The following is a 71,746-nucleotide window of genomic DNA, read 5'->3' as shown; positions in this document are numbered from 1 at the left end:
TTTAAACCCATGTCTTTTGACCTGGAGGGAATCTCTATGCTGTATTGTTAAAGGAGAAGATCAAGTTACACAATAATTAATGCATAGAGAAGGATCGCATTTTTATAAAACAACAAAATCCCATCTAAGTGAATAAATATTAGTATGAGCTTGTGTGTGGTATAGAGAAGGTACAGAAGGATACACACCTGGAGGGGGGGCAGCTTGTTAGCTTATACCCTCTTTTTTCACTTTATTTTTTATTTACTAAATGATTCATGTATGTTCTCATCTGCATCCCTCACTTTCTCCCCCTCTCTCTCTTGCTTGGGATCTTTACACACACACACACACCCCGAATTTTTTTCCTAATCCATTAGAGAGTCAGTTACATATATCATGGAAATTTACCCCTAAATTCTTTGATGTGTTTTTGTGGTCCTAAGAATAGGACCACAGGGTGGCCATGATCTTCAGAAATTTAGCATTGATGCTAATTATGTTCTCTGATCACAAGAGAATTAAACTAGAAATCACTAACAGAAAGATATATGGAAATTTTCCACAAGATACGGAAATTAAATGATTCAGTTCTAAGCAACTCATGGGTCAAAGAGGCAGTCATGGAGACATGAGAATATATTTTGAATCTAACAATGTTAAAGAAGAATACTCCCATCTAAGCTACAGATTCACGTTTACATTTTTTTGGTAATGTTTATTTATTTTTGAGAGAGAGAATGGGGGAGGGGCAGAGTGAGTGGGGGTACAAAGGATCTGAAGTTGACAGCATGGAGCCAGATACAGGGCTCAAACCCATGAACTGTGAGATCATGACCTGAGCCGAAATCAGACACTTAACTGACTGAACCATCCACCCAGGTGCCCCTATGTTTCCTTTACAGATTGTTTATAATTCCTGTCCTTTGCCATGTGACTTTATATACCCACTCACTGGAATGGGTGGTTACTTCCCCTCCCTGCTGATATTGGGCTGGGACATGTGACTTGGTTTGGCCACATGAAAGGGGCCAGAGTGAGAATGTGCTGGTTCCTGACCAAGGCCTTCTGTGTTTCCAGTATCTTGGACCTCTGCCATTGTCTTGAGAAGAGCTTGCCTCTGGCACCTGATTCAGTGTTGCTCTGGGACCTAGAAGGAACAGGTGTGGGGCAGACCTGAGCCTAACCCAGCTGCACACACAAATAGATCTGGAGTGTCTCAGCCAACCCCTACCAACCTGTAGACACAGGAGACATAAATACTTGTTGCAGAAGACCACTGAGAGTTTTGCATTTGTCTGTTATACAGCAATGACTGGCCAATACAGTAGCTAATATTTAAACAACAATTTAGGGATCTTTGTAAGATCTTTACTTATGTTAAGTCATTATACCAACAACAATCCTTTTTCACAGATAAGGAAACTAGTTTACGTAACTTGCTCAAGGTCACCTAGTTAGTAAGATAGTAGGTTATGTGACCATGGGACATATTGCTTCTGGACTTCCACTTGAGTGACAATAATTGGTGGTGGTGGTGGTTGTTTGAGCCACTTTTGAATTGAGGCTTATCTTACTTGCAGCCTAACACGTCTTGCCTCAGCCACCAGCACAACCCTTCTCCCTGCCTCACCTCCTGGCCTCATCTTCTCCAGCCCTAGGGAATCCCTGATGACCTTGGGGAGGAGGCATTGCTTTCCCCGAACATTAACTTACACTTGGTATCCTCCAAGGTGCTCCAAGGGTTTAGACCTTTGGAGCACAGAAGCCAGCGAGTCTAGCTTCCCGTCTACAGATGGGCAGGGAGGGCAAGAACAAACACCACTTTGAGGCTAAAGACAAGGGGTTGTGAGCACAAGATGAAATTGAACACAGTCAGCTTCTACCTAAAGAAGAGAAGCGGGTCCTTCTCTGGCTTCTTTCAGAGCAGGTTAGTTATGAACACTCAGATCATCAGGCCTGGAGAAGGAACGCATTTCAAAAAGAGAGATGAGGAATCTCGTGCCTGGGAACCCTTTGAGGGCCAGGCTCAGAGCAAGGGCATGGAACTGTGAGTGTGCAGAGGGTGTGAGATCAGGTGCACAGATTTCCATCCTTGGTTAGTTCCCCCAGCCTGTGGCTCTCAACCTTGGCCATACATTAGAATCACTACCAGAGCTGGGAAGCTTTTCTTTTTTTTTTTAAGTTTATTTATTGGGGTGCCTGGGTGGCTCAATGGTTGAGCGACCAACTTCGGCTCAGGTCATGATCTCACGGTTCGTGAGTTCAAGCCCTGCGTTGGGCTCTGTGCTGACAGCTCAGAGCCTGGAGCCTGCTTCTGATTCTGTGTCTCCCTCTCTCTCTGCCCCTCCCTGACTCATGTTTTGTCTCTCTCTGTCTCAGAAATAAATAAACATTAAAAAAATTTTTTTTTTAACTTTATTTATTTATTTTGAGAGAGAGAGTGTGTGCCCAAGCATGCCTCGTACACACAAGGCGAGGAGGGGAAGAGAGAGAGGGAGAGAGAGAATCCCAAGCAGGCTCTGCGCTCATGAACTGTGAGATCATGACCTGGGCCAAAATCAAGAGTCAGACATTGAGCCATCCAGCTGCCCCACGCTGAGAAGCTTTTAACAATCCCTGTGCCCTGGCCATGCCCCAAACCCATTACATCAAGTTCTCCGGGGATAGGCCCCAGGCCCTGGGGTTTTTGTGGGCAAGGTTGGGGTATACGCACAATCCCGTTTTAACTAGGGATTTCTCCGCTCCCCTGAGGGTAATAACCATTATTATGTGCCCACCAGCTACCAGGCTGCATGCCAGATGCCGCACATGGTACCCACAGGTGATCCCCACCACAAATAACATGTTTTTAACAAATAGGGAAACCGAGGCAGAGCTAGCAAGCAGCAGGTGCTGGAGTCAAGCCCAAACAGTCCAGAGGCGAAGCTTTTTACAGTCGCACACATACCTCTGTGATCCAAACGACCTGAGAATTAGGACATAAGACAGAAATTTCCATGAGGTTCAAAACAGGGCCCGGCCTGGGTGGGCAGAATGAACAGTCCACTGTGGCTGGCTGGACGGAGCCTGGAGAAGGAAGCCAGGTTCCTGGGGGTGGCCAGGCCCTCAAAGCCCAATGGGAGCAGATGGAGAAGGGAATCAGGCTAAGCAGCCCGGTTTTTCCTCACAGCCTTTGCTCCCAGGACTCCGAAATGGAGTGTGCTTGGTTGAGGACCAGCTGAGGGCCTGGAAAAAATGCCCCAACACCTGCCTTAGGGTTGTTTTGTTTTTGCTTTGGTCTCTCCCTGCTCTTGCCCTCCCTCCCTCCCCCACCCCCTACTGCTTCCCTCTTTCCCTCGAAAAAAACTTTCAAGAGACCCTCTCTGCAAATTCCCAAGATGGGGCCAGCCAGGTTAGACTCAGAAAAATCACTACTTTGATTGTAGAAAGAATGGTTATAAATAAATAAGGAGAAGCACCAAGACTCCCCTATTCCCTTGAGATTAACAGAAAGTTTACAAAAGAAGTGCTAGGAAACAATGGACGATGTTCAAACACACTAATAATTTAAGTGACAAATTACTGCTTATGTAAAAATTAGCCAAATGTCTTTAAGTGATAGAACCCAATCTTGGTAGTTTTGGGGCGAGACTGCTACCTTGGTACATTAACGACCATATTGATGAGGAGAAAGTGGCCATGAAAATGGTCACATCCTTTGACTTGAGAAAACCACTGCTGTATCCAGAAGTTAAACAAATCCAATCCGTGGCAAAAAGCCTTAAGCACAAATATGTCCCTGGAGTGTTATTTACAAAATCGGACCTCTTAATGAGGAAAAATAAAGAGTAACTAGGAAAATAGAGCCACTGGAAATTGGGCATGAAAACAATTTAGCAAGTGGGAAAAATCATGAGGATATAAAACAGTAAGTGATATGCTCAGGACACGGAATTCATGTGTACCAGCATTATACTGTGCTTAAAAAATAAATGGACCCCCTGAATGAAGGCAATTTTAGAGCGCAAAATTGTTTTTACTTTCTTTAAAAAATGTTCTCTATTATGCTTATAATAATTTATATACAAAGCATCCAATTTTTAAATTAAATTAAATTTTTATTATTTTTTAAAATTATTTATTTTTGAGAGAGAGAGAGAGCGACAGAGAGACAAAGTGCAAGTGGGGTAGGGGCAGAGAGAGAGGGAGGCACAGAATCCGAAGCAGGCTCCAGGCTCTGAGCTGTCAGCACAGAGCCCGATGCGGGGCTCGAACCCACAAACCGCGAGATCATGACCTGAGCTGAAGTCCGGCACTTAACCGGCACTTAACCAGGCACGCCCCAACTTTTTTAAAAAGAAGCATCACCACCTGATAGCAGGATGAAAGGTGGACGGGGAGTATGAAGCATCGAGAAGGCTCACACAGCACCTCGGGAAGGGATGCCAAGAGAAGGTGACAGAAAGCGGAGAGAAGAGGGTGGGCCAGAGTAGAGAGATATTTAGAAAGCTGACTGGCAGAATTTGGTCCTGACTGGCCAAAAAGGAAGCGGGGTGGGGTAAACTGAGGCTCAAGGTTTTAGTTTGGGCAATGCACTGAGCAGTGGTGCTGCTCTTGGATGGAAAACACAGCAAGGGGAGCAGATTGTCAGCAAAGGAACCTGGGGTCTCTTCCTTCTGCTCCTCCTTTTCTCTCTCTTCTCCTTAAAACAAAAACAAGAACAAAACCCCAGCATTATTGTGGTGTGATTTACATAGCTTACCATTGACCCATTTTTGTATAGGAGTCAATGATTTTGTAGCCTATTTACAAAGTTGTGCAACCACACCAGGATCCCATTCTAAAACGTTTCCAGAAAGAAACGTTGTGCCCATTTACAGCTACTTCCCATTCCTATGGCCCTTCTGAGTAACCCCTAATGTTTCTGTCTCCATAGATTTGCCTTCTCTAGATATTTCCTATAAAAGGAATCATGCAGTATGTATTCTTTTGTGTGTGGCTTCTTTCAGTGAACATAATGTTTTGAAACGTTTTCATGCAGGCGGTTTCATCCATGTTGGAACATTTATCAGTGCTTCGCTCCTTTTTATTGCTGGGTCGTATTCCATCGTATGCATATACTGTATTTTTTCGTCCATCTATCAGTTGATGGACACTGGGTTGTTTCCATTTGGGGGCTATTCTGAATAATGCTGGAATTAACATTCGTGTACAAGTCTTTGTGTGGACATATGTTTGCATTTCTCTGGAGAAGATTGTTGAGTCATATGGCAATTCCATGTTTAACGTTTTGAAAAACTGCCAGTTTTCCAACGTGACTGCACCATTTTACGTTCTCACCAGCATTGTACGAGGGCTCAAATTTCTGCACAGCCTTGCCAACACTGATTATGTCTCTTTGATTAAAGCCATGCTGGTGAGTATCATTTGAATTTCCCTAATGGCTAATGATGCTGAGCATTTTTCATGAGCTTATTGGCCATTCGTATATCTTCTTCAGAGAACTGTCTCTTCAAATCCTTTGCCCATTTTTAAATTGGGTTGTTTGTCTTTTTAAGAATAATTCAAGGGGCGCATGGGTGGCTCAGTCAGTTGGGTGTCCAACTCCTGATCTTGGCTCAGGTCATGATCTTACGGTTCATGAGATCAAGCCCAGCTTTGGGCTCTATGCTGACAGCATGGAGCCTACTTGGGATTATCTCTCTCTCCCTCTCTCTCTGTCCCTCCCCCACTTGCACACATGCTCTCTCTCAAAAATTAAACAAATAAACATTTTTTAAAAATAAAAATAGGTTTGGGGTGCCCGGATGGCTCAGTCGGTTAAGCAGCCAGCTTTGACTTGGGTCATGATCTCGCGGTTCGTGGGTTCGAGCCCTGCGACCGGCTCTGTGCTGACAGCTCAGAGCCTGGAGCCTGCTTCAGATTCTGTGTCTCCCTCTCTCTCTGCCCCTCCCTCATTCTCTCTCTCTCTCTCTCTCTCTTTCAAATAAACATTTAAAAAATAACAAAAATAGGTTTGATTTTTTAGAGCAGTTCTAGGCTCATGCAGAATTAAGCAGGATACAGAGTTTCCCATAGACCCCTGCCCCCATATCACAGCCCTCTCTCCATGATCAACATCCCACATCAGAGTGGTACATCTGTTACAGGAAACTTATATTGACACATTATCCTCCAAAGTCCATAGTTTACATGAGGGCTCACTCTTGAAGTGCATTCTATCGATTTGGACAAATGTATAATGACTTATATCCATCATTGTACTATCATACAGACTCTTTTCACTACCCTAAAGATCCTCTATGCTCTGCTTAATAATTCCTCCCTCTCTCACTAACCCCCAGAAAGCACCGATCCTTGTGCTGTTTCCACAGTTTTGCTATTTTCCAGAATGTCACATAGCTGGAATCACACAGTATCTAGCTTTTTCCAATTGGCTTATTTCACTTACTAAGTATGTATTTATGTTTCCTCCATGTCTTTTCATGCTTGATAATCATGTCTCTTTAGAATTTTTTTTTTTAACGTTTATTTATTTTTGAGACAGAGAGAGACAGAGCATGAACAGGGGAGGGTCAGAGAGAGGGAGACACAGAATCTGAAACAGGCTCCAGGCTCTGAGCTGTCAGCACAGAGCCTGACGCGGGACTTGAACTCATGGACCGTGAGATCATGACCTGAGCTGAAGTCGGCCGCTTAACCGACTGAGCCACCCAGGTGCCCCAATAATCATGTCTTTTTAGTGCTGAAAAATATTTCATTATCTGGATGTACCACAGTTTTTTTTTTTTTTCCCATTTACCTACTGAAGGACAGACACCTTGGTTGCTTTCAAGTTTTGGCAAATATGGATAAAGTTTTACGTGGATATAAATTGTCACCTCAATTTGGGTAATATGAAGGAGTATGATTGCTGGATTATATGGTAAGACTATGTCTGGCTTGGTAAGAAACTGCCAAACTGTCTTCCAAAGTGGCTGTACAATTTTGCATTCCCACCAGCAGCGAGAGAGAGTTCCTGTGGTTCCACATCCACGCCAGCACTGGGTGTTGTCAGTGTTCTGGATTTGAGCCTTTTTAATAGATGTGTATTGGTACTTCATTGTTGTTTCATTTGCATTTCCTTGACGTCATGATGTGGAACATCTTTTCATATGTTTATTTGCTCTTTGTGTATCTTCCTTAGTGAGGGGTCCATATCTCCCACCATTTTTTAATCCGATTGTTCATTTTCTTATCGTAGAATTTTAACTGTTCTCCGTATATCTTGGCTAACAGTCCTTTTATCAGATGCGTATTTTGCTAAGATTTCCTCTCATTCTGCCATTTGTCTTTTCAATTTCTTGGCAGTATCTTTCATAGAGCAGAAGTTTTTAGTTTTAACAAAGTCCAGCTTATCAAATCTTTCGTTCATGGATGGTGACGTTGGTGTGGTATTTAAAAAGTTATCATGGGGCCTCTGGGTGGCTCTGTCAGTTAAACGTCCGACTTCGGCTCAGGTCATGATCTCACGGTTCGTGGGTTCGAGCCCCGTGTTGTCTTCTGTGCTGACAGATTGGAGCCTGGAGCCTATGTTGGATTTTGTGTCTCCCTCTCTCTCTGCCCCTCCCCTGCTCGCACTCCGTCTCTCTCTCTCTCAAAAATAAATAAATGTTAAAAATAATATGGAATACTACATGGCAATGCAAAGAATGAAATATGGCCTTTTGTAGCAACATGGATGGAACTGGAGAGTGTTATATTAAGCGAAATAAGTCACACAGAGAAAGACAGATACCATATGTTTTCACTCTTATGTGGATCCTGAGAAACTTAACAAAAGACCATGGGGGAGGGGAAGGAAAAAAAAGTTAAGAGAAAGAGAGTGAGCCAAACCATAAGAGACTCTTAAAAACTGAGAATAAACTGAGGGTAGGTGGGGGGTGGGAGATGGGCATTGAGGAGGGCACCTGTTGGGATGAACACTGGGTGTTGTATGGAAACCAATTTGACAGTAAAGTTCATATTAAAAACAAAGAAATTAAAATTGAATTTTAAATGTTACATAAATACTCCCATTTGAATAATAAATAAACAAATAAATAAATAAGTTATATACCCAATCGCATCTAGATTTTCTCCTAGGGCTTTTATAGTTCCTTTTATAGTTCCGTGTTTTACATTTAGGTCTATGATCCATTTTGAGTTAATTTTTGTGAAAGGCCTAAGTTCTACATTCTTTTTTTTTTTTTTTTTTGGCATGTGGACATCTATCTAGCTGTTTCATCACTGTTGTAAAGGCTATGTTTTCTCCACTGTATTGCCTTTGCTTCTTTGTGAAAGATCAGTGGTCTATTTCTGAGTTCGCTATTCTGTTCCATTTATCTCTTTGTCTGTCTTTCACCAATACCACGTTGTCCTGATTACTGTAGCTTTATAGTAGGTCTTGAAGTTGACTAGTGTCAGTCCTTCAACTTTGTTCTTTTCTTTCAATATCGTATTGGCTATTTTAAGTCTTTTGGCTATAAACGTTAGAATCAGTTTGTCAATATCCACAGAATAATTGCTGGGATTTTGGTTGAAATTGCCTTGAATCTATACATCAATTTTGAAAGAAATGACCTCTTGACAATATTAAGTTTTTGTATTCACAAACATGAAATATCTCTCCATTTACTGGCTCTTTGATTTCCTTCATCAGAGTTTTGTAGTTTTCCTCGTATAGATCTTGTACATATTTTGTTAGGTTTATACCTATGTATTTCAAGTTTTTTGGATGCTAATGTAAATGGCATTGTGTTTTTAATTTCAAATTCCACTAGTTCATTGTTGGCATATAGGAAAGTGACTGACTTTTGTGACTGACTTTGTATCCTGTAATCTTGCTATTTGCTTATTAGTTCTAATTTTTTGGGTCAATTCTTTCAGATTTTCTGTAGAGACAATCATGTCATCTGCAGAGTTTTACATCTTCCTTCCCAATCTGTGTATCTGTTATTTCATTTTCTTGTCTCATTGCATTAGCTAGGATTCCAGTACAATGTTCAAAGGAGTGGTAGGAGAGGATATCCTTGCCTTATTCCTGATCTTAGCTAGCCAGCTTCTAGTTTCTCACCATTAAGTATGGTGCATAGGTGTAGGCTTTTTATAGAAGTAATTTATCAAGTTGAGGAAGTTCCTTTCTTTTACTACTTTTCTGAGAGTTGGTTTTTGTTTTTGTTTTCTGAGGGCTTTTGTTATGACTGCATGTTGGCTTTTGTCAAGTGTTTTTTCTGTATCTTGTGACATGGTCATGTGATTTTTATTCTTTAGCCTGCTGATCTGATGGATTATATTAGTTGATGATCTAATGTTGAACAAATCTAGCACACCTGGAATAAATCCCGTTTGGTCACAGTGTATAATTCTGTTTACAAATTGTTGAATTTAATTTGTAAGTATTTTGTTGAGGGTTTTTGCATCAATGTTCATGAGAGATCAAACTGGTCAGTAGTTTTCTTGCAAATGTCTTTGGTGTTAGTTTTAGGGTAATGCTGGCTTCATGGAAGCATTAAGAAGTATTCCTTCTGCTTCTATCTTCTGGAAGAGACTGTAGAAAATTGGTATCATTTCTTCCCTAAACACTTTGTGGGATTTACCAGTGAACCTATGTAGGCAGCTGTTTGTTCTTTTATTGTTGAGTATTAAGAGATCTGTATACATTCTATATAGAAGTATCTTATCAGATACATGATTCCCAAGTATTTTCCCCTAGTCTGTGGGTTGTATTTTTACTTTCTAGATGGTGTCTTTTGAAGTGTAAATGTTTTTCATTTTTATTAAGTCAAATTTTATCCATTTTTTTCTTCTATCAATTGTACTTTTGGTTTTGTATCTCAGAAAAACCATTGCCAAACTCAAGATTGTGAAGATTTACTTCTATATTTCTTTCTAGGAACTTACTAGTTTTAGTTCTCACATTTAGGTCTCTGATATATTTTGAGTTAATTCTTGTATGGTGTGAGGTAGGGTTTTCTGCATGTGAATATCCAGTTGTCCCAGCACCATTTACTAAAAAGATCATTCCTTTCCCATTGGTCAGTTGATCATAAATATAAGGTTTATTTCTGGGCTCTCATTTCTATTCAATTGTTCAATATTGTTTGCCCTTTTGCTATCACCCCACTGCCTTGATCACTGTGACTTTGTAGCAAGCTTTGAAAATGAGAGTTACAAGTTTTCCAACTTTGCTCTGGAATTTCTTCTTGAATCTTACAAGTTGTCTATTCAACAGTAACAAGAGAAAGGATTGTAGTTATAATACAGTGGATTGAATTATAAATTAAAAAAAATTATTAAAATTATAATTATTTAATTATAAAATTAAAAAAATTTGTGTGGTTAAAAGTAAAGGTTCTGAAGTCAGACTGCCAGGCTCTGCCAGGCTGTGAGATTTGGTGCAAGTTAATAACTTCTCTGTGCCTCAGTATTTTTTTCCCTTGAGAAAAACGAGAATCATGATAGTGTGTACCTCAGCGAACTATGGTGATTTAAATAAGTTTCCAAGTTGTTCAAGGCTCTTAGAATGGTGCTTGCACATCAGAAACACTCAGTAAATGATAGGCATGATTATGATTTCTACTGATTGTATTTCAAGACACTGTGTCTCCTTTTATCCAGCAATTCCACTTCTAGGAATGTATTCTTTTTTTTTTTTTTTTAATGTGCATTTGTTTTTGAGACAATGCAAGAGACAGAGTGCAAGCGGCCGAGGGGCAGACAGAGGGAGACAGAATCTGAAGCAGGCTCCAGGCTGTGAGCTGTCAGCACAGAGCCTGACGCGGGGCTCGAACTCACAAACCATGAGATCATGACCCGAGCCGAAGTTGGACGCTTAACCGACTGAGCCACTCAGGTGCCCCTCTAGGAATGTATTCTAAGGAAACATCCATGCATGTGCCTCCAGATCTAGCTTCAGGAGTGTTTAATGCAGTATCGTTTACAATAGAGAAATTTGAAACAAGGAGCATTTGTTAACTTATGTTACGCTCCTATAATGAAATACAATTCTATCATACATGATGTGTTTTTGTTTGTTTGGTTGGTTTGGTTTCTTTGAGAGTGAGCCAACATGGACAGGGGAGGGGCAGAGGGAGAGACAGAATCCCAAGCAGGCTCCACGCTCAGAGCCCTACGTGGGCTCGATTCCACGATCCTGAGATCATGACCTGAGCTGAAATGAAGAGTCTGACACTCATCCAACTGAGCCACCCAGGCGTCCCCATACATGACAGTTTTAAAACAATGTTTGATAACTTGGAATGCTATTTCTGATCACCTACAGAAAAAAAATAGAAAAAATTTAAATGCCTTATAGAACAAGGTATACAATATGACCACAGTTTGTTTTAAAAAGTAGTATATGAAAAAACCAAATGGTATTACAAGGGCATGTCTATGTAAGCGAAAGAAAAGGCTTTGGAAGATTTATACTAAAATTTCTAAGGTGATTGGCACTACTGGGTCAGAAAAGCCAACTCTTAGGAAATGCAAAAAAGGGTCCTTTGACAAGTAATGTCTAGAAAAGGTAAGTCTCTAGAGACAAAACCAATTAGTGGTTGCCTGGCACTGGGGGTAGGAGTGGGGGTTGGCCACAGAGGAGCTCCAGAGAGCAATTTGGGCCTATGTTCTAAAACTGGGCTGGTGATGGTTGCACAACTCTATAATTTTACTAAAAATCACTAAACTGTGTCCTGAAAATTGGCAAATTTTACAGTATGTACATTATACCTTAATAAAACTTAAGGGGGGGGTCGGGGGTAATTTAAATGGGGGTTGGGATGGGCCTCACACAGCCAGGCCTCAGGGAGAAGCCCCTTACCTCAAGTCTGTCTGGGACTGTCTTACCCTTATTATTTATTTATTTATTTATTTTTTTACAGACGTGGCCACCCAGGGCTCCTGCACTCTGGCCACTAGTCGTGCTGCCCTATCATTCCTAGTGTGCACGAGGTGCCCACCAGCTCTGGCCCACCCAGTTGCCCCAAAGCGGAACTACTCCAAGTGGGGCGGCCACATCAAGGTGTTAGAACTTCTATAAAAGCCTGTTGTGTTGACTATATTTTGGTGGCCCCCCTCACGGACCACATATCCTGGTATTTGTCCCTTGTGAAGCCTTCCCATGTGGTGTTGGCGCTTGGCCATGTTGCTGGCTCTGGGCAATGGGGCAGCAGGAAGCATGTTGCAGGTAGAGGCTTGGGAAGCATTTCCAGCTGGGGTTTGTCCCCCGGGAGTGCTGGAAGAATGTTGCTTCTTGGAACGCAGCCACCGTGGCATGACGCAGTCCAAGCAAATATGTGCAGAGGCCCACGTGGACTGGAGAACTGAGACCACTGGCCAGCGGCCCCGGCTGAGCTCCCAGATGCCAGTAGCTGCCCCGGTGCCCTGGTCAGCACCATGGGAAGAGCACCACCCAGAAAACTCACTGCTATGGTTTCAAGCCACTAGATTCTGTGGTGGCTTCTTATACAGCAGTAAGACATCCTTTATCTTCTCTGTCATCAGAAAAGTTCTGGTAAATGTTGAGACGCACGACCCCAGGCTGAGGCGTCTCCACCTTCCCACGACACTCTGCTGTTCCTGCAGTGGTGGCAGGCATTTTACCGAAGGGGAGTCAGGGGTCCAAGAGCTACTTCCTGCACTCAGGCTCTCATTTAGGCTGGGTGCTCACTGTGCTGCGATGTGAAAGTGCGGGCAGTGCTGAGTTCTCAATGCTGCTTCCTCAAGGGGATGCACATCTAGAAGGCCAAAAGGACATCGTTTGCATGCTAAGACGGGTGGTGCAGAACTTGAGGAGAGGCAGGATATTTGCATCTTCTCAGTCAATCTCCCCTGGAAGCCTTATTTGCAAACAGAGTGAAGGACAGAGTTCGCTTTGCCAGAAATGGGACTTAAGGGGCAGCAGGGACTTGCTAAGTGGTGCACATGCAGGGTGTTCCTGCCAAAGGGCCCCACAGGACTCTGAACAGGAGGACACAGCAGACAGCCCGGCCTCAGGGACATTCTGCAAATCAACTGGCCGCTACCCTTCAAAAGGGTCCACTTAACAAAGACTCGGGGGCGGTTCCTGTGAGACCAAAGAAACTTGACAACTGAATGCACTCTTGGTCTGGATTTTCTTCTGCTTTTAAGGGCAGTTTCACAATTAGTGAAACCTGAGTTAGGTCTGTAGATCAGGTAACAGCATGGTGTCAGTGTTAACTTCCCTGATTTTGGTCATCGTACTGTGGTTAGGTAAGAACATTCCTTGCTTTTAGAAATGCACATTGTAATGTTAAAAGGAGCATGGTATCTGCAACTTACTTTTATTTTTTTAAGACTTTATTTTTGGGGGGGGGCACTTGGGTGGCTTAGTCGGTTAAGTGTCTGACTTCAGCTCAGGTCATGATCTCACGGTTTGTGGGTTCAAACACTGCATCGGGCTCTGTGCTGACAGCTCGGAGCCTGGAGCCTGCTTCAGATTCTGTGTCTCAGTCTCTCTCTGCCCCTCCCCCACTTGTGCTCTCTGTCTCTCAAAAATAAATAAATGTAAAAAAAATTTTTTTAAAGCCTTTTTTTTTTTTTTAAACATTTATTTATTTTTGAGAGACAGAGAGAGAGAGCATGCATGAATGAGGAGGGGCAAAGAGAGAAGGAGAGAGAGAATCCCAAGCAGGCTCTGTGCTCAGCACTGAGCCCAACACGGGCCTTGATCTCACAAACCTGAGCCAAAATCAAGAGTCAGTCACTCAGCTGACTGAGCCACCACCCAGGTGCCCTTAAGATCTGATTTTTAGTTAATCTCTACACTCTATGTGAGCCTCAAACTCACAACCCCAGGACCAAGAGTTGCATGCTCTACCGACTGAGCCAGCCAGACGTCCCTACAACTTACTTTTTTAATTATTTCTTTTCTCCAAAATTTTATTTAAATTCTAGTTAGTTAACACACAGTGCAATATTGGGTTTCAGGAGCAGACTTCAGTGATTCATCAGTTACATACCATATTCCCAGTGCTCATCATAACAAGTGCCCTGGTTAATACCCTGTAACTTAATTTTTTTTTTAATTTTTTTTTAACGTTTATTTATTTTTGAGACAGAGAGAGACAAAGCATGAACGAGGGAGGGTCAGAGAGAGGGAGACACAGAATCTGAAACAGGCTCCAGGCTCTGAGCTGTCAGCACAGAGCCTGACGCGGGGCTCGAACTCACGGACCACGAGATCATGACCTGAGCTGAAGTCGGCCACTTAACCGACTGAGCCACCCAGGCACCCCACCCTGTAACTTAATTTTAAATGGTTCAGAAAAAAGTGTGCACACAGGTACGTGTATGTGTATGTGTCGGGGGCAGCAAGTGTGTAAAATATTAACATTTGTTCTCTTTCGCAACTGTACGTCAAGCCTGGAATTATGTCAAAAGTAAAAATAAAACACGTTGAAGGAATTGTTTGGTGTGTCATTTCTTTTGAAATTTTGTCCCAACCTCCCAGCCGGCTCCAGAAAGTTCCTTCCTCTAGTCTGAAGAGGGCTTGTTACTTCTTTTTGGCTCACACATCCCTGTGAACATCTGATGAAGCCTCAGGCTCCTCTCCAGAAAAACACTCATACTCGGCACACTCACATACACCTGCCTTTGCACACCACCACGTCCGGTTCTACTCCGTGGCCTGGGAGACCAGCAAAGAAATATCCACACGCACAAAAGTCTAAGGAGGCACAAGCAGCAGAGTGAGTGTGGGAGGTGAATGGTGAGGCTCTCAACCACAGGACGCCGTTTAAGGTCCAAGAGTGGCCTGAGCGAGAGCCCCTCCTCCATTTCTCACCCCTCTGCAGACACAGAGGGGCAGGCGCAGTGGCAGTTCCAACAGGGACCCGGGTTGCTGTCCTCTGCTTTCTATGGGCATGCCCTTGGCACTGAGTTACTCAAGCCCTCAAGACTCAGTTTTCTCTTCCACAGAACAGAGGCAATTCCAGCACGGCCATTACGGAGCCGTTGGAATGTGTGCGTAATCAATGCCTTGCGGACCTTGCCATTTCTACCTCGTGTCGCCCTGGAAACGGTGAGCTCTGCTTCACTGCTCAGCGACAAACCACTCAGACACGAGCCCACCGCCCGAGCCCCAAGCCCCAGAGGCCCGAGTTGCCCACAATTCTTGTTTTCCCAAGGGCCTCTGAGCTCAGACCCTTGCTGTTCATCCCACTCGGAGCCTAATGCCTTCTGTTGGACATACTTTTTCATTTAGTTTAGCCTTCAGCCATATTCAGCTTAACTAGAGAGCTAGACACTTTGGCCAAAGGTAAGCATACCAGCAGCATGTTTGCTTTTCAACAGCTGCCCATCTTCGCCTCGAAACTCTCTCTCAAAATGACGTGAATTATACGGTGTCATTCAAAGGGCAGACAGGTCTGTCTTGAGCCCCTGGAGCGTTCACTGTGGAGGAAAAGAACAGGATTGCAGAGCTGTGCTGCACAGAGGCACACACCCTCAAACTGCCCATCTGCCTAGACCGTCGACTCACCCTGAAGCTTTGGGTGAAAAAACCCCATCATTTTAACATTAAAACAGACACACTTAAAGAGTAGAACATAAAATCCCTGTAATTTGAGGGCTGCCTGGGTCAGCTAAGCGTCTGACTTCGGCTCAGGTCATGATCTCACGGTTCGGAAGTTCGAGCCCCGCGTCAGGCTCTGTGCTGACACCTTGGAGCCTGGAGCCTGCTTCGGATTCTGTCTCCCTCTCTCTCTGCCCCTCCCCCGCTCATGCTCTGTCTCTCTCTCAAAAATAAATAAAGATTAAAAACAAAATTTAAAATTCCTGTAATTTGAGGGGCACCTGGGTGGCTCAGTCAGTTGAGCATCTGACTTCAGCTCAGGTCATGATCTTGCGGTTCATGAGTTCTAGCCCTGCATTGGGCTCTCTGCTGTCAGCACGGAGCCCACTTCAGATCCTGTCTCCCTCTCTCTCTGCCCCTCCCCCACCTGCTGTCTCTCAAAACTAAATAAAACATTAACAATAAAGGAGCTGTAACTTTAGACACATAAATTTTAAAGGACATGAGTGCATGTCAGGTTATGGCTTGGCTTCCCCCCCACCCTGCCCCCCACCGCTCTGTTGGGGTCCATGCAGGGCTAGGCTAGGAAGTACTGGTGTAGTTCCCTGGGAAGGGGAGGAAGGTGATTAAGAGCCAGAGGACTCGTGTTCTGGAGGTAAGCTTCGGGGAACCTGGCAGCTGAGCAACTGTATGAGTCCAGCCCTGCACCAGGTACTGGGGAGGACAAACATGTTACATGGCCTCTGCTCCCAGGGAGTGCAAACCTGGTTGATAGAGACCACAGCGCCCACATGGGCACTGACGTGAGCTAACATTTTACCAAGCAAAGGCCTGTTCGTTTCCCAAGTGAAATATAACGTGGGGAGACACCCGCAAACGGCCTCTCCCATAGTTCCTTATGTTCACTTTTCCCCCAACATTCAATTTCAATGGTTTCAAAATTCTGTAATTTAATTTGATCAAGTTGTTTCCATTTTCATTTAATTTTTTTATGTTTATTTTATTTTGAGAGAGAGGAGGAGAGAAAGGGGGGGGGAGGGGCAGAGAGAGAGAGGGAGGGAGAGAATCCCAAGCAGGTTCCGTGCTGTCAGTAGAGCTGGACATGGCGCTCGAACTCACAAACTCTGAGATCACGACCCATGCTGAGATCAAGAGTTGGACGCTTAACTGACTGAGCCACCCAGGCGCCCCTGTTTCTATTTTTATTTTATTTTTTGATTTTATTTTTTAATTTTTTTTTAACGTTTATTTATTTTTGAGACAGAGAGAGACAGAGCATGAACAGGGGAGGGGCAGAGAGAGAGGGAGACACAGAATCTGAAACAGGCTCCAGGCTCTGAGCGGTCAGCACAGAGCCCGACGAGGGGCTCAAACTCACGGACCGTGAGATCATGACCTGAGCCGAAGTCGGATGCTTAACTGACCAAGCCACCCAGGCGCCCCTGCTGTTTCTATTTTTAAAGAGAGTTATGCTAAAAACAAATAGCTCGTAATGGCCATAAATTGCACAGAACACAGACTGTTCCCTCTGTGGCTGTTGCCAAGCCCTGGTTACTCTAACCACTAGCCCTGTGTGGCTGGCTGGCTGACACCACAGGTTCTGAGAATGTTCTGTTGTGTGGGGAAGACGGGGGGCCCCGCACAACTCGCCTCATGTCATGTCACACAACCCAAAGAACACACGTACAGCATGCTGGGTGCAATGCAGGGATGGGCCACCTCTACCCAGGGCTTAGTGAAGGAGATAATGTTTATATCAATAGGAGAAAGGTAAAGTAATTATGACACTAAATACTGAATTTGTATGCCGTTTACCCCCAAAACCTCTTCAGATGTTTTCATGAGAAACTTCGTCTGGCTTCCAGGAACATTTTTTTAAAATATTAGATATTAGGTTTTAAATTATTACACACAGGGCATCTGGGTGACTCGGTTGAGCGTCCAACTTTGGCTCAGGTCACAATCTTGTAGTTCATGGGTTTGAGCCCCGCGTAGGGCTCTGTGCTGATAGCATGGAGCCTGGAGCCTGCTTTGGATTCTGTGACTCCTACTCTCTCTGCCCCTCTCCCGCTCGTGTTCTCTCAAAAATAAACATTAAAAAAAATAATAAGTGAAATTATTACACACAATTCTCGATCATGAATGTTCACTAATTCTCTTCTAGCTTTTGACTGTCACCCATGAGAAAAGTAGTTAACAGGAGGTGATATTCAACCTTTTTTAATTGAAAAATTTCGAAGAGCTGAAATGATAGTCTAGCAGCCCATTTTGTTTCTCTCGTGGACACAAGTAATGTTGATAATTGTGAAAGTGAATGGAATTTGAACCCAAAGGCCTTATCTTCACGTGATCTTTTCAAGTGTTGGGGAAGCTCCCTCAAGGTCTCCCTGTGGCCAGCTCAGAGGCCACAACAGCCGCCGGTGGACATAGGGCTGGGACCCAGGCCTCCCCGGCCCAGCCGCACAGGTTCACCTTCACCTGGGCTCATGTTGCCGTGTGCCCGCTGCATGCGGGAGCTGATGGTGACATTTCCGGGAATTTTGTGAGCCATTATTAAATGCTGAATTATATGAACTTATAATTACATGAATCATGTTAAAAATAAAGGTAATAAATTCTCAAAACTCACCACAGGCTGATAATTAGACCACACGACCGTTACCTATGCTCTCGAGGTGATACCCATCCATCGTATGTATATGATGGCAGTGCTGTGTCACGGTGTGCTACTGTGCGTGTCTTTCCAACTCTGGGTTCAGTGACAGCACATTGGTGGCTTGGGATCTGCCGTGGCGCGAATATTTATGCCATGGAAATCAGCAAATGCTGCACCTGGGGCCTTGACTTACTGCTCCTCTCTCCCTGAACCTCACCCCCCACCAGTGGTCAAATATTGATCAGCACACCCCTGGCTGCGTGCCCCTGGGGACAAACACCTAGGGGCTCCAGCTGCCCTGAGGGCTGAGGGTTTAGAGCAGTGGCCTTCTTGACACTGACACATGCTATAATGTCACCCACAGTAGGAAACCATCTAGTGAAGCTGGAGGGGGAGGCTGAGCTGCCCTCTGCACACGTGGACTTGCCTGAAGCCATACCACCCACGGCAGTACAGCCATGGGCCCCCTCCAGCTCTTACCTGAGTAACCTTCAGTCTTCTCCATTAGCTCATCGAATCCAAATGATTACAGTCTCTGTTTACTTGGGTAGGATTCTCCCGGCCTAATGGAACCTGTGTAGAGTGTTGTAAGGTTCTAAAAGGTAAGAGCCGCCTTTTCCCATCCAGAGAGAAGGGGCCAGTACTCATGCAGACTCCAAGAAGTGAGAAAACTTTGTGATAAACAGAAAGATGCTGTGCATATGAGATTTGGAAAGTGGGGGGGCGGGGAAGCCACTTACTGAGGTCTGTCCCCCCATCGAGCCCAGATGCACACAGTAAGATGCTTCATTTTCCCCTCACTCACCCAAGGCTTAGAGGGTACTGGTTCCGCACCAGGCAGTTCTAGGCACTGGGAATAGTCGGGAGCCAAGCACGCACTGATCCCTCCCAGAACTCCTACCTACGCGCCCCTGGCCACTCCCGATCCTGGGCAGGGCCTGGGTGGGGAAGGTTGTGGGCTGACACCAGACTACCTGCCTTTGAGTTCAGGGTCCTCCATTAGTGATTTTTCTTAGCCTTGTTGTGCCTATTGCTGCAAACCCGCCACGTAGGTGTCATCAACCCCATCGTACAAGGGAGCAAGCTGAGGTAGGACATTGTCTAAGTTTGTTAACTTAGAATGTTTCTCAGAGTCAAGCCCATGCTTGACCATGCAAGTATGTGAGTTAAGTGTGTACCGATGAATAGTCTTAAAACCACTCCATGGCCATACCCCAGTACTAAGATACAGTTTTTTATCCCAACCTCCTGCTAGTAGATATCAGAAGCACATCCTTAACCAAAGTGTGCCACGCACCCCAGCCCTTGTGGAGTGGACTTGGGAGGCCTCCCCCCAGGGCTTAGTGGGAACACTGAGCCCACTTGCAGAAGACTGTTCCAGGGAAGGCTTTTAGGTGATGAGCATTTTGCATTAAGCATGTTAACTAAATCTGGAAAATTCAAAAGTATGGTTTTGGTTCTCAAACATCCTGCTGCAAAGAGCTCAATCTCCCTAGAAAGACTCTGGGTAAATAAAGACACAGTTAATTCTGGTCTCACTCCAACCTGGACCCTGAAGGCCCACTTGGCTACCACGAGCCACCTCCCCAGGGCCAGGAAGGCCTGGATAGAGGTCAAGGACAATCTAGACTCCCAGGAACACACAGCTGGAGATGGGGTTCCTCAGCTTTTTAAAGCTCACACCCACTTCTGTGGAAGAAAGAAACAAGCCCTCCTCTTACTTGGAATTTTGAAATCTCAAAATAAATTATACCTGAAAGTCCACCAGAACGTGGTAATTTGAGAACACTCTTGGCACCTTGGGCCCCATCTGTATGCATTGTTAAGTATCACTTTTGGAGGGTGGACAGAGGTTTCTTACAGTGTCAGCTGTAAGGCCAAAGGCAGATCAAAACCAGCAGCTGTCTGCTGTACTGGGGCCACCAGACCCATCTTGGGAGGTCGCCCAGCCCGACACTGGAGCAAGACTGTGGTGTGGCAGGGCACGTCTCCATGGACAGACTATGGAGACAGGACCGTCAGCCACCCGTGTGAACCCCACTCAGATGCTGATCCAGACAAACCAAGTGTAAAGGCACTTCTGAGACCATCCACAGGATGTGATACACTGACTACTAGCTAATTCCAGAAATGGGCTCACCTTGTTGTGAGTGGTATTAGGTATTGAGGTTATGTGAGAAAATATCCCTATTTTTTAAGAAATACCTACTGAAGTAGGTGTGAAAGTATAGGATATCTGGGATTTGCCTTAAAATATTCAGCAAAAGACAGATGAAGCAAATGGGGCAAAAATCTTGATAATTACTGAATATGGGGAGGGGGTTGTTGTATCGTAATTTAAAAATGTGGGGCACCTGACTGGCTCAGTTGGTGGAGCGTGCAACTCTTGATCTCATGGTTGTAAGTTGGAGCCCCATGTTGGGTGTGGCAATTACTTGAAAATAAAATCAATCAATCGATCGAAATGTAAAACAAAGAACTGATTAATGTAATCACAGAATTCTCCAGTTCCTTGAAGCGATGGGAGACACTTGCTTTGGCCACCTTTTGCAGCAAACGCTTGACATTCACGTACAACAATCACAAGCTGGACTGCAGGTTCGGAAAATGTCACTTCTTCAATTTTACTTCTTGGGGTCCTAGTCCTCAAATCCTTAAAAGGTAGAAAACTCTCAGAAAGAAGGGAAGGAAGGAGGGAGGGATGAAAAGAAAAGGAAAGGAAGAAAGGAGGTAATGCCACTCTTGGGCCTCAGGCAGTGGAGTGGAGCCTGGGCTGCTCTCCAAGGACAGAACTTCCAGGCTTCGCGCGAGGTGCAGTACGTTCCTCTGAGCAAAGGGATTCGAGCTGGCTGCAAGCGTAGCCCCTAAAACAGAGGCTTTTGACTGTGGTCCACAGATCTCCGATCAAGATTTTAAATGTGCATGCACAGTTTTCTAGAGAATATTCGGCCTTCTTTGGATTCTCGCAGGGAGGGATCCATGTCCCCAGAAGTTAAGAGCCACCACTCTTAAATAGAGTTTGAAAGCAAACTGACTGGATTGGAGCTCTGGCCATTGATGGTCATAAGGAAAGATCTTTATTTGGGAACATCTGATATTTTTGGAAAAGCTCCTACTGGATCCAAAACACCCTGACGGACAGTCCCTCTCCAACACCCCCTACGACAAGAGTGGTCCTGGAGACACACGGGCCCGTCCTCAGCTGGCTCTGCTTCCACCACCCGCACCTCCCCGCCAGCACAGTCTAACTGACAGGCTGCTCAGACAACGTGACCCCAAAGCAACTTCACAGGCACAGGGAGAGGTGTCCACTCCTAGGCCAAAGCCCCCAGCAGGAGGTACTAACAGCAGACCAGGTGACGGGACGTGTGGACACAAACACCATGTTTATTTTGACTGTGGCCAAAGTCAGGGAGATAGCAGAACCTCAGTGCCCTGAAGGTCCTCCGGGTTCAATGATGGCTCATCGACGGCTGGGGAAGTGCCGGCCCTTTGTGTGATCACCTCGTAATCTCCCGTTGTCCCGATGACACAGCACCCCTCGTTAATGGCTGCCACCCTTCCTCATCCTTTAAATTAGAACAGATTCTCTCTCCCCGAGAATCCTTTATTGCTGAAGCTGTTTGGCGGAAGGACAGCAGCACCTCTCGATTCCAGTTAACTGTGGAGTCCCAAGATGTGGGCCCAGGCCTGTGCAGGACAGGACAGGACAGGACAGTGGTTCTGCTGACAGGCTGCGCACTATTCAATTCCTCTGCCCACCGCCTGTGTAGCCTCCAGCGAGAGGTCTGAAGGGACGTCTGATCGCAGAGATGAGGGCCCACAGGGACGTGAACACCTGCCTTCGGGCCTACGTGAGGACCCACCTCTGACAGCACATGCGTCTCTCTGTGAAGCGCTGTGCTCACTTCAGCGCCGGAGCCTCAGGAAGAACGCGTGTTTACACTCCGTACTTTCCAACGGGTAATATTTATCATAGAAATCTAAGACGTACTCTTCAGTCTTGAATCCAAACTTCTGGTAGAGCAGCATAGCAGGGTTGCTTGCCGAGACGTGAAGGGTCACATCCTTGCCCATGCAGGTCTGCCAAAAGAGTGGAAAAGTACGGGATGAGAATGAAAGCGCCTGAGGGAAAATGAGTAGGTGAGGAAAGGCTGTGAAGTGTAGGTAGGTAGTCATGGCAACTGGGGACAGCAGGGACCTCAGCTGAGGCACTGCAACACGCCACAACAGCTGGTAGCCCGACTGAAACTACGAGACCAAGGGAACGGGGTGGCACGCTGGCTGTTTCTGCTCTCTGAAGCCAAGGGCCCGGGGAAAAGTTCATTGTCAACTGGATTATTTTATTTAGAATTCAATTACACTTAAACATATCACACTTATCAATAGCAGGCACTCTGACAATCTCGAGGAAATAGAGAATAAGACACGAAGTTCTGCTTTTTATTATTTTTTTAAATTTTAGAGAGAGGAACAGTGAGCGGGGGAGAGAGAAAGACAATTTTAAACAGGCTCCACGCTCAGCACGGAGCCCAGCGTGGGCTCCCACAACCCTGGGATCATGACCTGAGCAGAAACCAAGAGTCGGACGCTCAAAAGTCTGAGCCATCCAGGTGCTCCGAGAAGTTCTGCTTTTAAAAACTGGATGTTATCCTGTACTCAAACTTGTAAAAATTCCTTCCGTTCCTAGACTTACTAGAAAGGATGCTACATTATGAGGCTAGATATGAGGTATTAAGACTTTCATTTAGTTATGAGACCTGAAAACCCTGTACAGATGTTCAGAATCCCACAGTCCCCCTCCATCCCTCACAAACCGATGGAATTAGCTTCTCAGAACTGTGATTTCTGTATTCAGCATTGGCCTAATCCTAGGGGGAAAGAGTAATCATCATTCTACTAATACGAGGTAAGTTCTTAAGATTCTTTAATTAGTTACACAGAAGAAAGTACCAAAAGTCATATGAACTAAGAATGTGCTTTCTAATGAGGAAAGCACCGAAATACTGAGGCTGACAGGGTCCTTGAGGTTTTGTAAGCCATGGTTCCCGAGGCCTAGATATAAGAGGCCTCTCAGGTAGACAGCTGCCGTCTTCTCTCTGCTTGATTCACGTTCTGTGCCCTGTGGTGTTACTGTGAGTGTGTAAGATGAATTTCGTGGAGTGACTTTCGTGCACACATGCACAGTGTCACCACAGCATCGAGTACTACTGCCCAACTGAGCAGTGCTGCCTGGGCCCGGGACTCACGGTCTGGCTGAGGGCCAGGACCCGCATGAAAGGACGAATACTCCTCACCTGCCCAGTGAGCGCTCAGTCAGGACTGACTCTGCGCCAGGCCCCCCGCCAGGCACACACGCGGGAAGGCCGCTCCTGCTGGTGATGGGAAAGGCAGTGGTGCAGCGGCCGAGGATGGAAGGGTGAACAGGGTGGAGGTCGTGGCTGTGAGTGGGGTAGGCGGTGGGGTGTGGTATGAAAAACTGAGAGTCTCAGCTGAACACAACACAAGGGAGCACGTGTTAACTGCCAAGTGAAGAGAGAAGAAAGCAACTTCTACAAAATGGTTCTAGGTTTCTGCCGACATTTGGGAAGTATTGAGCAAGTTTCATTAAGAGTTGGAAAAATTGGGGGCACCTGGGTGGCTCAGTCGTTTAAGTGTCTGACTTAATTTCAGCCCAGGTCATGATCTCATGGTTTGTGAGTCTGAACCCTGCATCAGGCTCTGTGCTCACAGCGTGAAGCCTGCTTGGGATTCTCTGTCTCCCACGCCCCTCTCTCTGCCTCCACCGCGCGCTCTCTCTCTCTCTCTCTCTCTCTGCCTTTACCCTACTCATGCTGTCTCTCCTTCTCTCTCCCCATAAATAAATAAAAAGATTGGAAAAACAACATTTTATCTTCTCCTTCCTCTATTTAAAGGGAATCTTGCCCACATAACACACAATCCTTCATGCCAAATGGTTTCTAAATAAGATTCTGGGGGTGAAAAATCCCTTACATGTTTTTCTGATGTTAGTATATAAATATATGGTATATTTTCTTCAACAGTGTTACAGATATATCAAAGGATGAATTATAATTTGATATTACAATCAAATCTTAAAAGGTTGATACCAGCTTCTACAGTGATAGTAAAATTAAGAATAATCAGCAATAATAGACTATGTACTACTCATTGATAGAGTTTTGCTAAAATGTTTAAAAATACTTGATAATTTTTGCAACAACTTAGGTGGCATTATGCTCAATGAAACAAGTCAGACAGGGAAAGACAAACACTGTATGATCTCACTTATATATGGAATCTAAAAAACAAACAATAAAAAGCTGAACTCACAGATGCAGACAACAGACTGGTGACTGTCAGAGGTAGAGCTACAGGGTGGGTGAACTAGATGAAGGGGGTCAAAAGATACCCAGTTTACAACACAAGTAAGTCCTGGGGATGTCATGGAGACCATAGTTTACAATACTGTACTGCATATTTGCAAGTTGCTAAGAGAGCAGATCTTAAAAGTTCTCATCCAAGAGGAAAAACGTCTGTAACTGCGTGTATTGACGGGTGGTAACTAGACTTACTGTGGGGAATGTTTCACAATATAGACAAGTATCTATCAGATCATTACGCTGTATGGCTGAAGTGAGTGTGTTCTGTACGTTTATGCTCCCATAAGGAGAAAACCCCTAAAAATCACAGCTCCACTTCCATTCTCAGAGTCGTGGCGATGGTGCTTCTAAGAGCAGCAGCAGTTACCAATATGGGTCATTGTACAAGGGCTTTGGATTCTCACTTTTGGTATTTTCTCATTTTATCTACTATAATGTGTTTACAAACTGGTTTCTTTGAAGATTATTTTACTGAAAGAGAGAAAGGGAGTGCACATGTGCACTGAGTCAGGGGCAGACGGAGAGGGAGAGAAAGAATCTCAAGCAGGCTCCACACTCAGCCTAACGAGCCTGGCATCACGACATGAGCCGAAATCAAGAGTCAGATGCTTAATCAACTGAACCACCCAGGGGCCCCTCAAACTGGTTTCTTTGAAACCTGGGCCTGAATAGTGATCTTATTTTAGAGGGCCAAGGGTTTTCTTTTCTTTTCTTTCTTTTTTTTTTTTTTTTTTGAGAGAGAGAGAGAGAAAGAGAGAGAGGCAAAGAGAGAGACAGAAGATCCGAAGCAGGCTCTGCACTGACAGCAGTGAGCCCGATGCAGGGCTCGAACTCATGAACTGTGAGATCATGACCTGAGCTGAAGTTGGCTGCTCAACCAACTGAGCCACCCAGGTGCCCAAATAGCGATCTTGTTTTAGAGGGCCAAAGATTCTTATCTGTGTGATGGTCACTGTCGTTCTTTTACTGGGTTTGCGAGACCACCCATTCTGCTGGGCCGTGCTAGGAAGGCCCAGCTCAGCCCCGTCCCTCCTCAAGTCTTCCAGGGGAGCCCAGACGCCTTACCTGAATCAGATGATAAATCATGAAAGTTGCGATCCCTGCTCTTCTCCACTCAGGATGGACAAACAGAAATGAAATGTAAGCTTCATTGTACTTCACGTCAGGAACCATGAAGCCAAAGGCAATGATAACTTTTTTATAAAGGACAACCACACTGAAGTCTGGATACTGCAGGCACTCAGACAGGTCAATGCCTACAGAGAAGAGTTAATTCGATATTAAAACCATGTGCCTTTTGGAATTAACACATGCCAAGCTGTTTGGTCTACACCTGCATGCTAAAAAAAACCAAAAAACAAAAAACTGAAGACAAAGATATTAGCATAGACATCATACATTCAGATCATAAAAACAAAAGTGTATTTTAGAAAATATCAAAATTAACAGCATCTTTTCCAAGTACACATGTTAAAAGAAGTAGGCAGGATAGGGTGGGTAGCAGAGAGCACCCAGGTTTAGAATGGGATACATCTCTCTGGCTTTGAACTTAGCCACTTCTACAACGTGTGTCAGCTGACGCCTTTCCAAATGTGTGGGCCTCAGCGTCTGCACACTTAGACCTCATAGGGTGGGAGCAGAGATCCAGAGAACTCACATTATTGTGTTCCTCACCTCATACAAGTATAATTTATAAGCTCTTTTGTACAAATGCTACATTTGACAATAAAGGGGTTTAAACAAAAAATGATTCCATGCATCATGTATGGAAGGCAACCCAGCATAAGGTCAAGAAATAGTAGATGCTCCCAGGATGCTTTCGGCCTCCATACCGCTCCTAAAAGAACGAGCACAAGTCTGCCACCACGTGCACTGTTACACGATTACCACACAACAAAGAAGACACAGCTCTAATCCCGAGGAAATCTTATCTAACCTCTGGAGGACATGTAATTTTCCTTTACTTTCAAAGCAGTGCAGTAAGGCAGATCCACAAAGAACAGGCTTATATTTAACAATGAAAATGTGCTTCTTTAATTGATGGCTTCGGTTTTCAGAAAGACAATATATTAAGACTGATAAAATGACAAATCGTATTGGGTTTACTCTTATTTTCAATGTCTGCAATTGGGGTATTTGGCTTTTTAAAAATACCTTTTCGGGAAGCCTAGGTGGCTTGGTTGGCTAAGCGTCTGACTTCGGCTCAGGTCATGATCTCAGTTTGTGGGTTCGAGCCCCACATCAGGCTCTGTGCTGACAGCGTGAGCCTGCTTGGGATTCTAGCTCTCCCAGTCCCGCTCATGTTTTCCTCTCTCAAAATAAATAAACTCAAGGAAAAACAAAAAAAACAAAAACAAAAAAACCCCTTTTGGCTGTACTAACACTCTCCAAGTAACAGCTAAGTAAACAAAATTACAGAATTATTAAGCAAAAAATAAAAAGTGTCCAAACATGTCCAAACTACCAGCCTGTATACCACGGGTAGACATTACCTGGTATCTAAACATATGTAGAAGCAAAATAGGATGAATCTTTTACTCTGGCACTGAGAAACATACAAAAACACTGTTTATTACTTTAATTGCTGGCTCCTTCTTGAACTTAGGAAGAAAGAGGTGTTCATATTTTACTCTTTCCATGAGAGTAGAGACAAACTAAATGAAATCGTGAGTAAAGGTTTTAGAGTCACACAGCATGCACTAATTTAAAAAAAATTACTAACGTGAACTAGACAGAAAACTGATCTGCCTAGTTTGGGAGGGGGAACATACCAGGCCAGAAAAACTCCTGACACATAGAGTTTATTGTTGGGATGTGATTTGGCCGGACGTAGCAGTAATCAAGAGGTGCGTCAGCTTCCGGGGTCCAATGAGGGTCACTCCTATGCAGGTGGGAGCGAATCTGTGACAGGAGCTGCAGTTTGGGTGGCTTTGTTTCATAATCACGCCTCCAAGAAGAGAAGAACAAGATTCAAGAAAAGAACAAATTCAAGTCAAGAAAAATACCCAGTATTATTCCTAGCCAACTGATTCACATAAACTCTTCAATCTGCTACTTTATATGGCAGAGAGCTTGATAAGAGCTACGATACTTTTCTGGCATGAAATTTAAAATTTGCTCTGTTAACATACATCAGACCAAACCCCTCTATACCGACCAGGAAGCCTGCTTGTGCTGGAGCCTGAACAAACAGAGTGAGGAAACAAACAGCAGCCTGACTCAACCCTGAGAGCTCCAGCCCAGGACACAGCCCAGGGAGGGATGGTCCAGCTCTGCCAGGGCCGCTGGGGCAGGCTCTCACACTGCTTCTCACGGGGCCGGTCTGGGATGGCAGTGCTGGGCAAGGAGGATCCTGGGACTCTGGGGCCATTGTGGCGATCAAGACAACACGCTTTCTCAGGACAGCACTGGGGGGCCCTAGCCAGCTCGGCTTCCACAGCACTGCCTAGACAAGAAGACTCATCATCACCCCAGATACAAGCCCAAGTGAGGCATCTCTCCCATGTTCTCATTTTACAGACTACTAAATATACGCAACTTTAAAATTTAAAAAAAACACAATGAAATACAATCTCACAGTGTTAACTTGTTCTTGCTTTTTACACTTCTGTCAAACGACCATCCTTTCTGCAAAAAAACGTACAGTTCAAATAAGCCAAGGATCAGACTGCACGCGGAGTCCGTGCCGACGCCTGCTTACAGGGTTGGTCTTGACTCACTCTAACAGGGGACCAGGGCGGAGAAGCCACAAATGTCATTCCTCACAACACACTCGACATCACAGCTCTTCCCCACGTACCTGATGTAAGGTTTCAAGATCCGAGAGGTGTAAGGGCTGACGATACTCTGGTCCACAGCCATATTTTCTGATCCCACCAAACGATACAGAAACTTAGTGGTCTGGTGCCGAAACCCTTTCCTGGATGGCAAGGCAGTCTAGGAGAAAGGAACCCCAGTGATGTAAAAATAGCCACTCAAAAGACTGTTTTAACTTATCAGATAATTAGTACTTAGGACATTGCTTTGTGTTAGAAAGTAGGTCTTTTTGTATTATTTCTTTGGAGAGCTCAAGTTTCAGCACAAACCTCATAGGTACCTTTGCATAAAACTAGATATGAAAAACTAGGGCCGTTTGTAACAGTTTAAAATCTAAATAATTAAAAAAAAATTTAAGTCACTTAAAAAAAATTTTAAGTCATTTAAGTGAGTGAAATGCAGGACTGAGCACTGGATTTACAGCTTCCGCAAGTTTCATTTCACCTGATAACACAACCAACTCAGTCATCAGATACTAACCTGCACTAGCATCAACTGGGTGACAGACACGTGGGTCACACTGTAGGAGCAGTCTGTTATCCACAGAGCGGTAGGGGCCAATTACTGCTGCCCCTGTGTATGGATTCATTAAAAGATGACTCGGGACGCTGGGTGGCTCAGTCAGTTGAGCGTCTGACTTCGGCTCAGGTCATGGTCTCATGGTTTATGAGTTAGAGCCCCACGTTGGGCTCTGTGCTGACAGCTCAAAGCCTGGAGCCTGCTTCCAATTCTGCATCTCCCCCCCTTTCTGTCGCTCCCCTCCTCACACTCTCTCAAAAATAAACATTAAAAAAAAAATTAAGAAGTAAATAAATAAAATATGCCTCTATTCCAATGAGTAAATTTGATAAGAGTAGGACTGATGTAGATTAGCATTCCTAAGATAAATCAAGACAGCAGAGAAGCCCCGCCAGGGGTTGAATGAGAAGGTGGTCTGCGTTTCTTAGGTGAGTGTCCTAACAGAACAGGTGGGTTTCACACTGGGAGCCCGACTGGAGATGTCTGTTTCCGGGAGTGCTGCCCCAGGGCCCTCAGTCGTGTAGTAACAGAACATGCGCAATTAGGGTTTTACAGCAAAGAGCCCAGATGGAAGATTAAAAGGCACACTTATAAAGTGGTTTGCCAAGGGCTGGACGAAGTTTAGAAACCTGAGTTGTTTTTGGAGAGTCAGTTTGCTCTTTAGCTTAGAAAATAACTTTCTTGGAAGGAGAGCAAGAATTTCTTCTTTGTAATTTCTCTTATTACTATCCCAAACTGGACACCAAAACTTTGAAAGGATGACTTTGAAATTCTTCCAGCACTTTCAAATAAGTCTGGGAGGGCAATTCAGAGCTATGGCATGTAGTGTCCAAACACGGCCTCAACACTTCCTCCTGTACCTGTGGGGTGCTGTGGCTCCTCATGTCAAACAGCAGAGTCTGTTCCCTCCCCTTGAATGAGGGTGGGCCTGTGACAGGCCTTGACCAATTACCAAGTGCAGAAGTAACAATCTGCGACCCTGAGCCCAGGCCCTAAGAGGACAGGAAGCTTCTACTTTCTCTCTCTTTGCGTCCAGCAGCCATGGTGTCCAGGCTGGACCACTGAATGCGTAGAGGCCACATGGAGACCAGCCCGGAGGAAGGCCATCCTGGTCATTCCAAACCTGATCCAGCTTCCTGTTGAAGGCAGCCACGTGAGTGACCTCAGCCTTCAGCACACAGGGTAGAACCACCACCCAGTTGAGCCCAGTCAACCCAGAGAATCAGAAGAAATATTAAATATTGTTTTAAGCCTCTAAGTCTTAGAATGACTTGCTGTGCAGCAACAGATGACTGAAATACCAGTCACCGAACCACTGGCCCATGAGAGACGATCTGGTTAATGTTTCGGGGTCAGTTTTGTGGAACTCCACAGATGTTACCCAGTACCCCAACTTCTTGCCATCTCTGCTTTCACCCTAGTCTAGACCACCTTCAACTTCTGCCTGGATCACTACCACTGCTTCCTATTGGTTTCTCTGCTGCAACTCTCAGCCTTTATCACCCACGTTCCACACAGAGCCAGGAGCTTCTTTTAAAAACAAGTAAATTCACTTCCCTTGGTCAAAATTCCTATTTGGCCTTCCCTTGCAATTCAAAGTTCTTACCTGGGACTTACAGGATCTGTCCTGTTACCTCGGCAACCCCACCTCCCACCCACTTCCTCTGCCATCACTATGTTCTAGCCCATCACACCAAACTACCTGCTGCCTGAGGGCCTGCCCCTGGGCCTTCTGCCCTGAACCCCCTTCAGCCTGCCTCCTCCTTAGTGGACCAGGACTGGGCCAAGTGCTACTTCCACCACAAGACTGTCCTTAAGCACCCATCCAACGTGCTACCACTGCCTTCTGCTCTTCCCCTCCACCGCAACACCCGCCTTGCAGGAAATGATCCCGTTTAGTGAGTTAGTCCTGTCATCTCCCCGCTCCATAGGGTGGGCACCTTCTGCCCTAATTTGCTGCGGTGTCCCCAGCTAGAAGAGTGCTTGGCACACATGAAGTATTCAACTTAGGTTTGCTGAATGACAAAATGGTGGGGAAAGAAGCATGCCAAAGTCAAATAAGTTTGGAAAATGTTAAATGAGTTTCTTCAAACTTCTAGTTCTAAATAAAAGGAGCACTAGATGGGCTGCTGTGTTCCTTCCCATCTGTCTTGAAAGATGCCACAAAAGTGAGAGGGAGGACGGAACACAAAGGCTGTGAGAAACCCCAGGGAGGGACCAAAGGTGGCCGGGTCCACGTGAGGCGGCAAAGGCCAGCCCAGAGCACAGAAAGGCTCCGCACCACAGGTGGGGAGGGGGAGCTTCCGAGTTAGGCCACTTCCTCTTGCAAGGTCTGCTCTGGGTGGACCTCGGCCAATCAACTTTGCCAGCAAGTGTCAGCTGGAGGGGTCACATCAGGACACTGCTGGAGCCTCAAACTTGCTAACAGGGTGTCAAGCCAGGAACCAGGCTTTTGCTCTTCCCTTCAGGTGTTTATACCAGCAAAGGCATCTGGTGACACCAAGAGAATATTCTTTCACAGGGGGAAAAAAAAACAAGATATGTCAACAAAGAGTGTAAATGAAAAGAAAGCAAAGTAAACCAACTGCACTGGAAACAGCAGAATTAATTTACCAGACAGCCAAGAATTTTCAAAAAGCAAATAAACAGTCATCAGGGAAATGCAAACCCAAACTACAACGGGATACCACTTGACTTCCACAAAGATGGCTACAATCAAAAAGAGTAACAGTGCCTCAGTGGCTTAGCTGACTGAGTGTCCAATTCTTGATTTCAGCTCGGGTCATGATCTCGCGGCTGGTGAGTTCAGATCCACGTTGGGTCCTGTGCTGACAGTGCGGAGCCAGCTTGGGATTCTCTCCCTCTCCCTCTGCCCCTCCCCAGCTCTCTCTCTCTCAAAATGAATAAAATAAACTCAAAACAAAAAATCCAAAAAACAAAAGGTGGAAACAACCCAAGTGTCCATCAATTGATGAGTGGATAAACAAAATGTGGTACACCTATACAATGGGGTATTAAGTAGCCATAAAAGGGAATGACATGCTAATCTATACTACAACATGGACAAATCTTAAAAACATGCTGTGAAAGAATGCAGTCAGAAAAGACTATGTATTATGGGGTTCCATTTATGCGAAATGTCCAAAATAAGTAAATCTACAGAAGCTGGGAGCGGGGGGGGGGGGGGGGGGGGCAGTAATACTGATGAAAATGCTCTAAAATTAATTATGATGATGGTTATCCAACTCTGTGAATATAGCAGAAACCACCAAATTGTACACTTTAAATGGGATTGTATGGTATATGAATTGTATCTCAATAAGGTCGTTTAAAAAAAAACAACATAATAAATGGACTCCAGGGTAATAAACCTAGAAACAGGAATGAGTGTAGTTATGATGGATCTCTTACTCCTTACTGGACATTAAATGCATGACCACTGAAACAAAGCACTCAGTGAATGAGTAAGGGACAGATTGAGGATCTCTTCACAAAGGCAAAGGAAGAGAGAAAGGAAAGAATTAATGTGTCGACATCCATATTAGGAGTCCAGAAAAGGAGGAATATATTTAAAGAAGCAATGATAGAGGCACCTGAGTGGCTCAGTCAGTTAACCATCCAACTCTTGATTGCGGCTCAGGTCATGATCTCACAGTTTGTGAGATCAAGCCCCACAAAGGGCTCCACAATGGGTGTGCAGCCTGCTTAAGATTCTCTCTCTCTCTCTCTTTCTCTCCCCCTCTACCCCTCTCCCACTCGTGCATGTGTTCTCTCTCTCTCTCTCTCTCTCTCTCTCAAAATAAATAAATAGACATTAAAAAAAACCCCACAAGACACAATGATAAGGACTTTCCCAGATGGGGGGCACCTTGCTGGCTCAGTTGGCAGAGCATATGACTCTTGATCTCAGGGTCATGAGTTCAAGCCCCACACTGGGCATGGAGCCTACTTTTAAAAAAATCAGAATTTCCCAGATTAAAGAATCATGTAAGAAGACTTCTGGTTTCCTGTCCAGCATAAAAGGAGAATGGAAGCTGTCAATACATTCTAACAAGAGGTTAAACAAACTGAAAATCGACAACTCTTCTTGGATCCATCAGAGAATTGAGATCACAGGGCACACTACTCCCCCCAAAACTGGAAAGACAAACACGTGCATACAGAGAATCATAACTTAGCAGAGTAGAAACCTCCAGGAACCAGTGCCCAGTAGGAAAACTTAATGAGCAACAAGCAAAGTGCTGGAGACACAAAGTGGAAACCTCTGAGAGACAAAACTCTGGGTGGGGGATGCACATTTTTGTGACTTTTACCTCCAGGAGCTCTACCAGGTTCTCGTGGTAGGGATCAAAGAAAAATCCCCTCAAGCTTCCGGCAGGGAAAAAGCAGCCGTTCTGAAAATACTTCAGAGTACTTCGTCTTCTTAACAAGGCCTGCACTCAAGAGAAAGTATTTTACCAGAGCCTAACCTACTGGGTTTCATCAGAGCCTAACCAACTTGTGGAAAGGGAATTGCCCATCTCCAGCTCCCGCCAGTTATTCCATGCAGCCTGTGTCGGTCACAGCCCAGAGGCACGTGTTCACTAACAGACTGAGAACTAATCTTAGGACCACAGAAGGCTTACCACCATACCACCAAAGGCCTACTTTCCACAGTTCCTTTTCCCCAGTAGGTTATATGTGGCTTTCAACTAAAAATTACAAGGCATATTAAAAGGCAAAAAAAAACCCCGCACTCTAGGGGCACCTGGTTGGCTCAATTGGTTGAGTGTCCGACTCCTGATTTTGGTTCAGGCCACGATCTCACAGTTTGTGGGACTGAGCTGTGAAGGGCTCTGTGCTGACAGTGCAGAGCCTGCTTGGGATTCTCTCTCCCTCTCTCTCTGCCCCTACCCAATTTGCACATTTGCGCGCACACACTCTCTCTCAATAAATAAACATTAAAAAAAAAAAAAAAAACATCCAAAAACACAGTCTAAAAGAGAGAAAGCATCAGAACCACTCAGACAAGGCAGACATGTTGGAATTATTAGACTGGGAATTTAAAACAACTATGATTAGTATGTTAAGGGCTCTAATAGACAAAGCAGACAACACATAAGAACAGACAGACAATTTAAGCAGAGAGAAGGAAATTCTAAAAAGAATCAAGAAGAAATGCTAGGGATCAAAAATGTTGTAAGAGAAATGAAGAATCACCTTTGTGGGCTCTTTAGTAGACTGGACATGGCTGAAGAAAGAACTTCTGAGCTCAAGAATATGTCAAGAGGAACTTCCAAAATTGAAAAATAAAGATAAAAGAAGACTAAAAAACCCAGAACAGAACATCCAAAACTGTGTTACAGGGACAAAAGGTATAAAATACACATAATAGGAATACCAGAAAGAAAAGAGAGAAAGGAACAGAAGAAATATTTGAAGCAATAATGACTGAGAATTTCCCAAATTAATCAAGACACCACACCAAAAAGCACAAATCCAGGAAGCTAGAGAACAAGAGGAGGATAAATGTCAAGATCAAACTGCTTAAAAGCATAAAGTTGAACAAAAATCTAAATGCTCACACTAATGCTTCAGTGAAGCTCAATTTTCTTTTTTTAATTTTAGAGAGAGGGCACGTGCAAGCGAGAGAGAGAGAGAGAGGGGCAGAGGGAGGAAGAACCTTAAACAGGCTCCACTCTCAGCACAGAGTGAGACACAGGGCTCAATCCCACCACCCTGGGATCATGACCTGAGCCAAAATCAAGATTTGGAGGCTCAACCAACTGAGCGATCCAGGCACCCCAGTGAAGCTCCACTTTAAAGTAATCTGTTTGGGGTGCCTGGGTGGCTCAGTCAGTTAAGCATCTGACTTCAGCTCAGGTCATGATTTTGCAGTTCATGAGTTCGAGCCTGGCATCGGGCCCTGTGCTGACAACTCAAGAGCCTGGAGCCTGCTTCAGATTCTGTGTCTCCCTCTCTCTGCTCCTCCCTCACTTGTGCTCTGTTTCTCTTGAAAATAAATAAAACATTAAAAAAAATTTTTTTTTAAGTAACCTTTTCACTCTCTTCGGAAACCTCCTCTCCTCCCTTCTTAGCCTTTTGTTTTGGGAACCCAGTACCACGCTGAAGACAAGACAAACAAGGCTGGCAGCACAGACACAATTCCTGACAAAACAGGCTAGATCCTGTATTTCCCTATAGAACCCCCAGACCCTTCCTCCTGGCAGGCTTGCAGTTTTGAAGGCCTTAGCCTGCTGTAACCTCCTTTGCCTGGCAAAGCAATAAATCTACTGTTTCTTTTTATCCCAAACTCTTGTGTTGTCTTGTGTTGTACTGGGCTCTGAAGCAGAGGTTACTGGTTTTTGACAGCATATTAGCATATAAGACACCTGTGACTGAAGGAGAAGTACACGATAAATGAGATTAAAAAAAAAATACTTTAAATGTGCAAATAAAATTAAAGATCAGAAACAAAGACAAAATTCTGAAAGCTTCCAAGATATGAGAGAATAAAACAGGAGACCACCTACAAAGAAAGAAGAATGAGACAAACAGTGAGGCTCTCAGGAGTAATAATTTCAAAATGTTGAAAGAAAAAACAAAATTACAATTTTATATCCAGCTACGCTATCATTTAAATTCAAGAGTGAAATGAAGCTATTCTTAGGCATACAGGTATTCAAAATTAAACTCAAAAAGACCAGATTTTTAAAAACTGTTAGAGGAAGTAGTCTAGCAAAAAATTAACCTAGGAAGAAATGATAGGAAGTAAGGGTGAATAAATAATTTAGTGAGGTTTACTGTTGTCTAAACAACACAAAAGAAAAAAGACAGATAAGAGCACACAAAAATATTCTGTTTGAAGGGAAGACCAGATGATAATATTAAAAAATTAAGAGAAAAAACAGATGTCCTAAGTTAGAACCTACAAAAAGAATAAAAATTGAGCATATAACTTTCTTTATAGCAAAGAATCAACATAATATACTTTCTCTGACAACACATATTTGATTAGAAATTAAATCAATTACTAAAAGATACCTTAAAAATTTCTATATATGTAAAAAGTAAACAAACCAAGAAACAAACTGTTGTGTTACAGAGGAAATAATGAGAAAAATTACAAAATGCTTAGTACTGATTGATAATAAACTCCCATCACTTCATGAGTCACAGCTAAAGCAGTATTGTAGGGATATTTATAGCTATGACTACATTTATCAGAAAACAAGAAAGAGTATGGGTTGAACAAATGCATTTAGAGCTGCTCCTTGTGTAGCTGCATTAAAACGGTACTAAAGTTCCAGGTTAAGATGGGGGATTAAATGCACAATTTTACTCCCTCCCCAAACCCACTAAACCTACAGAATCAGCCTTCTAAAAAAGGGAGAGAAGCATACAAAAATAGGAAGATCAGGGGAAAAAAACATCTGGGAAGCAGATGGATAAATACTAACTGCTTTAAAGCCCAAACTCCCAAGCTGGCTTTGGGTTAGGTGTGAACCAGCCCAATCTGTACCACAGTACCCTTGTAAAACCCAGTGGCAGCACCAGACTCCTCTGGAGCTGGGAATAAATGGGGTACTTAGTAGAAGGAGCAGGTAAAAGTTGTGTGCACAGCAGTTCGATTCCCAAATCTTCAATCCCCTGCTGCCAGGTGGCTGCCTCCCCACAGAAGTCTGGAGGTCCCATCTCTAGAGAAGGTGTAACCAGCGCTCTGGAGGGACAGCTCATCTAGCACGAAGGTGGGAGTACAAGTTGAAGGCTAAGGTCCCTCTTCCTCTAAGTGGTAACCAGGATTTTGAGACTGGGAGACTGACTAGCCAGGGGGAAAGACCTCAAGGAAGAGATGTTGGGGGGTCCTTGTCAAAGGATGCTCCTAGATAATGGGTCTGTACACAGAATCTCAGGTTCGGCCTCATTTTCCCTCACAAAGGGAAAGCACTGCTTCTGGTATTGAAGTTGTCTCTCAGCCTGCCCCAACACTAGCTTGGAATTTTGGCTTTAAGTTCAAGGCCTTTCAGACATGTAAGGTCTCCGATTTTACTTCCCAGGCAGCTTTCCTCAGGAAGTCACTAAGAATATGCTCCACTAAAACAAGGGACTAAAATTACAGCATGGCAAAGATGAGGCACAGGAAACGGTAAGATTCAAAACAGAAGAAGGGCAAAGGAGTCTCCAGTGAAGGGACAGCCCAGGACCACTACTGGGTGACAGGTGTCACTCAAGGGGCAGCTACAGAGGCTATCATAAGTCCCTGCTGCACTGCACCATCTTTTATTTACTCATTTTTATCAGTTTATTTTATTCTTTTCACCATAAATGTACTCTTCAGGGGCACTTGGGTGGTGGCTCAGTGGATTAAGTGGCCAACTCTCGATTTCAGCTCAGGTCATGATCTCATGGTTCATGAGTTCGAGCCCTGAGTTGGGCTCCTGAGTTGGAGCCCTGTCAGTTGGCGCTGACAGTGTGGAGCCTACTTGGGATTCTCTCTCTCCCTCTCTGTCCCTCCCCCACTCATACTCATTCTCTCTCTCAAAATAAACAAATAAACTTTAAAAAAATAAGTACTCTTTAATCCCCATCCCCTATTTCACCCATTGCCCCACCCACCTCCCATCTGGTAACCATCAGTTTGTTCTCTATAGTTAAGAGTCTGTTGGTTGGTTTTATCTTTTTCCCCCCTCACTTGTTTGTTTTGTTTCTTAAATCCCACATGAGTGAAATCATATAGTATTTGTCTTTCTCTGACTTATTTTGCTTAGCATAATACACTCTAGTTCCATCCATATTGTTGCAAATGGCAAGATTTCATTTTTTTATGGCTGATATTCCATTGTGTGTATATACATATATGTATATATATATATACATACACACACACCCCATCTTCTTTATCCATTCATCTATCGATGGACATGGGCCGCTTCCATAGTTTGGCTGTTGTAAATAATGCTGCAATAAACATAGGGGTGCATGTATCCCTTTGAATTCATGTATTTGTATTTTCTGGGTAAACACCAAACAATGTGATTACTGGATTGTAGGGTACACTGGACCATCTATAAAACCTAAGGAATTGTAGCCCAGAATATCACTGGTGCTCAGCTTGGCTTCACCATGTACTCTGAGACTCCTCTACAACCTCCATGCCCACTCCATGGATCAGTTGAGGACACATGCCCCACAAACAACTGCTCGGACCTCCTACAAGCTGGAAGGAACCACATCAGTCAAGACGCAGGAAACAGAGGGCCCCACTGTCCCTGCCCAGATTTCTGCCACACTGAGTGTTATACACTGCAGCCCTGCCTGAGGCTCAGACTGTGGTAAGCCTTACACTCCCCAGAACTGCCTAATGACCTTGAACACTGACTTCTCTACAAAGGGGTCATGGAACCTGAAGCCAGAATGTGACTGTGGGAGCTTCCTGGGGCTGCCATATCAATGGCTTGTCACAAACGAGATGGCTAAAATAACAAACTTATTCTTCCACAGTTCTAGAGGCCAGAAGTCAGAAATCAAGGTGTTAGCAGGGCCATGCTCTCTCTGAATATTCTAGGGAAGAATCTGTTCCACACTTTCTCTTACCTTCTGGTGTTGCCAGCATTGGTATCCCTTACTTGTGGACACATCGCTCTGCCTCAGTCATCACATGGTGATCTCCCTGTGTCTGTTTCTATGCCTCTTCTCTTCTTCTAAGGATACCAGTCATATTGTGTTAAGTACCTACCCTGTTCCAGTATGACCTCATCTTAACTAATTACATCTACAAAGGCCCTATTTCCAAACAAGTTCACATTCATGGGTACAAGGGGTTAAAACTTCAATATATCCTTTTGGGGAACACAATTCAATCTTAAACAATGACCCAGAGAGATTGCTTAGCTTATTCTCTCCTGGAAGCCTTCATCTAATAGTGGCAATTTCTTACACAGCTAGATTTGTGCCTCCTACTTAGTTTTTTAAAAACTAAAAGTGACATAAAAAACTCAGAGCGGCTCCCTCTTAGGGGGAGGGAGTAGGCAGTACACAGAACTTCCAAGGTGCTTGTGTGCTCAGTTTCTTTCTTTCTTTCTTTCTTTCTTTCTTTCTTTCTTTCTTTCTTTGCTAATGTTCTGTTTCTTAACCCAAGAGACAGATACAAAAGTATTTATTTAAATTAACCCATAAACTATAACATGTCCTATGTATTCTTCTGTAGCTACAGGTCACATGTCATAATTTAAAAAATTAAGTACAGGGATTAAAAAGACAAACCCACAAGAACAAAGAACAGGCGAATAGGTGACTGCAGTCCAAGCACAGGAGTAAGTGGCAAACACCTGAGACGAGAGAGCCAGAACTTAAGGCAGCAGTGAAGACAGGCCAGGAGCAGGATGATATACACGCAGAGCCTCAGGAAAGGCAACAAGGCATCGATCAGGTCCTGCTAACACTGAGACTGGGCAAGAAGACTCCGGACTGAGAGTCTCTCTACCTAAGAGGTTGAAGCCTCCAACTACACCCCCAATGCCCACATCCAGAAATGATCTTTCCCTCCATGGGCAGAAGACCAGAGTGTCTGGAGAGGCTTGGGAAAGACTCTGGACACCAGAGCACCTGGCCAAGCCAAGATGGGACTGAAAACAGGGAGACTCAGGGAAGTTTTCCAGCTGAATGGTAGGCTCCTGGACCACCCCATTCACCTCTAGGGTGTAGGCAGGCAGGTTACTACTTCCCAGGTAAGATGCAAAATAGGAAAAAAAAAAAATTAAGGGATCCACCTAGAGTAGGGGTTGTCAGCAAACTATCCCACAGGCCAGATCCAGCCTGTTTTAGTAAATAATGTGTTACTGGGACACAGCCATGCCCATCCATTATATCTTGCTTTCACACAACAGCAGTGTTGAGTAGTTGCAACTCAGACTGTGTGGCCTGCAAAGCCAAAACCATTTACTGTCTGACCCTTTACAGAAGGCCTGCCAACCCCTAGTATACAGGGTTCAATATCCAAATAATAGATGTGTTCCAAAAAGAACAGAGATGGGGTGCTTGAGTGACTCAATCGGTTGAGCGACCGGCTCCTGATTTTGGCTCAGGTCATGATCTCATGGTTTGTGAGATCCAGCTCCATGTTGGGCTCTGTACTGATAGAGTGAGGCCTGCTTGAGATTCTCTCTCTCCCTCTCTCTGCCCCTCCCCTGCTCCCACCATCAAAATAAATAAATAAACATTTAAGAGAGAGAGAGAGAGAGAGAAAATAGAATATAGGAAATTAAGATGTTCCAGAGCTCTAGGAGAGTTTCAAATTGAAAGAGCCCACACACCACATGCCCAACACAGTGGAAGAAAAAGCCCCACACACGGTACCTCATAGAATAAGATCACAACACCAGCAATATCAGCCCACTAGTTTCCAAAGAAGACAGAAAACGTGCAAATAATCTTATTTGGCAATTATTTAATCCTATTTAGCAATTCACGGGCAGAGATATAAGAATGTAATCAGAAACATATAAATTTCACTTTACAGCGATTTCACTTTACAGCCATCAGACCAGCAAAACTAGTTAAAGGCTGTTTAGGAGCAAGTGCTAACAAAGACTCAGGGAAATCAGACCTGTCATTCCTGCTCTGGGAAGGCGCATTCTCGAAGTTCTGAGTGGAATTGACCATTCCCAGGAGCACTCACAGACTTGGATTCCCCTGAATATTCTCAAGCTATGCTGCCACACATGGATCTATTTCTACGCGTTGTCTCCTAACTACACAGATGTTTACACGTCCTCCGATTCTGCTCAGCATGTGGTCTGCTATATCATATGTCCTCAACAAGCCTGCCACTCAGGGCTATGACACAAACCATGTGCAAACTCAGTCCCCATCCGGGACTAGGAGAGGCAAAGAAAGCGTCAAGGCTCTGTCCTGAATGCCCAAAGGAAACAAACAAACCCGGCTGTAATCATGGGTATTCATACCGAATAGTTTCAAAAACCAAAGCCCAGAAATTTTTCTATTTTGCTCCCTTGCTGTTTCCTTCTCTCTCCCAAAGTCACTCAGGACTTCCAGTCGAGCACAGCTGTGCCCCCTCCTTCTGTAGTGCTGCCTGCCCGCCCCCATCTGCTGCCCCCGGGAATCTTACCTGGTATCGGTCAAGGATTCTGAAGTCCTGACAGGTTGTTCTGTATGTGGCTTGTCCAGCTGGAAGCCTGGAAACTCCCCCTTCTTTGGCTCCATAAATTCCATCAACTAACAGAAGAGCAGCATTAACAACTTGATCCAAGTCAAAAAGTGGTAATCCCCTATCCCTTTTCGCTTGTCTGACAATCAATTTCCGCTTCAGTCTGCGAGCTTCTGGCGTCATGGCAACGGCACTGGGACAAGCTTCCAGCCTCTTCAGGAGCAGCTTCTCCTCGTAGATGCTCACGGGGGTGTACTTGGGCCCTTTAGGTTTCCTGTCCTTCTCCAGCTGGGGCTTCCTCTTCTCTCGAGTCCTCGTTTGCAAAGATGTGTTGGAATCTGTGTCTTCGCTATCAATGTCCATCCTGTCAGGCTTTTCCTCCTCGCTCTCCACCTCCTGCTTTATCTGTTCAGGCGCTCTGACCTTCTTTCTGCCCCCGACCACTGCCCCAGAAGCTGCTGCCCCAGCAGGCGGAGGTACATACTCCATCCCTGGGTCTATGACCCCATCGCCTTCCATCTCGTCATCGTCTGCGCAGAGTGCAAGACAGTGTAATCAAGACACGGGAAAGAAGAAATGCAGGGCACACCGCCCACAAAGTGAAAATACACACATTCTATCACACACGAAAAACAAAAGACCCAAGAAAGGCAAGTCTTACCGTGAAACAAGGCTTGTGGTGGCATCACATCTGGAATCAGATCTGCCTCTGAAAGCAAGCTGGGTGTGGCCGAGTGAGAGGCGGGGGTCCCAGGGGCAGAGAAATCCAGAGAGGGAGAAGGAGACGGGCTTGTCAGAGGGGTACGGTCAGAGGAGCTCAAGGACGAGAAGTCAATCACTTCCCCTTTTTCTAGAACCATGTCTGGCCTGCGGCCGCGGCTTATAAACTTCACAGGGGTCGAAGAAGTACTCCTGTCCAGAAAGCCAGCTGCTTCCTTCTGGGCTCTCCTAATGTCCTTTGCTTCCTGAGTACGAGACCTTTTCTCTTTTAATTCCATGGCAGATTCCACGGGATTACGACTTGCCCGTTTTCGAAGGCCCTCCACAGTAATGACGGGATCTAAAGCTGGTTTGGAGGCTGCCAAAAGAGAAGTATCTCAACTTTAGTTTCTTTTGCTAATTTAATTGTGAACCTATTACCATGTTCAAAATAGAGAAATGTTCAACAAGAACGTCCTAAACTAGGACTTAGGGTGCTTCTGACAAGAAAAAAGGGATTACAATGCAAATTTAAATAATTAAATACCGTATTTGCCTGTTGAAATTGGCAAATATTAAAAGTTTGGTAATGTTCAACAAGAGTATGGGGAAATGGGTATTTTCATGCCTTTTTAGTAAGGTGTGAATTTTTATTACAACTTTTTGGAGGGTGATTTGGCAACACTAATATTTGGAATAAACATGCCCTTGACATGGCAACCTGTTTCCAGGAATTTATCACAAATAATTTACCCACATATAGTATTATTTAAAATAACAACAACAAAAAGGCAGAAGTAACCAAAATATCCATCAATAGCGGGAATGTCCTATTATATTATCCTATGAAGGTCATTCAATGGGATACAATTGGAAAAAAAGAAAATAAGGCAGATCTACATGGAATGCTATGGAAAGATGTCCAGGGGCTCCTAGTAAGGTGGGGGAGAGGGATAGAGAACAAGTATTACAGCATGAGTTTATTTTTTCAATTAAAAATGCTAAAAGCATTCACAGGACACAGCAGTGGTTACTCTGGGGAGTGAAACTGCAGGCAGGTGTAGGGGAGGAGGACACTGTCAGGCTTTATACTTTTCAACACTATTTGATTTTTTTCTCAAATATATTTTTAAAAATTTAAAGCTCACTAAAATTTTTTAGATTAAAAAAACCCCAGACCAATATGTGATTGTAAGGAGTTTTCTTTAAGTGGGAGAATGGCATCAGGTTAGGCCACGAAAAAGAATCCTTATCTCCTAAAGATAGTACTGAGATGTTTAAGAATGAGATGTTGATGACAGGATTTGCTTCTAAATAATCCAAGGCGTGGAATGGGTGGAGGGTTGGGGGAAAGTACCCAGTGGCCAAATTAAACTGAGATGGCCAGCAGTGAACTGCTGAAGTGAAGAGAAAGGTACATAGGGACTCATTACACCACTCTCTTCATATTGGTGGGTGTTTACAAATTTCCATATAAAAAGCTGTAAAAACAAAATGAGATTGAAAATAGAGAAGCTTGGGGCACCTGGGTGACCCAGTCAATTAAGCATCTGACTCTGATAGTGCAAGGTCCACTTTAGATGCTCTGTCCAGCCCTTCTTCTCTGCCCCTCCTCCTACCCCTTCTCTGCCCCTCCTCCTTGAACGTGTGCCCTCTCTCTCTCTCTCTTTTCAAAATAAATAAACATTTTTGGGCCACCTGGGTGGCTCAGTTGGTGGAGCATCGACTTTGGCTCAGGTCATGATCTCAAGGCTCCTGGGTTCAAGCCCCACGTTGGGCTCTGTGCTGACAGCTCAGAGCCTAGAGCCTGCTTCGGATTCTGTGTCTCCCTCTCTCTCTCTGCCCACCCCCCACTCGCACCCTGTCTCTCTCTCAAAAATAAATATTAAAAAAAATGTTTTTTAAATAAACATTAGAAGAAAAAAGAAAAGAGAACCTTGCAGATACCAAAGGACATTTCCAGAACTGGTAACTTGATTAGGAAATGCTAAAATATTTTTTGTATGGTATTTATTTACAGCATACACAAAATGTGTCGTAATAATACACCTGCCAAGCAGAGTAGCTCCATTGAGGCAGCTGGCCTATGACTTACAAGCAGGAGGTCTTCTAAACTCATGCTTGCTTGGCTGTGGCCTGGCCAGCACGTGCTATAGTGTTCTCACAAGAGTACCTTTTACTTTCAGGGTAGAGGCAGACAGCTTCTCTCCTTCAGGCTTCATCGTTGGTGGCTTGTTGTGAACGAGCTTCCACCATCCTGGTTCTCCGAATTCTTGAGCCCCTGAACGGAAGAACATGGGGCTTCCCACACTGAGGCAACCCGCTACTGTGCTCCACCAGGTCGAAGTCTTCTTCCTGGAGAGTCCAAGAATTTAAAAATTATTGGCTTTTCAATTTTGGCATTATGTGGAAAATACACTCTCCAGATACTCTAGGACTCCAAGCCTGTGTTATGCTATGGAACCTCCAATCTTTGAAGGAACAGAGCATAAGAGTCAAGGGAGAGGCTCTGGAGCCTGTCTGGCTTCAAATCCTGGCTCTACCACCTTCTGGCTGCCTCAGTTTCCTCTTTTTTAAAATTAGGATAACAACTTAACTCACAAGGTTGCTGTGGGGATTAAACAAAATAATTCAAACAAAGCTCATAAAACACTTACCACATGGGTGCCTGGGGGCTCAGTTGGTTAAGTGTCAGACTCTTGATTTCAGCTCAGGTCATGATCTCAGGGGTTTGTGAGATCAAGCCCCATGTCAGGCTCTGCACTGACAGTGCAGAGAGGAGAGAAAGAGGGGTAGAGAGAGAGAGGTAATATCTCAAGCAGGTTCCACACTCAGCTCAGAGCCCAACGTGGGGCTCGGTCCCATGACGCTGGGAGCCGAAACCAAGAGTCAGATGCTCAACCGACTGAGCCACCCAGGTGCCCCAAATGAAGTTGGTTTTATATGTGAATTAAAACCAGCTCTCAAGAAAGCAAGCAAGCAAGAGAATCACTGGCCCTGGTAAACAGTTCATTTTACCCCAGAAGTCAGATGCACATCTCAGTCTGCTCCTATTTGCCTGTACAAATAGTAAAGTGAAATAAAACTGTACAGTGTGTTTCATAAATAGAGTTGAACTTTGGGGGAATAACCAACTTTGGCAAAAAAAAAAAAAAAAAAAAAAAAAAAGTATATAATAAAAAGCCTTCACACCAGCACAGAGTCCAAGGCAGGGCTTGAACTCACAGCCCCAAGATCAAGACCTGAGTTATCATCAAGAGTTGGATGCTTAACGAATTGAGCCACCCAGGTGCTCTTGAAAGTTTTTAATGATATGTAAAATGTTAACTATTCAGATTCCTGTTGAAAATGCTTTTAAAGGCAACTGTTCTAAAAAACAAGTACCAGAAATCCTATAACACAGTCTTTCGTAAGAAGGCCAGTCTTAACAGTTGGAAAATATTGCTCAAGAGGTAAAAAGAAAAAAGCATTCTTAGGGACAAAGATCTGCTAGAAAACAAAGAAAAAAAACCTCACAAATATAAACTTTAATAAGCATGAGCATTTTCTGAGATGGGGACAAAGACACTTCAGTTTCCTCCCCAGTGTTTTGGTCCCAGAGCACCTCTCCCACATTTGTATCTTTTTCTAAACTATCCAAGCCTCCCTCCTCTTGCCCAAAGGATATGGGAGGGGAGGGGTTCCATGGTGCTTTCATACACCAGCTGATGGTGCCTCCCCAGGTCCTCAGGCTCTGCCCACTTTTCTTTTTTTAAAAAAATTTTTTAAATGTTTATTTACATTTGAGAGAGAGACAGAGCTTGAGCAGGGGAGGGGCAGAGACAGAGACAGAATCTGAAGCAGGCACCAGGCTCTGAGCTGTGAGCTGTCAGCACAGAGCCCAACATGGGGCTCGAATCCTCGAGTAGTGAGATCGTGACCTGAGGCAAAGTCAGCCACTCAAACAACTGAGCTACTGAGGTGCCCCTCTTCCATTTTTCTTCTTTCTGTTGTTCAGACCCAGAAACTCCCACTGTCCTACTCTCAGACTCACTTACTCTTTCTTCTGCCCACTCAAAGCTGCTTCTCAATCCCTCCAGGGAATTTTTCATTTCAGCTACTGTATTTTTCAGCTGCAGAATTTCTTTTTGGTTTCTTTTTAGGTTTTTTATCTCTTTGCTGACACGTCTATTTTGTTTATACAACATTTTCTTGACTTTCTCCACATCAGTTCTTAGGACATCTTTAAGACAGTTGTAAAGTCTGTCTTATAGATACGCCAGTAGGTCTTTTTCAGGGACAGTTTCTGTTGTTTTATTGTTTTTCCCTTTGAATGGGCCATATTTTCCTGTTTCTTTGTATTCCTTGTAATTTTTTGTTGAAATTGGATATTTGAATTTAATAATGTAGTAACTCTGGAAATCAGATTCTCTTCCTCCTCTGAGATTTACGGGTTTTTGTGTCTGGTTTTGTTTTTTGTTTTTCTTTTTATTGTTGTAGGGTGTCTGTGTATCAAAGATCAACCTGAGGTATAAACTTAAGGTCTTCCCGGGTCATTTCTGAGACTGTGCCTTTCCCTGGGCATGCATGGTGACTTTCTAATTTCCTCTGTATATGTGGTTACTTTTGATTGTCTTATCTTTAAAGTCTGGCTCCACAAAGGGGACAAAGAGAAAAATAAAATGGGGTGGGGTAGGTGGAGTGCCAGCCCTTTAAATCTCCTTCAAGTCATTTCAACCAGAGGGAGAAGGGTTTGCAACCATTCAGGGGAGGTGCAACCCACCTCTTCATCTGCATTTCTGTGATGAGAAGCAGCAATCAGCAATCAGAACACAGATTCCTGACATTTGGAGGACAGGGTCCTTTTTGTCTACCCTGGCTCCCACAAGCACGTGTGAGCTGCTTGGGGAACAAGTGTGTTGCTGCCTGACACAGGGTTGAAGGGTGTGGAATGGGTAAATGTTACTAACAGCTGAATTTGACCAAATTCAACTGCAATTTACCTTCCAAGTCTCCTCTTGGAAGTTACAAGCCTTCAATATAGATCCAGAGATCCAAAATAGTTACATCAGACAGATTCTGCCATTTCAACTGTTTGTTGTCTAGGTGGGAACAGACTTTTGGTGCTTCCTACTCTGCCATCCCCCTGGAATCTTTGTCACACCCTTTAAAAAATTTTAGGAGCGCCTGGGTGGCTCAGTTGGTTTAGTGTCCGACTTCAGCTCAAGTCTCGATCTCGTGGTTTGTGAGTTCAAGCCCCACATCGGCCTCTGTGCTGACAGCTCCAAGCCTGGAGCCTGCTTCAGATTCTGTGTCTCCCTCTCTCTCTCCCCCTTCCTCCCCTCAAAAATATATAAACATTTTTAAAAAAAGAAGCTGGGGACAGAACAATGGGAGGAAAATAAGTCAAAATCACTGCCTTCACTGAGTTGATTCCTGATAAAGGAGATACACAATAAGAAACAAAAAAGTATAGAATCAAGAAGGGCTAAGAGGGGCTCCTGGGTGGCTCAGTTGGTTGGGCGTCTGACTTCAGCTCAGGTCATGATCTCACAGCTTGTGAGTTCGAGTCCCGCATTAGGCTCTGTGCTGACAGCTCAGAGCCTGGAGCCTGCCTCAGATTCTGTCTCCCTCTCTCTCTGCCCCTCCCCTGCTCATGCTTGGTCTCTCTCCCTCTCAAAAAATAAACATTAAAAAATAATAAAATAAAAAATTTTAAATACTATGAATGTGCTTTATCATATTTCATCATATGTAAGACCCACTGACTTTAAGATATACCATTTTATGTACAACAAAAGAAGAAAACTAGCCATCAGTTATGACACACTATCCCTTATAAGATGTATCCAGATGTCAGAAATGTGAAATTTTTAAAAAAAAATTTTTAAAGAGATGCAAAAATTTTAAAACATGTGCATCTTGGGGTGCCTGGGTGGCTCAGTTGGTTAGGCGTTCAATTCTTGGTTTTGGCTCAGGTCATGATCTCACGGTTTCATGGGTTTGAGCTCCGCGTCACTGATAGTGCAGAGCCTGCTTGGAATTCTCTGTCTCCTTCTCCCTCTGCCCCTCTCCCATTTGCACTGTCTCTGTCTCTCTCAAAATAAATAAATAAACTTAAAAAAAAAAGTGTGCATCTTAGAAATCAATGAAATACAGTAATAGAAAAAAGTATTCAAAGTATTCTTCATTATTCAAAGTTATACTTCCTATATACTCCATACCTGAAATTAATATAACACTGTATGTTAACTACACTGGAATGAAAAAATATTAAATTAAAGGGGCACCTGGGTGGCTCAGTCAGTTAAGCATCCGACTTCAGCTCAGGTCATGATCTCACACTCCGTGAGTTCAAGCCCTGCGTGCTGACAGCTCAGAGCCTGGAGCCTGCTTCTGGTTCTGGGTCTCGCTCTCTCTCTGCCCCTCCCCTGCTCACGCCCTGTCTCTCTCTGTCTCAAAAATAAATAAAAAATAAATAAATAAAAACTTTTTTAAATATTGAATTAAAAACAAATTTTTAATGTATATTATATTTGAGAGAGAGACAGTGTGTGAGCAGGGGAGGGGCACAGAGAGAGGGAGACAGAATCTGAAGCAGGCTCCAGGCTCTGGGCTGACAGCACATAGCCCAACGCAGGACTCGAACTCACAAGCAGTGAGATAATGATCTGAGCCGAAGTCGGACACTTAACCAACCAAGCCACCTAGACAATCTGGAATTAAAAAAAAAAATTAATAAAAAATTTTTTTTAATCCTGGAAAAATTCAAGGTCAGGATTATAAAAGCAGATTAAATGATCACACATACAAAGGCAATTAAACTGCAGCAATTAATTAAACCTTTTACTTTTTTTTTAAACATGTTTATTCATTTTTTGAGAGAGACACAGAGTATGAGTGGGGGAGGGGCAGAGAGAGAGGGCAACTCGGAAAACATTAAAGCCACGAATGAAAAACCTGTAAACATCTAAAAGAAAATGTATTCAAATCCCGCACTTCATTACACAGCACACTATTCTCTTAGGTCATACGGCAAATGAGAAATGCTTATCTTGTTAGGAATTTAAAGAATGTTCTATGGATAGCAGAATTAAAATCTTCAGTAGCTATGAAAAAAATCTAACTGTACATGTTCTCTGCAGGCCGCTTCCCTGGGGCATAGTGATTCTGTGGATGTTCACACACAGAGCCGTCTGAGCACGTGCTGACTGCCTTGGGCAAGGGGTTTCGGTGGCTTTTCCAATCACCGATGCTTATAGCAGAGTTCCAAAAGCAAAGGACAACGTTGACGTAGGGAACTAATCGACAAGGAATCACAGAGTAATTTTTAATGATCTCTCATTCCTTCTGGTTAGATCAAGAAGAAAGTTGGTTGCTTTAAGTTCTAACTTAAAGCACACACTGCTTCCCTTTCTGATTACGAAAGAGGGCTTTGATTGCCTTTATGGGCCATGAGATCCAGCTATAGTTCAATAACATTGTGTTATTTTTAGTGCACCTATTTTTATAGTTTCATTCTATGTATGGCAAATGATACGAATTTTCCACTTATCATGGCGGTGTGAAGTTTCTTTTCAAAATGAATGTATTTACAAAAAGGGGGGGGGGGCTTGATTCAAATAAGTAAATGGTAATTCTAGTGATTCACTAACATGGCCAAAAACCACTAGTTTAACAGTTAAACTGCACAGAAACTGGAGAGTAATTAATGCCTTTCAGTAAAGGATTAAAAAGGAAAAAAAGCCTTGGCTGATTCCTCTCCAAACATACTCTACAAATGAACAAATGAAACAACTGAACAACTTATGTTAAAATATAGCAAAATCCTTAAAAACAGGCAATTTAAATCCAATTTCTTCTAGAAGACAATCCACTAAGCAGAATGGCACTGAGAGATCAGGAAAACATTCCAAGATCTAATTTTATCAGTTTTTTTCCCTTTCTTGTGCTTTATAAATGGGGTATATTAAGTTCCATAAATAGTGCTAAATCATTAAACTAAGACAACAGATTCCCTTTCTTTAAGAAAAGAACCAGTTATACTGTCAATTCTTTTCTTAGTACTACTAAATAACTCAAGAACAAAAATAACTCCTTTTGTAAAAATGTACTGAATCTCTTCTATTTTCTCCTCACAGCGAGCCTTCAGAAAGCCGCCTCTCCTTTCGACTGCCCTCCCTGAGCTCCGAGTGATGCTGGCAGAGCTGTGTCTTCTCGGCGCCCGAGGAAACAGAGGCCACAGTGCGTTCAGAGAAAGGACAGGTACAAACTTCCTGTTCTGACCTGATGTGATCAGAGCCTGTATCACGTCTACCCTGACCCAATTAAGCAAGACATATGAGCCTCACACAGGACTTAAGATGGCAACTAACAATCAGAATCTCATACAACTTGCAAATGTAGTTGGAAACTCACTAATCCCTAACGGCAATAAAAATCTTGTTGATCTGCATGGATCTTTAGTTAAAGCATGTGGTTTTAAGATCCGTGCCCTGGCATATCTGAGTGTGATGAGCCAAAGCAGCCACCAATGAGGCGTGCTCAGCAGTAAAATCAATGCGTTATCATGTAGAGGAATGAATGAACAAGCCACATGCGTATTAATGCGCCTAGACTTTGCTAAGCACTATAATACCAAAACGTATCGCCAGTATTTACTTTCCAGTTCATAAAAACAAATACTGATAAGAGTCTATTAATGAAGAGCAATTTAAAGAGGTGAAGTCAGCCATTGCCATTATCTTCCTTCCTCTGACCTTCTATCAGACACTGATTTCAAAAGGACAAATGATCATATATCCTCAAATTAGTTATTCATCCAACTATTAAACAGCCTTATGGAATTAAGCTCTCTATTGTTTAACATTCTAAGAATCTCTTCAAATCTCTTCATGCTCAGTAGAAACCAAGAGTGTCCTCTAAAGTAGGACTAGAAAAGTCCGGAAACCTACATTTTTTAATAGTATATACTTCCGGGGTGCCTGGGTGGCTCAGTTGGTTAAGCATCCGACTCTTGATTTTGGCTCAGGTCATGATCTCATGGTTCGCGAGATCGAGTCCCACACTGGTCTCTGCTGGCAGCACGGAGCCTACTTAGGATTCTCTGTCTCTGCCCCTCCTGCTTGCGCTCGCTCTCAAAACAAATAAACATTAAAAAAAATCCAAAAAACAGTACATACTTCCACTTTGGTTTTCCACAAACACGTGTTTTAACTTAAAAAAGTAACATTTTCTGAATTAAAAAATTCTTTGTAATTGCCACGGTTACTCTAATTCCTAAAGGGCTGCATTAGGCTATCTCAAATCTTGTGTACTTTGTTCTTCACCTCTTTGTGCAAGTATAAGATTTCCAAAAATCACATTACCTATTCCCCAGTAAAAAGGTCCAATGTTTCTCAATAAAAGCACAGATATCTTCTTTCCATCGGAAATAACCTTGCCGTCCACTTCCTTCCAGAGACAAGTTATACATTGCCAGCATGACGACCTGGAACACAAACGCAACAAGGGCTGGGAGGCAAGCACGATTAGGGATGTTAACCTTCAGGGGGAAAAAGTTTGTTTTCTATTCTGAGTAGGAATGGTGGGGAACAGAGGGGGAAAGGGTGATATCTTGGAATACTCTCAGTATAGAATTTTATTTTCTGTTTTGCTTCCATTAGATCAATATCACTAATCCACTTAAGTATCTGCCGTTGTTCCTTACACGTTGCACATGCAGGGCTAATGTGTGGCTGAACTGATTATGATAAACAACGACTGTCCTATGCAAGCAACCTGTCCCGCCACCCCCCCTCCCCCCCCTCCATGTCCCTCCATCTTATACAACACGGCACTAGAGAAAGGGACACTACTGGCTGTCAGGCATCCAGGTATCTGCTGCAGCCCACATTTTCTGAATGATGGTGCTAACCTTTATTTTGAAAGTCACCCCTGCCTATCTATATACTTTCCTAAGCTCTTTAGAGAGCAAAAACAAAGACTCTCAGAATTTCAAAGCTGAAAATAATGTTGGTCACCATGTACTCGGTGTTTAGCCATTTTTAGCTGCGGAAACCTTTCTTCTGATGAAATTAGCATTACTCTCAGAGCTCCAAGTGGAAACTCCTCATCTGGTCCAGCCTTGCTCGTCTACAGGTGATTAATTCATAGCCCGGAATTGGGAAGTGTTTTCCAGAAATATAAGTAACGTGTGCTCACTGTAAAAGACTTCCATAATAGAAAAGCAAAGAAGGAAGTAAAAATCACTCTAGATCTGCCATCAAGAAACAATCACTTTTAACATGTTCAATGACTATCCTTTGAGGCATTTCTTTTTGCATCAATATATATGCAATTTTGTCATGATGTAAATTCATGTAAATGAACAAAACAATACAAGCTATTTGAAACTACATTTTCAACCTAATGAAAATAATGATTGATTTGGGGCCACTGAAATTGAAAAAGGGACAGAGAATCTATGTAAGGAATCTAACTTAATTATTCTTTCCAGAAGGAAGGTCCTGAAAGTGTAAGGAGGCTAGTAAACTGCAGTTCAGGCTCCCCAACCCCCGTGCTCACAGCTCGAGACCTTCAATGGTCCAAGGGAAAACCTCCAACTCAAAGGGCCCAGTAATACTGACACTTCCACTAACCAAGCTCCCCGCTCCTTACACTTGTGAAACCTGCAGAAACCCCACCAAACAATTAATCCCATTGACGGATTTGTCAAGTCCTTCCACTCACTGTTGCGACAGGTCTACATCAACTAACCAACAGCTTCCTTAAAAAGTTATTGTCCATGAGGACTTACTATTCAACGGATATGGAGTTTCAGTTTGGGAAGATAAATATGTTTGGAGATGGACAGTGATGATGGTTGCAAAACAATGTGAATGTACCGAATGCCGCTGAATTATATGCTTAAAGGTGGTTAAAATAGTAAACTTTCATGTTATGTATATTTTACCTCAATTTTAAAAGCTATTGTTCAAGAAATACTTTAAGGAAAGTCTGAAATCAGCTTCTTTTGCCTACTCCCAGACCCCTCAAGTACTTCAGACACACGTATTCACTGTTAATGTCGGCAGTAGAGACACTGTCTGCTGCTTTATTTCTGGTACTTTTTTTGCATGTCTGAATTATTTCACCACTTTAAAAAGCTAAAATTCACACATTTACTTGAAAATAACTTTTTCTGTAACACTTAATATTTATTAAGCAAACTGCAAAATCTATGAAGGACATGGTTTTCCCCCTCGCCTGGAATCTGGAATCTTAAAAAAAAATGAATCCCAGTTCAGTTTTTCACTCTCACAAGAGCTTATCAGTGACAGAGTATCCCCAGGGCCCAGCTCGGGGCTGGCTCAGCCACAATAGGCACTTCACAAGTACCTGCTGAAAAACACCTAGAAAAATAATGAGCACAGATCACGGTAGGTGCTACACCTGCCATGTAAGAATAAGCATCCAGGATGAGAATATAACCACTACCCTATCCTTCCCAAACACATGATGGTTTCTCCCGCATTTCAAACTGCTGTTCACAAGTCACTACGAGAAGAGAACACAAAAAAGAGCATGGAAGAAAGGTCAGGAGACCAGACTCTCTGTACTGTTGGTATTTTGTGGTGAAACAGGCATTTCTACTTATTACTTTGGTAAATCAACAAATATAAAGTTTAAGATTTAAAAAGACAGAAACCCCACATTCCAATATATTATTTGGTGACATCAATAGAATCTATAAAACACCATCTGATTTAGCTCTTTCTTGAGATGCTGGGGTTTTTATTTTTAATTTTTTTTTAAATTCTTTTCATTTTATTTATTTGAGAGAGAGGGAGAGAGCAGGTACAAGTGAGGAAAGGGGGGAGAGGGAGGGGGAGGGGGAGGGAGAGAGAGAGAGAGAGAGAGAGAGAAAGAGAGAGAAAGAGAGAGAAAGAGAGAGAGAGAGACAGAGACAGAGACAGAGACAGAGACAGAGAGAGAGAATCTTAAGCAGGCTCTGCATTCAGTGAGGAGCCCGACGCAGTGCTCAATCCCATGACCCTGGGATCAAGACCTGAGCCAAAATCAAGAGTCAGACACTCAACCGACTGAGCCACCCAGGCACCCTGAGGCTGGGTTTCTTAGAGGCAACTAGAAATACTGGTCAGTAGTTTACCAAGAACCAGACGTGTCTGATCTATCACTTCATCGTACCAAGATATTATCTACCATCAATCCATCTTCTGGAAGTGAAAACATAATTTTCAAGTGATGTCAGCCTAATTAAATGTGCAAACTGAGCCAATATTGTATCTTCTGAGCAATATAACCAAAAGCCAGTTGTTCTCTTCAAAAGAACCTCTGCAAAAACTCATATTCTTGCCAATAAATTACGTATATTTGCTCTTCTTCCACTTTACAGCTTTTTGAGACGCTTACAGATCAAATGCAAATCTGCTGATGGGTGTACACATGAGAATAATCTATTATATTAATCTGACCTTGCCTAGACACAATATCCCAGGTACACCTTGAGAAAAACATCCCAATTACAATACGCATAAGACTATATTCTCAGTACAAACATCCCTTCATTTTCTACTTGCATACTCAGCCAAGTCAAAAAAGGCTCCCTAAATTCACCACTGACAGATTTCATTAGCACATCTCCTAGTAAAGCACTGATAATTAATAGTCCAAGCTGCTAAAGCAACTGCAGTTTATAAGGAATACCTTAGTGGCTCAGATCATTTCATCCAAACTCTTTCTCATTTACCCTGTTTATTTCTTTCATAGCAAAAAAGTGCTATGGGTAATTAACTTGTTTATTTGTCTGCTTATTGTCTAAAATGTCTAAAATGTCAGCTGCCTAGCTGTCTTCCTCATCACAGCAGTCTCCAGGCCTAGAATGACACCTGGTTCATCATGGGCACTCAATATTTGTTAAATGAATAAACATAAAAACTCAAAGTAATGTGTAATTCGTTCATTTTTAGAATTCAGACTATGGCCATTGGTACCTTGCAATAGACCTAGTTAGTAATATAAAAACAAACCAAAAAAATTAAGACAAGCTGGCGATCAGTAAAAAGCTATTGTTCAGGCTACAGTTGGCTTGGAGGAGGGGGCTGGTACTAGAGACGGCTAAAAGGTGGACGTAGATATTCATTCCCCCAACAATATTCAAACATATCCGTGTTCAAACGCGGAAAAGCCAGATTACGTTGGCTTCTGCAATGAGCCACGTTATACTTTCCCAAACTATTTCCGACGTGGTCACCTTTACATTGTACTAAAAACGGCTGCCAGAAAAATATGAACCTCATTGGGAATTCAATTAAAATCAGAGTCTGGCATCATATCCATGTGAAATTGTGTGTGTGAGGTTTTCGAGAATCTCAAACCTAATTCACCACATTAGCAGGGAGTATTTTCACAAAGAACTCCTTTCTCCCTATATTTATCATTTTCATTGTGAAGTAAGGAGCGACCCTCAAAACAGCTCAAAAGCCTATGTGTAAGCTCCCTGTTCTCTGAATATTCATTCCAATGAATTCCTTGGGGGATTGACCCTGCAAATTCTAGGGGAAGAGCTTTTTACTCACTTGCTGCCATGTCAGTTTCAGCCTTTCATACTGCTCCTTGCCATCTTCTGAGCAATCGGAACAAGTGAATCTAAAAAAATTATCACCCTTAAGGTAACTGAGCTGTTCCCTCAGCTGACCTAGGAGAAAAACAAAAAAGCACATCATAGGTTTATCTAGAGCAGCATTTATCAGTGTATCAACCAGATTTTCCATGCTTCCCGTGTGTTCTTCCTCCTTTTCAGCTAACCCATGATAGCAGGACAGGAATAGGGAAAACAGAAGAAAAGCACAGAAGAAAAGCGTATGCCTGTTAAGTGTACGCTTCCTAGCTTTTAGGAGAAAGATGCTGGAAAATCACGTTTTCATTGCTCTCACTGGATTTTCCAACTGTTAACATTCCTGACTCCTATGGGTCTCCACACACTCTTTCAAGAAATATCTGACTTCCCACTGCGTGCCAGGCACTGGCCTAGGAACCGGAACACAGCGCCCAAGATAGTCTGCTTTTGGCATTTTAGAAGTTCTGAGGGTGATGTACAAGGAAATAGGTAATCATAATAGCACAACGGTTCTCCATCCTCACTGTACATTGGAATCACCCATGGAGTGGTTTTGTTTTTTTAAAAGATGCCTGGGCCTACTCACACAGAATGAACCAATCTCTAAAAGGCGGGGTCTGGGTCTCTCCATTTTCTAATGTTCCCCAGGTGATGCCAATGCTCTGGGAGACAGGACAACCACTGGAATGGAATGTGGTGTGTGCCACAGGGCAATGCGAGGGTACATAAAAGGGAGGCCCAACCCATACAAGGAAGATGGGAGAGCTAGAAAAAGTGGCATTGACAGGGGACCTGAAGGATGATTAGAATTGGCCAGGGGAAGAGGGGTGCCTATGTGAATGGCGGGAGCCCACGGAGGCTACAGAGACACATATTCCAGAGAGGAAATTAAAATGTGCAGAGACCTTGGTATAAGAATTTTTTTGTGGAGAATTAAAAGCTCACCCTAACTGTAAAGTTCTGGTTGTGTGGGGACAGGATACTGAGGAGAGACGCTGAGGAAGTTAGCAGGGACCCTATCGTGATGGACAGTTTAAAATGTATCCTTAGAGGACAAGGTGGAACGCCAGAGATTTCTCAGGCAGGGCCCTAAATCACAAGCGTAAAGAGCTCAGAAGCAAACGCTAGCTAATGCATAGAAAGTTCTAGATTGTTTCCTATGAAACTGTTACTATTAATTTATTAATAGTAACTATTAATCTGAATAGTTAAATCCATCTTAAAAACACTTCCACATACCAGAAACTGACCCGTTTCAGCTGAAATTTCTCTGACCTAGTTACAAAGTATTACACAAAGAATTCCTCTGGTACCGATGTCTTTCCTAGTCTCTGCCGAATGGGAAAATCCCATTTTGGTAAGACTCGTGATGGCTGCCAAAGCATGCTCCTTGAGAGCCAGGATACTGGCAGATGAAAAGATTAGCTGAAAGAGTGAGGTATCGGGGCAGCATGTGTATATATATCTGTCGTCAGCAGATCTAGGAAGCCAGCAAGCAGAAAACAAGAATGGTCCCAGAAAAAAAGCATAAAATATTTTTAATCTGCTAATTCTGACTTACTTCAGCATACAACAGCAGTTTTCCACGGAAGTTAAATATTAATAGAATAACTTGAACTTTCATTCTATACTGGGCCTAGTATTGGGCCCTAAATCCATAACGTGATCTTGTTAAACAATGTGGCTAATTCTTTAAATAACACAGGATTTCCAACTTTCTTTTATTGGGTTGCCGTCCAAAATGTTAACTTAACAATGTGAGAGGTTGACAGTAATTTTTATTAGCACAAATGTGTCTACGTTTTATATAAATCTGTCATTAACCAACTAAACTAATCATAAATTAATAATTATCTTTTTATTTAGGTCCATTGTACATTCATGTTTCGTTCACAGGTGAGAAAAACAAACCTTCACATTGGAACTGACAAATCAAAGGAATTGAGAAGCTCCTTACTGGCCGGTATCCATTTTTGGCACTTGTCACAGAAGTAGGACAGCTGCTCCTCCATCCAGGACACATCTCCTTCGTCACTGTTGAGGGAATCCCCACTCTGATCATGAGATAAGTCCACTGATGCCTGGTCCTCCGATTCAACGATCAGGAGAGTCTCCCCCTCCACCTCTCCCTCCTCCAGCCCTTCTGAGGTAGATGTTCTCGTGGCTTCATCATCATGCCGGCTTATCAAACTACTCAGGTGGATGTTACTATCCATCCCTTCTTCTCCCAGGCTCTCAAGTGCTTTTCACGAACAATCCTAAGCTCTGGACACCAGGCTTCAAGGGGCTTCTACCAGGATCACACAGACAGACCTTCACGAGAGTGTCTGCCTACTTCTTTACTCAGATAGAAGGGACTTTTAAGCAATAATTTAGAATATGTGATCCACTGTCCTTGTCTTTGGTCAAGTTTGAAAGGAGAGTGACAAAAAAAGGGTGAACACCTCACAAAGCTATTCTCCATCCACACACACCCACACTCAACACTGTCCCATCAATTTTTGGCATCCATTTCAAGTCATGTTTTTTGAGATCCTTTTGCCAATAACATCTTCTCTCTTTCTGCTTCAAGTTGCTCAGTCAAAATAATCTGTTCTCCCAAGAGACGAATGTTTTCTTTTTTCCGATTCTGCCTCTCAATGTCTCTGATCACTCCATCGTGAAGCCTCTAAAAACGCAAGAAACAGATTTCAGTAACACCCAAACAGGTGGTTCCCTTCCTTGTGCCATTCAATCTGAGTAACAGTACTACCAAAATACACTGAAAACTTTGAGACTCCAAATACCTAATTACTATTTCAACTTTCTACATAAATGTAAAATGTAACAAGCTATCAGATTAATTTGGTCGTGTGCTCCACCAGTATTATTACTTAAAATGACTTCTTAACCATATTTTAAGAAATTCCTGAACATTCAGTATAGAAGCTTCATGGGAAATTAAAAAAAGAAAAGAAAAAAAAAACTGTTCCTGAGGTGAATTTTAAAAGTTTAATTGATATACAATGCTTTAAAAGATCTGGTGAGAATTACTACAGTAACTTTACAAACTACTTTCCTATTAGCAATGATCCTAGCTGAATAATAAATATCAAAGAAAAAAAGATTCCTGAAATTTAAACAAACTATCAGGATCAAGAAAATAAAGATCTTAGCTTCTTCTAGTGCATAAGAAGAAGTAAAAATTATACAGAATTACTAATCAATTGCATGACTGAGAGAGACGGGAAAAATACAATACTACTACCAGAGGAAAAAAGAAAGGTGGTAGTTACTTTGAGAAGCACTAAAGACAGGTCGGAAATTCCAGAACACGGACTTGGCACCTAAGATGAGACTTTTTAAAGCCTAAGTCCAGTCATTACTAATAATTGCCATTTTCTAGTTTTTAGGTCCCCAAATACTAATTTTTTTTTAACAGCAGCCTTGTGAGGTAGAATTAATGGGGGTGGGGCCCAGGGCCTGGGGTTTTGTTTGTTGGTAATCATTAGGTCTATTTTATTTTACTACTATCATCATTATTATTTTTAAGCGGGCACTATGCCCAGCACAGAGCCCAACAATGCACTTAAACTCACAACCCTGAGATCAAGACCTGAGCTGAGATCAAGAGTCAGACGCTCAACCGACTGAGCTACTGAGGTGTCCCTATTATGCCTATTTAAAGAAACTCGCCAAGTACCTACTTGCCAGATCTCCTCCAGGCCTAGAGTTTCACTCACTATTATGGGGGGAATTGGGAAGTTTAAGAGTCCTAGAACAGATAACACAATTGAAAACCATCTTTTTTGGACCCTGCTCCTTAGCCAGATCTCCAGAGACATTTGGCTCCTCCCTCCCCAGTCCTTTGGGTCCTGTACTTCCTGTACCATGACACACCCATGCACACACCCCACCCCACCCCCAAAACCCACACCATCCACTGGAATCATTCTTTCCATACCTGCCTCTGGGATCTTCCATACCTGATCTTCCTTCCTCAGACTTCAGCATATGGCTTAGGAGCTTGCTCTCCTGCCATCATTGTAGTGCTACCTTCTTTCAAGTTGCAGTGTATGCCGACTGCCTGTGACCTGCACTTAGCTACCTTACTAATCACCTCTCTTACTAACCACCAAGACCTCTTCACCATTACTCATGTAGTACAACTCGTTTTGCTGGGTTCCTGTGAGGATTAATGTCAGTGCCTGGCATGTGGTAAACAGTCAAGAAATGCTAGAAAACAACACTCATTATTTTATTTCTTGCTTCCTTGAACCTTCCAACATACCCAATGTGTCAATCATTTGTCTTCTTCCTAGTGTAAAAAAAAAAGTCCACTGAATGACTGGATGCAAAATAAACACAGGTTATTCCGGTCAATCTTTTCTTCATCTAATTTCCAAATACCTAAATCTTTGTTTTTCCACCCTCTAGTACAGAGATACTCAACCCCAGCTGCATGTTAGAATCCCCTGGGTGGCTTTTAACACATATGTGATCAAGATTCCCCATATCCAAGAGATTCTGATTTAAGAGGTCTGGAGTAGGTGACATTGTAAAAACGAGAGATGCTGAGTTAGTTCAGAACCAAGCTCTCATCCATCCTTACCCCATAGTCTGAAAATCTCTGCCTCCACTGACCTCAGAACTACATCTGACCATCCTCTACTCCACCTCAAATTTCTTTTGATCACCCTCTTTTCCTTTCACTTTTAGAAGAGAAACTTGCCTGCCTCTATTCCAAAAGCTCCGCCCTCAGAACCCATACTTTGTTCCCCAATCTCTAACCTCTTCCATGCCCTCATTACTCATCCCAATAGCCCCTCCCCCAAATTCTTATACCATCACACCTTCCCGATTTCCAGACTGTGAACAAGGACAACACTTCTTCTGCTTCATCTCTGTGTACCAAGCACACTGCACAGCCCAGTACGACAAAAGGCCATTTACTATTGATTCATCCAGTTCATTACTTCCACCCTTGGCAAAACTAAGCCCAACCCTAACGCACGCACTGACCTAGTTGCCTGTTCTCAACTCAACTTTCAGCACCGGTGTGAAGCAGTTACAAACTCAGGAACGCCCGTCCTTCCTATCTTTGTTTCCCAAAGCGCCTAGTGTGGTGCCTGGCACACACAGACCAATCACTAAACATTTGCCAACTAGAGTAAAAACAATATGAACTGACACACACGGAACGGGCGGTCGGTCAACCGATCAGTAAGTTACAGATATTTCTAGAAATACAGGTATAGAAAAAAGAAAAATTGGAGGCTGGTATCTCTAATTCCCAGAATCTTGTTTCCACAGCATACTGTTTCTTAAAAGAAACAAACAAACAAACAAAAAGCATCCACTAAATTACCTTGGCTAAAGGCAGAGAAAGTGGATTCGGGGCAGCCTCCTTAATCCTAGGATAAAATCTCATTAACACTGGAAATGAGATACATTAGGGTTGAGCCTCAACCTTGGGCCTGGGGTTGGGGAGAGGCCGACAACTTGCTGAGTGCACCCCCACGAAAACCCTTTCCCGCCTCTACTTTGCAGCGGCCCAAGCGACACGCTGAAAAGTCCGTGCCACTGTAGGCTGGAGGTGACCTGGGCCACCCACCACCCTGCAGGCCTGCCTTAGCTGGAGCCAGGAGGCTGCGGGCGCGGAAGGCAGGGGCTCCCCCGCGCCGGCAGGACGGGGTCGCCGGGGCCTCCCGGTGCACGCGGCCGCGGGGGCTGCGGCGCCCGGGCCGGGCGGACGGCGTGGGAGCCGCAGTCGCGTGACCGGGGTGATCGAGGAATGGGTGGGACGCAGGATCGCGCCGCCGCGGAGCCGACGAAAGAGGGAGAGACGAGGAGCAACGGAGAACCACGCGGAGAGAGGCCACTGGGCCTTAGGTCGCCCTCGCGGGCCCCGGAAGAGGAGGTCACGTGACACCGACCTGCCGGTCCTGCCGCTGCTTCAGATGCACGCCGGCCACGGTGGCCGCCGTCAGCACCACCGACAGGCCCAGCACCACCTTCGAGCTCCTCGACATCCCCGCGCCGGCCGCCGCGGCCTCCGCCTACCCGCCCCGGGCCCCAGGGCCGCAACCGAATGCGACTCGGAGGCTGCGGGTCAGGCTCGACCGCTCGAGCGCAGAGCCCCTGCAGCCGCTGCACCGCCCGCCGCGCCAGGCGCTAGCAATCGAGAGCCGAGCGCGGAGCGGCGTCCCTGCACTGCTGAAAGTGTGGCTGCGGTTGCCTCTTCTTCCCGTCCCCTCACACACACATAATCTGTCCCCTCTGAGCGTTCTGCTGACCCTGGTCCTTTGCTCAATACCAGCCTTAGTAATCGCAGCCTCTTTGGCCCTTTGCGCGGTAGGTGCCACCAGAAGATGGAGTTTTTGCTTGTAGATCCATAATTAAATGTTGTAGACACGGTCACCTGTTTTCATCTAAATACTGTGGGCTGGCTGGTCAGGCTCTGATTTTTCTTAAAACCGAAAAGCTTTCTGGCTAAAGGGCATGCTAACTGGGTAGCGATGCCTCTTCGTTTAAAGCGCTGGTCAACTTGCTTCCCGTGTAATTACTAAGAGATTGCCTTTATACCTTTGGAGCCTCAGTTCCTGCACCAATAAGACAGGATTCCTGATTCCCACATTACTAGGGAAATGAATGAATGAATGAATGAATGAATGAATGTAAGGCATTATGCAAGGCATCATTTTCACTTTTCCTTGTGGTAGAAAGAAATTTGGCTTTCCGGAAAGTGTAAAGTATCTAATAGAATAGGCAATGGAAAGGTATTCCCATTAAGTCATGCTTTCCCACTGGAATTCACAGAGAGCAAGCTTCTTCCTGTGGAAAGAACTATGGCCAGTACTGATTAGGACCAGGTCTTGGTTAGCACCACCCAAGGGCTTCTCCAATATTCATTTCTGTAGTGCTTTGCTATTCCAGTTTGTTACTTAGTGTAAACGGCATGAGATGATTATTGCTTGTAAGAAATGTAATAAAAAAAATTGAATACTTTTTTCAAACCACATTTTGTCCATGGCATTTTTCTCAGCCAGAGGAGGATATATCACTGAATTGGGAAACTGAGTTCCTCCCCTAATAGACTGTGGAGTTAGAAGCACTTCAATTCAAGGTGTATTTGTATTCTTTTGTAATAGAAAAGAAAAAACAGTATTAGACTGCTTTTTTACTTCATGACCTGAGCTGAAGTCAGACGCTTAATTGACTGAGCCACCCAGGTGATTCGGAAAAGAACAAACAATATTAGACTGCTTTTTTACTTGTGGTGGACTCCAGATATTTCTCTCTGTAAGTCAGTGAGCCTTCAGCAAAGCTACATGTCCTTAGAATTTGTCAGTTAGATGGCCTTTCACTATTGTAACCAATTTTCAACTTGTCTTCTTGAAATATACTTTTGTTCTCCTTTCAAAACATCCTTTATGTGTTAACGGTGTCAAATTTAAAAGTGGATTATCTGTTTAAATATTTATGACCCCCAGCAGGGTGTTTTGTGTGATTATTGTCACATAAATGACAGGGATAGGAGGGAATGAGTATAGACTCCTCTAGCCAATAATCACAGTACAAAAGACGAGGGATGCCTATGTGGCTCAGTCTGTTGAGCGAGCATTCAACTCTTGATTTCGGCTCAGGTCATGATCTCACGTGAGATGGAGCCCTGCATCAGGCTCTGCGCTGACAGGGTGGAACCTACTTGGGATTCTCTCTCTCCCTCTCTCTCCCCTCCCCCATTTTCTCAAAAATAAATAAATAAACATTACTTAAAAAAAGACAGGGAGACAGTTGACAAGTAGCAATTTGCTATGGTTCACATGTTTGTGTCCCCCCTAACACTTGTATGTTGAAATCCTAACCCCCTGGTGGGGTGGTATAGGAGATGGGGACTTTGGGAGGTAGTTAGGTTTAGATAGGTTCATTAGGGTCAAGCCCCCAGGCTGGATTAGTGTCCTCTTAAGAACAAGAGACTACAGCTCGCTCTCCACCATGTCAGGACACAGCAAGAAGACAGCTATCTGCAAACCAGGAAGAGGGCCCTCACTAGAACCCAACCAGGCTGGTACCCTAATCTCAGACTTCCCAGCCTCCAGAACAGACAGACACATATCTGCCATTTAAGCCATGCAGTCTATGATATTTTTGTTCTAGCAGCCCAAGGTAAGACAGCAAGGAACTGTTCCCCAAAGTGAAGTATGAGTGTGCATTTACTGCTGCAGAGTCAGTATCACCTAATACAGAAGACTCAAGACCCGCTTCTCTGGGTCAGAAAGTTCCAGCAACTTTCCTCCAGGAACTAGGTGCCGATTGGTTTTGAATTCCTCACTCCCTTTTTCTCAATGGTAAATCATTACTTATGCCAGCTTAATGGAAGAGTCCTGCTTAACCACTGGAGACTCTGAGTAAGAGGGGCTCCTTTAATAATCACAGAGGTAAGTCGAGGCAGAGCTCTTACTACAAGGTAGAAGGCTTAAAATTAATATTGGCAAACACTTAGCACATTAATGTGCTTCCCTTTTCTCCACATCCTTGCCAACACTTGTTACTTCTTGTCTTTTTGATGATAGCCATTCTAGCAGGTGTGAGGTGGTACCTCTTTGTGGTTGTAATTTGTGTTTTCACAAATTTACTTCACTGATGATCAGTGGCGTCGAGCACCTTTTCGTATACCCGTTGACCATTTCAGTTACCAGACAAATGAGTTCCGGGGGTGTAAAGTACAGTGTGGTGACGCTAGTTAATAATACTGTGTTGTACACTTGAAATTCACTAAGGGAGTAGATCTTCAGTGTTCTCACCACACACCAAAAAGGTAACTATGTGAAGTGATGGATGTATTAATTAGCTAGATTGTAGTAATGATCTCACAGTGTATAGGTATATCAAATCATCACATTGTACACCTTAAATAGAAACTATTATTATTGTTATTGTTATTATGAGAGAGAAAGAACACGTGCACACTTGAGGGAGACAGAGGCAGAGGGAGAGAGTCTTAAGCAGGTTCCACACCCAGCAAGGAGCCTTGGGGCTTGACCTCACAACTGTGAGGTCATGAGCTGAGCCCAAATCAAGAGTCCGACGCTTAACCAACTGAGCCACACAGGCAACCTTAGAAACAATTTTTATTAGTAAATTATGCCTCAATAAAGTTAGGAAAAAAAGAAATTATAGGAAAAAATTTCAAAGCACCAAGAAGAAAAAATAAATTATACACACACACATACACATGCTCAAGGAAAAGAAAAGAAGTAGTGATACATACTACAACGTGGACGAAACCTGAAACCTTACAAACATTATGCTAAGTAAAGAAGCTAGTCACAAAAGACCAGGTATTGTATGATTCCATTTATACAAAGTGTCCAGAATAGGCCAATCCATAGAGGCAGAAAATAGATTACTGTTTGCCAAGGGCTCGGGGGTTTGGGAGATGGGGAGTGACTGCTAATGAGTTTCTTTTGGGGGATAATGAAAATGTTCTAGAATTAGATCATGGTGACGGGTGTACAATTCTGACTCTACTAAAACCCACTGGAGTGGGCTCTTAAAAAGGGTAAATTTTATGGTATATTAATTATTTCAATAAAGCTGTAAAAGAAAGTGGGGGGAAAAAAGCTATTTATATATATCAACCCATTTCATCTTCACAATGACCCAACAAAATAAGTGCTGTCCATGTCCCCATTTTACAGGTGAGGAAAGTGAGGCACAGTGTTAGATAACTTACCCACAGCCAGAAAGTTACAGAGCAACCTAATTGGTTTTTAGTTTTCTATTCAAAGACATAAAAGATTAAATTTGCCTGGTTTAAAGTTTAAAACAGAGAATGGATATCTTCTTACAGACACAAGGGGAATGTGTGTATCTAGAATCTTCTCATCCTGTATTTAGCTACTTAAAAAATTGGACGAGGGGTGCCTGGGTGGCTCAGTCGGTTAAGTGTCCGACTCTTGATTTTGGCTCAGGTTGTGATCTCACATGAGATGGAGCCCCAAGTGGGGCTCTGTGCTGGTAGCTCGGAACCTGCTTGGCTTTTGGCTTTTGGATTTTCTCTCTCCTCTCTCTCTGCCCCTCCCCTTTCGTGCACACACACATTCTCTCTCCTTCAAAATAAACAAATAGACACTTTTTAAAAATGGGAGGAGAGAGGCACCTGGGTGGCTCAGTCGGTTAAGCGGCCAACTTTGGCTCAGATCATGATCTGAGATCTCGAACTCTGGGCTGTGAGTTCGAGCCCTGTGTCGGGCTCTGTGCTCACTACTCAGCCTGGAGCCTGCTTTGGATTCTGTGTCTCCCTCTCTCTCTGCACCTCCCTGTTTGCTCTCTCTCTCTCTCTCAAAAGTAAATAAACTTTTGAAAAATAAAAATAAGTAAAAATGGGAGGAGAGTAGGCAAGAGAGGGAAAAGGGGAAGGAGTGAGGAAGACAGGACTCGGCACCTGATGGGAAAGGGAAGAGAGAGAGAAACAGAAGAGAGCAGAGAAGCCCACAGGAAGCCTCAGTAGGTTCTGAGGGAATAACACTCACCTTTGGAATTCTGTTTTTGGGTCTTCCACGCCTCCCTTTGATAGGGAAGGCTCGCAGCTCTCCAGCAGGATATTGTTCTCAGAAGATGGCCTCTGTGAATGAGGCTCTGCAGCAGCAAAAAGGTGCAAAGCAGGGATTCTGGCTTTACTCAGAGGACGATCCCTTACATTTTGGGGCCTCAGTTTCCTCCTCTGTACTAAGGGGACAGTGATATGTCTGCTACCTCCTTGGCTTTCTGTTTGAGACGATGAATTAGTATCATGACTACACCAAAGTCAGGCATCTGGTTATAATGCATGTTGGCGCATCCCAGCCAGTGAGCCTTAAGATGGGAACCCCTCGGCCCTGGAGGGAGGAGAGGGCTCCCCCACCGCTGCTGTGGGGAGTGACCCTGAATCCTGGCTTCGCCTATTTAGGAAATGTCTCTTCTTTTGCAACTGAGTGGGCCTTTTGGTGACCTCTTAGCAGGCGGCTGCAGTGAGGCCTCTCACCCAGCTTGCCCAAACCCTGGATTACTTTCATGGTGTCCAAATACTCGGTGTGACCGACCTCTCTCGGATCCAAAATCCAGTCACATTGTCAGAAAAAAAAAAGTCACCATTGCCATTGTTAATGGAAGAAGAGAGCTATGAGAGCCTTGAAACATGATTTCGGCTGCTATGTATTTATAAATCAGTGTTAAAAAATTGTGGCTTTATCAGACACCACCGCGCGTTGACAAAGACACGGGGCAGCTGGAGCACTGCGCTCCTTGAGTTGGAACCATTTCAGCTGGAGCTGCTGGAGCTGAACAGGTGTGAGCTCCGTGACCCACCAACTTCACCCCCAGACACTTCCCAGCAGAACTGCATACGTGTGCACCAACACACAGGTGCAAGTATGTCTGTATACATCACACTTCCGGAAGTCGGCATGGTGGTTCCCCTATCGGGAGGGCAGAGGGACTATTTGATGTGAGAAGCCCTGAATGAGTCTTCCGGGATGCTGGTATCATTCTGTTTCTTGACCTGGTTGCTGGTACTGGGTGTTCATGAAAATGAACAAGGGACACACGGATTTTACTGTAGCAAGACCTACTTTTCTTTTTCTTTTTTAATGATTTTTTTTAAAGTTTTTTTTTATTGTATTTTTGAGAGAGAGAGAGAGCTCGCGTGAGCAGGGGAGAGGTAGAGAGAGAGGGAGAGACAGAGGATCCCAAGCAGACTCCACAGTGTTAGCGCGAGGCAGGGCTCAAATTCCTAAACCGTGAGATTATGACCTAAACTGAAATCAAGAGTCGGACGCTTAACCTGCTGAGCCACCCAGGTGCCCCAAGACCTACCTCTATGCAAAATCTTACATAAAATTATGAACTGATAAAAACGGCTTGTACTTTTTATCATCGTCGCTTCTTGTGCCAAGAAAATTTGTTCTCCATGCATGATAACTATCAAGAATGGAAGAGATTATCATTTAAAATGTCTTGATCGGGATTTATGTACATTTTGTTTTTTATTTTTTTAATTTTTTTAAAGTTGGTATTTTTTTTTTCGTAATCTCTACACCCAGTGTGGGACTCGAACTCAAGACCCTGAGATCAAGAGTCACATGCTCTTCTGACTGAGCCAGCCATGCGCTCTGATGTGCAGACATTTTAAACATAAAACCTGGTATAAAAAAGACACAGAGAAATGAGCTGTAGATTGTCATTAAAAAAAAAATCACAGAGTTGTCAAGAAATTTTACACGGATTCAATATTTAAATCTGCCCCAATAACTTGGTTTGTATTTTTCTTCTCATAATTATAGAGTACCATAGATTTTTTGTTTTTGTTTTTATTTTTATAAGAATACAGAGAAAAGCAATGTAAATAATGATTATCCATGAAGTTCCATTTAAGAGTCTCATGCTGTACAGCCAGAGCTAGCCAGGCACCCTTCCATGAAGCTCTGTTTAGAATTATCCAAGCTCCCTCAAGTTGATCCCAGCAAGCTATACAAATTTCCCTTTTTTTAATGTTTATCAGGATGAGACAAAAGTTTGGAACCGTGGCTAGTTTAATGCAATTTGCTTAGTAGGCCAGAACTTCTGAACCTCATGTCTCTGCCTTTCTTCTAGTGTTCTGGTACCCTGAGATCATATGAGCTCCCGGCCCTCTCGGCTTTGGACTGACCCAGGTATGCCCAGGGTGACCACTGCTCTCCACTGCTCTCACCACAGAGGGACAATAGTGCTCCATTCACAACTCCTGTCCCTTCAATATCCTTTCTGATGGGAGCTGGAGAAGGGGCCGGTGGTGACATTAAAACAGGAAGCCTCAGGAGCAAATCTGTTCAAACTCAGGTGTACTGGAGGCCTCTGAGCTTCAGAATACCCCACCCTCGCTGAGTTGTTTTCAAACCTTGAGGTCCCTTTGAAATTGATTGCTTGAGTGATGATTCTTCCTATGTAAAATCACTGGGACACACAACCACTGCCACCAGACTGAGCTAAATTTCTAAACCAAAAATATGAATCTGACCTTCTTAAAAACTTCTCCCTGGGGGTTCTGGGTGGCTCAGTCAGTTAAGCGTCCGACTTTGGCTGAGGTCCAGAATTCACAGCTCGTGAGTTCAAGCCCCGTGTGAGGCTCTGAGCTAACAGCTCAGAGCCTGGAGCTTGCTTCAGATTCTGTGTCTCCCGCTCTCTCTCTCTGCCCCTCCCCCACTCACTCTGCCTCTCTCTTTCTCAAAAACAAATAAAAACATTAAAAAAAAGATTTAACAAAACCATAAAACACCTCTCCCTGGTTCCACATTCCTAGGGCATGAAGCCCCATACTTCCCTCTGCCCTCCTTTCCAGCCTTATTTATTTATTTATTTATTTATTTATTTATTCAAATGTTTATTTCTTTTTGAGAGAGAGAGAGAGACAGAGACAGAGCATGAGTGGGAGAGAGAGAGAGAGAGAGAGAGAATCCAAAGCAGGCTCCAGATTCTGAGATGTCAGCACAGAGCCCAACGTGGGGCTTGAACCCACGAGCCGTGAGATCATGACCTGAATCGAAGTCAGATGCTTAACTGAGCAGGTGCCCCTCTCTCCAGCGTCTTTTAAAGAAAAACAAGGCATCAAAAATAAGGACAGTTGGAAATCGGGGACTTGAAGAAGAACCAAGAAATGGAAACTAAGTTGGGGGTACAGTCCTCTCCCTGTGTTTGAACAATGTATTCACATGATACTTGTTCCACCTTAACTCATATAAGGGCAGGATTTGGGGGAAAAAAAAAAAAGCCTTCACCAGTGTGTAATTTGGCTTGTGTTTTGTGGACTTGAATCAGGGCCAAGTCTTTGCAGCTATTATGGGAAAGCTGGGTTTCCAAGTCACTTCTGTTGTAGGGAATATTAATCATCAGTACTCTACTGGGAGATATTAATAGGAAGACATGGGTTTAAAGTAGGATAGATGGTGGGCATGAATGTAACAGGTGAGGGCAGACACTTAAGGCAATGAACGAGAAGGTTCTCTGGGGCAAGGCTGTGATGAAAAGAGGAGGCAGCAAGGGGGCTGGTTTGTTTAGGAAAAAGGTGGAGGGTGTCAGCTGAATTGGCACCATTGTCCAACCTTTGTGTAAATGTTCCAATTTCAGCACCAGATGATTGCGGAAACATCACATCACAGGGCACCTCATAAAGCGCCCTATGACTATTTGAAAAGCAAACATGGAGCCCTGCCTCACATATGGCCCAGTAGTGGGCTCTAACAGGGAGTGAATATAATAGGGCCCCATCTTCTTCAGGTTTAAGTTTTAAAGTCAACCCTCAGCATGTAGGGCAAAAATCACAGTCAAAACTGCCCTTGAAAGTCCCTTAAGAAGGTGACATGCTTGAGACAATAGACTTCACGTCAGTAAGTCCAACACAGGTTTTTCTCTGGCAGTGGAATTGATCACTGCACTCAGCGGAGGATCTATATACTTTATTTGGAATTCTACATAGGAGATTTTTCTCTTCTCCCCCATTTAGCAATGCATTCAATCATTTATTTGTATCAGTATGGACCCACACATACTTACTTTATACTTTGGGTTATTTTTTTTTAAGTTTATTTATTTTGAGAGAGAGCGTGCGCTCTCATGCACATGAGCAGGGGAGGGAGGGAGGGAGGGGGAGAGAGAGAGAGAGAGAGAGAGAGAGAGAGAGAGAGAGAGAATCCCAAGCAGTCTCCATGCTGTCAGTGCAGAGCCTGACTCGGGGCTCGATCTCACAAACTGTGAAATTATGACCTGAGCCGAAATCAAGAGCCAGATGCTAAGGTGCTTGGGTGGCCTAGTTGGCTGAACATCTGACTTCAGCTTGGGTCATGATCTCACGGTTTGTGGGTTCGATCCCCACATAGGGCTCTCTGCTGTCAATGTGGATCCTCAGTCTCCCTAGCTCTCTGTCCCTCCCCCGCTCACATGCTTGCTTGCTCGCTCACTGTCTGTTTCTCTCCCTCTATCTCTCTCAAAAATAAGTAAACATTAAAAAAATCTTAAAAAAAAAAGAGCTGGATGCTTAACTGACTGAGCCACCCAGGCGCCCCTATACTTTGGGTTATAATGCAATATTGTGGCTCAAATTATTCCAGTTTTGGCCACTGGGAGCTCTTTCAGTTGGCTGCTGTACCCTGAACACATCCCCACCAATGTGGGCTTTTCTTTTTTTCATACTTAATTTCTTTCTGGCACTACAAGGCACTCCAGCATCATTTATTGAAAAGTCTCTCCTTTCCTCCAATTTCCCCTGGCATCATTTGTTGTGAATTTGACACCCTTGTTGAAAATTATTGACCGTATATGTGAGGGGTTACTTTTGGGCTCTCTGTTCAATCCCATTATTCTGTGTGTCTGTCCTTATGCCAGACAGAACAACACTGTTTTGATTACTGTAGGTTTATGGTAAGTTTTGAAATCAAAGCTGAGTCCTCCAACTCCAACTTGTGATATTTTTCAAGATTGTTTTGGCAATTTGGGGTCCCTTGAGATTGCATGTGAATGTTAGGATTGGTGTTTCCATTTCTGTAAGGAATACCATTTAGATTTTGATAGGGATTAATATTGTCACCTTAATGTTTTGAGTTTCTAGTGTACAGGTCTTTCTCTTCCTTTGTTAAATTCATTTCTAAGTCTTTTATTTTTGATGCTGTTTTAAGTGGAATTCTTTTCTTTTCTTTTCTTTTTATTAGTGTTTAATTTTGAGAGAGAGTAAGAGAGAGAGTGTGAGCAGGGGAGGGGCAGAGAGAGAGGGAGACCGAGGATCCAATGCAAGCTCCATGCTTTTAGCACAGAGCCCGACGTGGGGCTCGAACTCACAAACCATGAGATCATGACCTGAGCCGAAGTCAGACACTTAACTGACTGAGCCACCCAGGTGCCCTGGAATCGTTTTCTTCATTCCTTTCTTGGATTGTTCATTGTTCATGTATAGGAATGTAGCTGATTTTTGAACATTGATCTTGTATCCTGCAACTTTGCTGAATTTATTAGCTCTCTTTTACTGTGTATAGACTCTTCAGGGGTGTCTGCATAGAAAAGCATGTTATCTATAATTAGAGATAATTTCACTTCTTCCTTTCCAATTTAGGTGCCTTTTTTTTTTTTTTCCATGCCTAGTTGCCCTGGCTAGGACTTCAGTACTATGTTGAGTATAAATGGCCAAAGTGGGCATCCTTGTCTTGTCCTGAATCTTAGGGGGAAAAACTTTCAGCCTTTCACCATTGAAGATAATGTAAGCTATTGGTTTTTCTTTTCTCTTTCTTTCTTTCTTCTTTCTTTCTTTCTTTCTTCTTTCTTTCTCCATATATTCTTTCTGTCTTTCTTTCTTTCACTATTGGTTTTGCATATATGGCCTTTATTATGTTGAGAAAGCTTCCTTCCATTCCTAGTTTATTAAGTATGT

At 43.7% G+C, this 71,746-nt stretch overlaps 2 protein-coding genes across 2 annotated transcripts; both read right to left on the bottom strand.

The window, feature by feature from the left end:
* Positions 1 to 20,635: 20,635 nt before the first annotated feature.
* Positions 20,636 to 57,548, bottom strand: KAT14 (lysine acetyltransferase 14). The gene is made up of 10 exons (XM_042931697.1): positions 57,290 to 57,548; positions 55,292 to 55,410; positions 51,080 to 51,201; positions 43,906 to 44,087; positions 41,695 to 42,111; positions 40,995 to 41,563; positions 28,353 to 28,489; positions 27,325 to 27,500; positions 25,619 to 25,809; positions 20,636 to 22,253 (listed from the first exon to the last, which is right to left on the bottom strand). The coding sequence occupies exons 1-10, from the start codon at positions 57,546 to 57,548 to the stop codon at positions 22,080 to 22,082; spliced, it is 2,346 nt and encodes a 781-aa protein (XP_042787631.1). The 3' UTR covers positions 20,636 to 22,079.
* Positions 57,549 to 57,831: 283 nt separating this feature from the next.
* Positions 57,832 to 61,443, bottom strand: LOC122215850 (protein PET117 homolog, mitochondrial). Its single transcript, XM_042931698.1, has 2 exons — positions 61,248 to 61,443; positions 57,832 to 58,000 (listed from the first exon to the last, which is right to left on the bottom strand). The coding sequence occupies exons 1-2, from the start codon at positions 61,341 to 61,343 to the stop codon at positions 57,851 to 57,853; spliced, it is 246 nt and encodes an 81-aa protein (XP_042787632.1). The 5' UTR covers positions 61,344 to 61,443; the 3' UTR covers positions 57,832 to 57,850.
* Positions 61,444 to 71,746: the final 10,303 nt, after the last annotated feature.

Source organism: Panthera leo, chromosome A3, assembly GCF_018350215.1.
Source record: "Panthera leo isolate Ple1 chromosome A3, P.leo_Ple1_pat1.1, whole genome shotgun sequence".
In the NCBI taxonomy this organism is placed as follows: domain Eukaryota; kingdom Metazoa; phylum Chordata; class Mammalia; order Carnivora; family Felidae; genus Panthera; species Panthera leo.
This window is presented reverse-complemented; position numbering and strand designations above follow the sequence as displayed.

Bases quoted from the DNA above. Each gene is read 5' to 3' on its own strand.
- KAT14 (XM_042931697.1), bottom strand. From the start codon at position 57,548: ATGGATAGTAACATCCACCTGAGTAGTTTGATAAGCCGGCATGATGAT. The intron at 55,411-57,289 runs GTAAGGAGCTTC...TTTTTCTCCTAG, and splicing joins CCAAAAATGGATACCGGCCA to GTCAGCTGAGGGAACAGCTC. The intron at 28,490-40,994 runs GTAAGATTCCCG...CCTTTCTCCTAG, and splicing joins GAATCCTTGACCGATACCAG to ACTGCCTTGCCATCCAGGAA.
- LOC122215850 (XM_042931698.1), bottom strand. From the start codon at position 61,343: ATGTCGAGGAGCTCGAAGGTGGTGCTGGGCCTGTCGGTGGTGCTGACG. The intron at 58,001-61,247 runs GTCGGTGTCACG...TTGCGTTTTTAG, and splicing joins AGCAGCGGCAGGACCGGCAG to AGGCTTCACGATGGAGTGAT.